This window comes from Mobula birostris, chromosome X, assembly GCF_030028105.1.
Source record: "Mobula birostris isolate sMobBir1 chromosome X, sMobBir1.hap1, whole genome shotgun sequence".
NCBI classification, from domain to species: Eukaryota; Metazoa; Chordata; class Chondrichthyes; order Myliobatiformes; family Myliobatidae; genus Mobula; species Mobula birostris.
Window position 1 is genome coordinate 42373438 of NC_092402.1, and position 72089 is coordinate 42445526.

The 72089-nt window shown below is 41.1% G+C and overlaps 1 protein-coding gene across 2 annotated transcripts; it reads left to right on the top strand.

Annotated features, from left to right (window-relative positions):
• The first annotated feature begins 9658 nt into the window (after positions 1-9658).
• On the top strand, positions 9659-59598 carry rab5c (RAB5C, member RAS oncogene family). Of its 2 annotated transcripts, XM_072249870.1 has the most exons (7): positions 9659-9862; positions 21092-21181; positions 31487-31752; positions 42005-42156; positions 46233-46355; positions 46549-46642; positions 54936-59598. In XM_072249870.1, the coding sequence occupies exons 3-7, from the start codon at positions 31587-31589 to the stop codon at positions 55049-55051; spliced, it is 651 nt and encodes a 216-aa protein (XP_072105971.1). In that variant the 5' UTR covers positions 9659-9862; positions 21092-21181; positions 31487-31586; the 3' UTR covers positions 55052-59598. The 2 variants fall into 2 exon arrangements, with proteins under 2 accessions (XP_072105971.1, XP_072105970.1); XM_072249869.1 differs by lacking the exon at positions 21092-21181.
• The last annotated feature ends 12491 nt before the right edge of the window (positions 59599-72089 follow it).

The window sequence follows — 72089 nt, forward strand, 5'->3', positions numbered from 1 at the left end:
ATTCCCTGGCCAACAAACTACTGCAGCCATATATGTGTGTGTATATAGCCCAGTGTATGAATTAGCAAAGATAACAAACAGGTACCAATGATCAATGACATAATGAGTTGAGTGAATTAAACTGATTAACTGAAACAGAAATGGGTGTAGAAGGAATGAAACTGGGCAAAGGACAACCAAACTAAAAGGTGAGGCTGTGGCGGATGTGACAGATTAACCTTCAAATCATCAATTCTTACACCATAGCAAGAGTCAGCAACAAGACACAAGGTGGTCACCCTGCATCAACAAGGTCTCTCCCAAGCAGAAATTTTGTGGCAGACAGGAGTTTCAGGATGTGCTGTCCAAGCTCTTCCGAAGAAGTACAAAGAAATAGGCAAGGTTGAGGGCCAGAAACGCAGTGGTTGGCATGGAAACGAACTGCAGCAGTTGAGAGATACATCAACAGATGTCCTTTCTAAACTGGAAGAAGTTCAGCACTGCTATCAGCTCTGCACTCATAGAAACCACTGGAAGCCTCACTGCTGAAATTGCCCAAAACTATGAATTATTCAGTTTTTTCCCCTCACCCTTTATGGGTGGTGTGTATGCGTATTTTTCCCTCAATACCGGATCCTCTACCAGAGGCCTGGGAGACTGAGCGTTCAGCACAGTATCCTTGCTGTTCCTAGTAGTGCGCTCTTCTGGACCGAGATATCAGATGTTGTTCCCGGGATTTGTTGGAGCCACTCTCCCAGTCCAGGTGTCACAGCTCCGAGTGCTCCTATCACCGGGATTACTCTGGCTTTAACCTTCCACATCCTTTCTATCCGCTCTTTCAAGCCCTGGTATTTCTCCAGCTTCTCGTATTCTTTCTTCCTAATGTTACTGCCATTTGGGATTGCCACATCTATTAGTATTGCTTCTTCTGTTCCTTGTCCAGTATTACTATGTCTGGTTGGTTGGCCAGTACCTGCTTATCAGTCTGTATTTGTAAGTCCCACGGGATCTTAGCCGTCACTCTCTACTATCTTCTCAGGTGTGACGGACCCCTGTTTCTTTTGCTCTTGTGCTCAGCGCCTGTTCTTATGCAGTCATGAGCAGTGCCTCTCTGCTGTCCCTCAGCCCTGCCACTTTCAGCCATGGGTAGGACATTCTTATGTCAGCCACCTCTGATATCTAGCGATGGTACATCTCGTACAGTGGTTTGTCCTGCCATGGTCTCTGGTCCTCTGGCGCTGCTTCACCCACTTCCATTTCTATGCCCCCTGCCTGCTGTCTGAGGAATTCTCCTAGCAGGCCATCCTTAGGGCACATCTTCCTGACATACTCATGGATCTTTCGCATTTCTTCCAGGCCTGCGGCCTTCACACTTTCAAGTCCCCGTCCTCCTTTATTCCGGCGGGTGTACGGTCGCTCAACTTTGGACTTTGGGTGGAATCCTCCATGTATTGTTAGTAATTTCCGGGTCTTGATGTCAGTGGCTTCCAGTTCGGTGCAAGGCAGCACACTATTGCAGCTGGGTATCTGATGACTGGTAAGACAAATGTGTTGATGGCTCTGATCTCATTCTTCCCATTCAACTAGCTTTTTAGGACCTGTCTCACTCTTTGGAGGTATATGGATGTTGCAGCCTTGTCTCCTCATCATGGCTTCCATGTACCTGCAGGATCCCCAGATATTTGTAGCTGTCCTGTTCATCTGGTATACGGCCCTCAAGTAACTCGGCTCCTTCAGTCTTGATGAGTTTATCTATTTCCACTACCATCTGTCTGCACTTTTCCAGTCCAAGTGACACCACGATGTCTCTGAGGTACATCGTAATCAGGTGAATTAGTGAATCAATGTCTCTTTCATTTCTGGCATACAGTTTGATGTTATCCATGTACAGGAGGTGGCTGATGGTCACTCCACTTCTGAACCTGTACCCACATCCACTCTTTGAGATGATCTGACTGAGGGGACTCAAACCTATTGAAAACAGCAGTGGGGATACTGCATCACCCTGGTATATTCCACATCTGATGGTCACTTGCACTATTGGCTTTGAGTTAGCTTCTAGTATTATCCTCCAATGGTCCATTGAGTTCTTAATGAAGGTCCCTAGTGTCTTGTTGACTGTGGCTATGATGCCTGATATATAGCCATGGTACCTAAGATTTTTGCACAGTACTGTAGTAATGTTATGTATTGCACTGTACTGCTTCCGCAAAAAAAACAAATTTCATGATTCTGATATGCGTCTCTATTGTGCACTGAGAGTAGGAAGGGGGCAGGGACAGGGGAATCATGGTTGGGAAAAGGGAAAAGGGAAAAGGGAAAAGAGAGAGAGCGGGAAGCACCAAAGAGACATTCTGTAATGATCAATAAAACAATTGTTTGGAATCAAATGGCCTTGCCTGGTGTCTCAGTGCTGGCTGTGTCTATATATACATACACTCACAGTGCTTAGAAAAAGTGTTCATCATGCACCCCCTGAAGGTTTTGTGTTTTGTTGTTTTACAACATTGAATCACAGTGGATTTAATTTGGCTTTTCTGACACTGATCAACAGAAAAGGACTTTCATGTCAAAGTGAAAACAGATCTCTCTAAATTAATTACAAATATAAAACACAAAATGACTGATTGCATAAGTATTCACACCCTTTAATATGACACACCAAATCATCACTGATACAGCCAATTGGTTTCAGAAGTCACATAATTAGTTAAATGGAGATTACCATGTGCAGTCAAAGTGTTGCAATTGATTGTGGAAAAAGTACACCTGTATCTGGAAGGTCCAACTGCTGGTGAGCCAGTATCCTGGCAAAAACTGCACCACAATGATAAAAGAATGCTCCAAGCAACTCCGCAAAAAAAAAAAATGTCATTGAAAAGCACAAGTCAGGAGATGGATACAAGAAAATTTCCAAGTCACTGAATATTCCTTGCAGTACAGTTGTCAACCATCAAGAAATGGAAAGAATATGGCACAGCTGTAAATCTGCCAAGAGTAGGCCGTCCTCAAAAACTGAGTGACCATGCAAGAAGGGGACTAGTGAGGGAGGCCACTAAGAGACCTATGACAACTCTGGAGGAGTTACAAGCTTCAGAGGCTGAGATGAGGGAGACTGTGCATACAACAACTATTGCCCAGGTGCTTCACCAGTCAAAGATTTATGGGAGAGTAGCAAAAAGAAAGCTACCATTGAAAAAAACTCACATGAAATCTCAGCTACAGTTTGCCAAAAGGTATGTGGGAGACTCTGAAGTCAGCTGGAAGAAGGTTCCATGCTCTGATGAAACCAAAATTGAGTTTTTTGGCCACTAGAGTAAACGCTATGTTTGGTGTAAGCCAAATACTGCATATCATCAAAAATACACCATCCCTACTGTGAAGCATGGTGGTGGTTGCATCATGATGTGGGGATGCTTCACTGCAACAGGCCCTGGAAGGCTTGTGAAGGTAGAGGGTAAAATGAATGCAACAAAATACAGGGAAATCCCGGAGGAAAACCTGATATAGTCTGCAAAAGAACTGTGACTTGGGAGAAGGTTTGTTTTCCAGCAAGTCCCTAAGCATAAAGCCAAAGCTACACAGGAATGGTTCAAAAACAACAAAGTTAATGTCATGGAGTGACCAAGTCAGAGTCCAGACCTCAATCCAATTGAGAATTTGTGGTTGGACTTGAAAAGGGATGTTCACTCATGATCTCCATGCAATCTGACAGAGCTTGAGCAGTTTTGTAAAGAATGGGGAAAAAAATTGCAGTGTCCAGATGTGCAAGGCTGAAAGAGGCTCAACACAGACTCGAGGCTGTAATTGCTGCCAAAGGTGTGTCTAGTAAATACTGACTTGAAGGGAGTGAATACTTATGCAATCAATTTTCCTGTGTTTTATATTTGTAATTAATTTAGATCACTTTGCAGAGATCTGTTTTCACTTTGACACGAAAAGCCAAATTAAATCCACTGTGATTCAAGGCTGTAAAATGATAAACCATGAAAATTTCCAAGGTGGGGGGTGAATACTTCTTTTAGGCACTATATATTATATATACACTATATAATTAAATAAGTAGCGCAAAAAATGAAAAAAAGTGAGGTAGTGTACATAGGTTCATTGTCCATTTAAACATTTACAAGTTTGGTGAAGGGAAAGAAGCTGTTCCTAAAATATTGAGTGTGTCTTCAGGCTCTTGTACCTCCTCCTTGATGGTAACAATGAGAAGAGGGTCTGTCCTGGGTGATGGATGCAGCCTTTTTCAGGCACCGCCATTTGAAGATGTCCTCACTGCTGGGGAGGCTACTGCCATGATGGACCTGGCAAATCTTTGAACTCCTCCTATAAACATCACAGACAAAATGTATAATGACTTCATAAAATTTAGATGAAAATCTATGTTTTTGTAAAATGAATGTTACTTTGCATCTAAATGCAAAATGTTCTCTTGAAGTATATGAATATACATCTGTTTGTATTGCTTAATCAAATATTTGAATAAATATTCAAACAAATGTTCTTGAAAATCTAATAAAATATTTGGAATGGAAATTAACGTTAAGAAATATTTGACACATCAATATATCACCACAGTTTCTACAAATACAAAGAGCAGAACAGCTCCTGAACTGGATTTTTTTTAAATCTTTGTGCAGACCTGCCTCTCGGTTTTTTTGCACTACCTTATTTTCCATTTTTCTATCTTCTATTTATGATTTATAATTTAAATTTTTAATATTTACTGATGTTTACTATTTTTAATATTTAATATTTGTAATCCAGGGAGCGGGAAGCACAGAATCAAATATCACTGTGATGATTGTACGTTCTAGTATCAATTGTTTGGCGACAATAAAGTATAAAGACTTTAAAGACTTAAACTTTCAGTTCTAATCAGAATTTGAATAGAACTGCAGTCTAGAATTTATTGTAGTCAGAGCAACTAGCTTTTTTTCCCTCTTGACCACTGTTACAATTCAGCTTTCTCTCTGGTAGTGATTATGACATTTATACATCCACATACTTCTGTTAACTGATTGTTAGCAATGCTAGACAAACACAGTCTGAGGAATAGGATCATTCTCACTTGGAATTGGAAATGGAATTGCTGCTACCAGAGGACAACCAACCACTGTGATCACAATGCGCTGCTTGAATTTTTTCTCCCCAAAATATATTTAATTCATAATATACACACAAATACAATTGAGCCATGTTTTTACCTACAGCCACTGAACCAAGCAATTCATTGCATCCCTTTATAATATGTCACTAACATTAATGTCTCCTTCACAGTGAAGTGTCTTAGAGACTGCCGCACAGGGTTCAGCCATTCAGCATCCAGTGGGAGCAAGACTACACTGTTGTTCATCCCCCAAGCCTTTGCTATGGCTGCAATGAGCTTCGGTCTTGACAGGTACTCCTGCTTTTTAGAACGCGCCATCAGCAATGTTCATTTGTGGACATCTCCTTGCACTGGAAGACCATCAAGTTTCGGGCAGAGCAAAGCGTATCTTTTATTGAGTTGATGATCTTCCAGCAGCATTTAATGTTTGTCTCTGTATGCATCCTCTGGAAGAGACCACAGATCAAAGTATCACGTTTTACGCGGCTGCTGGGGATGAACCTTGACAAAAACTACTGCATTCCTTCCTAGGTCTTCTCAGTAAACACAGTGTACAAGGAGTTGAGCAACCATCTTATTAGCACCACAGCCACCTCAAGGGCATCGTCTGGTGGACTGAGACAAAAGACAATAGACAATAGGTGTAGGAGTAGGCCATTCGGCCCTTCAAGCAAGCACCACCATTCACTGTGATCATGGCTGATCATCCACAATCAGTATCCAGTTCCTGCCTTATCCCCATAACCTTTGATTCTGCTATCTTTAAGAACTCTATCCATCTCTTTTTTGAAAGCATCCAGAGACTTGGCCTCCACAGCCTTCTGGGGCAGAGCATTCCATATATCCACCACTCTCTGGGTGAAAAAGTTTTTCCTCAACTCCGTTCTAAGTGGCCTACCCCTAATTCTTAAACTGTGGCCTCTGGTTCTGGACTCACCCATCAGCAGGAACATGCTTCCTGCCTCCAGCGTGTCCAATCCCTTAATAATCTTATATGTTTCAATAAGATCCCCTCTCGGCCTTCTAAATTCCAGTGTATACAAGCCCAGTTGCTCCAATCTTTCAACATATGACAGTCCCGCCATCCTGGGAATTAACCTTGTGAACCTACGCTGCACTCCCTCAATAGCAAGAATGTCCTTCCTCAAATTTGGAGACCACAACTGCACACAGTACTCCAGGTGTGGTCTCACCAGGGCCCTGTACAGCTGCAGAAGGACCTCGTTGCTCTTATACTCAATTCCCCTTGTTATGAGGGCCAGCATGCCATTAGCTTTCTTCACTGCCTGCTGTACTTGCATGCTTGCTTTCAGTGACTGATGTACAAAAACACCTAGATCTCGTTGTGCTTCCCCTTTTCCTAACTTGACTCCATTTAGATAATAATCTGCCTTCCCATTCTTACCACCAAAGTGGATAACCTCACATTTATCCACATTAAACTGCATTTGCCATAAATTTGCCCACTCACCCAGCCTGTCCAAGTCACCCTGCATTCTCATAACATCCTCCTCACATTTCACACTGCCTCCCAGCTTTGTGTCATCAGCAAATTTGCTAATGTTACTTTTAATTCCCTCATCTAAATCATTAATATATATTGTAAACAGCTGCGGTCCCAGCACTGAACCCTGCGGTACCCCACTGGTCACCGCCTGCCATTCCGAAGGGTTTAGATCAAAGAATGATAGACCATATAGATATTGATAACTGAAAGAAGTAACTGTTTGTTTAGCAGCCAAACACCAGTGATTCCTTGGGCCAATTTTTTTGATATTTTAATTTGTTTCAGCCATATGTACACAGAATACAATGAAGTACGAAACTTGAAAGTAACAGCAAATATTTAAAGATTCAAAGTGCACTTATTATCAAAGTATGTATAAATAATACAACCTTGAGATTTATTTCCACAAACTCCTGAATAGCTGTTTCACTTGTCTTATCTCACCTTTTCCTAAGGTGTACAGCAAATATCCTGCTATACCATCTGTCCATTGTTGAAAGGTCTCTGGACAAAAACACCTTTTGGCCACAAATCCATCAAGCAGTGGTCAGTGTGGAATGTCTTGGATGAAGAGTCAAAATTATGAGTGATCTCTTTTCCAATAAAATTATTCCTTTCCGGTTCCTTACTTTGGTAACCACAAAATAAGGAACCAAAAAGAACCCAATTTAAAAAAATAAGACCAACTCCGAGTGCCCACAGAGAAAGAGGAAAAAACCAGACCATGTAAACAATAGAAGCGAGCAACAATGACAGCATTCCGAACCAAATTGAGTCCTTAGTTCCAAATTCCCGGAGCAGCCCTGAGTTGGCCCAAAGCCTTGGTATGCAGTTCATATTAGCAGGGCAAATCGCCACAAATAATTTTATCTGTATGGATTAATTTATTGAGTTTTCAATATGTGACTAAATAAGTACAGTATATAGTAATCTCAAAACTATACCAATTTGATATCATTGCATGGATAGCATGAGAACAATTTTCCCTAACTCGTACAGCGCAAAACTAATTTTAAACATATGGTTGTAACAATGGCACTCACTTAAAAAAAAATTCTGAAACTAAAATAAATAAGATTGGAGAGCTCTGCAAAAGACCGAATTGAAATTGTCAATTGTTACAAGTGTTCGAATTCAAATACAGGTTTCCCCCGCCATCCGAAGGTAGAACATTCCTATGAAACGGTTCATAAGCCGGAATGTCGTAAAGCGAAGAAGCAATTACCATTTATTTATATTTACCATTTACCAAATTTCCCTCAGGATTAATAAAGTATATCTATCTATATGGGAAAATTTTGTGAGTGTTTGCAGACCCAAAAATAACCTACCAAATCATGCCAAATAACACATAAAACCTAAAATAACAGTAACATATAGTAAAAGCAGGAATGATATGATAAATACACAGCCTATATAAAGTAGAAATACTTTTCCACAATCATTACTGCACTGTTCTCCGTAGCGAAAATCTCACGCAAGCGCTGTTGGCAAAAACACTTTCTCCAGTAACCTTTAAGCTATGAAGCTGCCAAATCATACCAAATAACACGTAAAAATACACAGCCTATATAAAGTAGAAATAATGTATGTACAGTGGAGTATCACTTACCGGAATTGGTTCAGCGCCGAGCACACTGATGGTGTGTTAGATTGAATCGTTGCAGGTTGGCTGGTGCAGTAGCCCCCACCCTCCAGGCTGCCGAACGATACATCGCCGCGAAGTATGCAGGGGTCCAGCGGTAGCCGGGAGGCACACAGCACATCTTTAAGAAAAAAGCCCAAACAAACATGCTAATTAATTAGGTGCAGCCCGGCACGTAATTGTCGGCCCAAATCAGTGCCGATTGCCGATTGTGTCGTCTCTGATCTCCGCTGACAATTATGTGTCGGGCGGCACCTAATTAATTAGCATGTTTGTTTCTGCTTTTTTCTTAAAGATGTGCTGTGTTTCTCCCGCATTCCGCGAATAGGTACCTGTTCATGGCCTGGGCGTTGGGGTGGTGGGACACTGGGGTGTCATCTTGTCGTCGATCAAGGCAAGCAGCACATCTTCTCCTATGACTGTCCGCCTCGATGTCGAAGGTCGAGGTTCGTTGTCTGCTGTGGCTGATGTGGAAGGCTTGCTTGACTGCTGAGCCTCACGCATTTTTCTATCATACAGTTCTTTGTAAGGACTCAAACCATCCTGCAAATATCCCCTAAACCGATGTACCCTTTCAAAATTAAAGTCGTACTTTATCGTTACTCATTCAGTTTCGATTGTTATCCTTTTTTCTTCCAATTGCATCAGCTCTTCATCTATCAGTTCTTGGTCATGGGATGCCAAAACCTCTTCAACATCATCTTCGTCAGCTTCCACAAGCCAAACTCACATTGTCCTTACTTCATTCACCACGATCAAAACGCTTAATTATGTCTAGTTTTACGCTAAGTGTAACACACTTATGAACTCTTTCAGGCTTTTCCGATACCTTAGAACTCATCTTGCAAACGGCTGCTCACAGACTCGTGGTTAAGCAACGCCAGCGAGAATCCGGGGGAGAGCGGCTGCTCGAGGCGCGCGCTGTCTTTTTCGCGCGCTTGTTTTTTTTTATCGCGCGCTGATTTTTTTTGTAACAGTGAAAACAACTTCTGAAAGCGAAAACAGGGTACTAATGTAGGTCTTTCGTAACAGTGAGGTTTCATAAAGTGAACGTTCGAAAAGAGGGGGACTGCAAAATTTATTTCTCTTTATCACCCTCCTACTCTGCGTTCCTAGGTTACAATCCACTTGTCAATCAACCCTCATGTCCCTGGGAAATTGCAATGCCCTCTGAGGATTGTAGTTATCAAAATCCATCCATACAAAGCGCCCTTTAGGACTACATCTCCCGACATGGTCTTACTTCACTGTTATTGGTCCATCCTCCGACATAGCGTCTCTGCAATTGGCTGTCTCGTATCACCCGACTGCTCTCGCCAAGCTTCAGTCCATTCCGTTTACGGATTGGGTAGGTGTAATGCCAATCGAGGATACGTTCCCCCACTACCTTTTACATAGTTTCCGGAAGAGGAATGGGCGGGCCGGTGATGCGAAAGCGGAAAGGCGGAAGTGGAGGCCGAGACTTGGGCCTGGAGTTTTTTTTAATCTGAAGTAGCCAAGAGAAGTGAAATAAGAGACTGAGACTCAGGCGAAGTTGTTGCTGTTGCACGTTTCGCGCCTTTCCCATTGTCGCTGTTCCCATTATCAGTTCGTTGTGGGTGAACGCCCTGTTGGTGAGGTAAATACTACTGTATGTATTGGGATAGCTGCTGTGGGAGGTGGGCTGGCAGAGCCAGGCATTCCCCCCCCCCCGCACACCCGACCGAGATTAAAGGGGGTTTCGACGCCGCTTTCATTCCGTAACGCCACAAAGAAAGTTCAGTGAAGCCAGGCTACAGTGACATTAATGGAAACTGCTGTGTCCAACCTGCGTGTAATGGTGCCCTGTTCCTGATTTCTAGCACGGTGCTGAATATTTTAAACTCCATTACTTTAAAAAGCTTGTATGTAAACAACAAAATTTGGAGGGAGTACTAATGCATCACGGTTTCTGCTCTGTCAGTTACCTTATTTAAAAAAATGTATTGCGAAACAATTCTGGAACACGGTGTGAAGTTTAAACCTCTTGGTGTAAACTATTTTATTTCTGATTTGAAACAAATCCTTTTTTGCTCATCAATTGTGATGCTCAAGTTTCCATCATTCCTTCCTCTTTTTCTGGTTTTCAGTTTATTCCTGCCCCTTAATCATGCGTTGTTTGGAATCTGCTTTGTCTCCCAACTTGCTCTTTCTGTGACTTAAAAGTGTACTCAGCATTAATGTGACGTTTTGCCAGCAATATTTTATACCCAGTGATTAATCTTGCTGCGTTATGTTAAGTGATTCCTGGGTCAGTAAAAGTGTTTATATGCCTTTGTGGGGAGGGGAGTGGTAGTAGGAAAGGAACCTACTGAAGGGTCTTGGCCCGAAACGTCGACTGTTTACTCTTTTCTATAGATGCTGCCTGGCCTGCTGAGTTCCTCCAGCATTTTGTGCGTGCTTGGATTTCTTGCATCTGCCAGCTTTTCTCTTGTTGAAGAAGTCTACATCTTTTGACAGGGACAAAAGGGATATTTGATTGAAGGATGGGGGGGGCTCCATGATATTAGTTGCATGCATTTGTTTTAATAGTTCAAAGTCTAGGCAGTACTTAATTGGGGCTTTTCAAACAACTTGGAAATCCAGAGCCTTTTGTTTTCTAAAGTAAAAATGGAGTATCCTTTTCCAATTTTTGTATTGTTGATGCATCTATTGGTTTAGACCATAAGATATAAGAGCAGAATTAGGCCATTTGGCCCATTATCAGTCCAACTAAAATATCTCTTGTACAATTGCATACTTCAAGTGTTTTTGTGACTCTTATTCCTCAATTCCCTTTTCAATCTACAAAGTGAAACAAAAACAGGAAGTGCAACTTTTAAGTAAAGCACATGAGATAACTGAGTCCAATAGTGGTCCAGGTTGTTGCAAATATCGCAATCCCTTCTTTTGTTAACATTATTACCATTTTAATCCCTGTAGGATATTGACAGGCATTAAGCATTAATTTACAATTGTGAGAAATACTGTTTTTTTTTGTTTTAATTACTACAAGGTCAAAAGTCACAATTTCTTTTAATAAATTCTTTCAAAATTTTTCACAGTGGGTTCTGATGGAAGGAGGAACAGTTAACGAAGAGCTATTGCATGCTAACTTTTTCTCTTTGCACAGCTGCTGCTTGACCAAAGGAGTTCCATAATTTTTAATTTCAGACTTTTGTTTTTACTTTAATGTTTTTCAAGATGCATGTATATGAATATGAACATGTAATTTTGCATTAATATGTGTGAATATTTGAACCTTGATAGTTGGGTTTAAATCTGCAGGTAATGAAACTATATGACAAGTATATTCCCATAAAATTGGTATGAGGCTAAAGTTATACATTAACATTATATAGCTGTACTGCCTCTTTAGTTAAAATATCTTGGTATTTATGGCACTGCCTAACTTTCAACTTGTATGCTCTTGTATTTAGGTTTGATTCATTGTAGCTAAAAGTACACCTTGAACTGCACCAATAATGATTCTGAAGGAGTTCCAATGTGCAAGTTGGAAGTGTAAATCACTATAGAAAAACTTGTTCTACCTTAAATGAGTGTGTGGGGAGGGAATGCTGAATTTTCATGGTTTTCATATTCACAAACTGAATTAAGGATAAGGTGTTTTTTTTTAAATTTGGCTTTTAAGTATGATGCAGGAAGTAACCCTCAATCCTACAATAGAAGATCAGCAAATAGTAATTATCTTGTTCACGAACCATATAACAGGTTGCTTAAGTCCTTCATTTACTTCTGGGTGCCAGGTTTTGAATCTTCCATTTCTCCCTTTATTTGTAACACCAAAGAGAAATGGATTAAATGTTTTCATTTCAAAAGGGCCCAAAGGGTGAAAGACTTCGATTATGGGAGATGATAAATGCAATATGTGTTGCTTAAAATTGAAGATAAATGCAATATGCGTTGCTTAAAATCGAAGATTGAGGAGTGATTTTATGTAGGAGGGGTTGGGAGAATTAAAGCAGATTACTTTGATAAACTGAAGTGAAAGCAGTTTTACTGTTAAGTTTCAGACATCAGAGGGCAGAAAGTAATGATCTAAAGAGTCAGAAACAGCAATGATTTTCTCAGACAGAGCATTGTGGCCTACAATGCATTGTCTGAAAAGATGATAGATTTGGATGTTGCATGTATGGTTTAAAAGGAAGCACTTAAGAGACATGGGAAATGAACAGAGAATGACAAGTTTAAACACAGGCTGAAAGAGCCAAATGGCTGGTTCCTGTGCTATGTGATTTTTCTTTCCTATAATTCCTAAATTTGTTTTGGTAGCTGTCATAGTTGATTGAGGTTTGCGGTAATGGTTTTCCTGCATCCTTGTATCTTCCACTATCACCACTAAACTTAATGTTTTTTTTTCTTCCCCAGATTTGGGGTACAGTAATCTAAAGACCTTACAAAAGCTATCAATTATATTGGTATTGCTGTTCATAATGGGTGATTTTTATAAACGTGCATTTGCTACAGAATTAACAAATTAAGTCTATCTTGTATTTGGAACAAATAATTTTAAAAAGGTGAAATTGATTATAATAAAATTCTTGTCATGTATTTCATTGAAAATACTTTTGTACTAACTTTGTAGTTTAACTTGGAGGTAATTTTGGCAAGATTTTCCACTCGAAGGTTCATTTATTATCAAAACGTATCCATATACAACTCTGAAATCTGTCTTCTCCAGATAGCCGTGAAACGAAGCATGAAAGCTATTCAGAGAGAAGCATCAAACCCACCCACCACACCCGACCCAAAAAAGAACAGCATCCAGATCAACCCCAAAACACCACCCTACCCCCGCACAAAATGAAACAGGAGCATCAACACCTCCCCCCCCCCCGGCACAAAAAGCTAACAGAACATCAACCCCCAAACACCCTCTCTTGCACAACAAAACAGAAAAGGAGCAGGTGATTTAAAAAACAGAATATAAAAACCATATGTCTGGAAGAAGTCCACAGTCCATAAACACAATAGTCCAATCCATAAATGCAGAACCACGATACCATTCTACAATATCACTGACATTCATTGAAAGAGAGGGACACTACACGAGGCAGAGAGTCCTACCTGTCTGCCACACAGCAATTGCCCACTCACAGATTCCTTCTCTCACAGCAATCAAAAGAAAAGGACTGTCTTGGGCACAGTTGCTATTCAGCAATAATTTTGGTACTGAAAGTTAGTTGAATGTCATTGGGGGTGGTTGTGAGAAGCAAGGGACAAAGGTTTCTCATCTTAAAACTTATTAGAGAGTAAGCATTCATTCAAAGGCTTATCCTATGAATCATTACATTTTACTAATACATAATGCCATGCTAATTTGTGTTCATTTGCAATTTTTAGGTTTTATTTCCAAACAGATTTTTAAACAAAATGCAGCACAGTACAGGAGCAAGCCCTTTGGCCCACAATATTGTACTAAACTAATGAAATGAGTAATTAAATGCCAAACTAAACTAATCTTCCAACCTACGCAGTGTCTATGTCCTTCCATTTCCTGCACCTTTGTGTGCCAATTTAAGTGCCTCTTAAATGTCTATATCATACAAACGTTTGTATTTGCTTCACCCTAGGCAGCCCGTTCCAGGCATCTACCACTTTTTTTAAAAAATCATAACCTTGTCCTGTATATGTCCTTTGAAATTACATGCTCTCACCTTAAATGCATGCCCTCTGATATTAGCCAATTCAACTTTGGAGAGAAAAAAGATGCTGGCTGTCTACTCTTTCTATGCCCCAAAATCTTAAAATTTTTATCAGATCTCTCCTCTATCTCCATTGCTCTTGTGGGGGGGGGGGGGGGAGAGAACAACCCAAGTTTGCCCAACTTGGCATATACTCTGTAATCCTGCCAGCATCCTGGTAAACCTTTTCTGCATTCTCTCTAAAGCTTCAACGTCATTCCTATAATGGGGTGACTAAAACTGAATGCAATAATCCAGATGTAGAGTTTTATAAAGTTATACCCTTACTGTCTCTATCTCGATTCCTCAACTACTAAAGGTAGGCATGCCATATGCTACCTTTTCCACCTATGGAACTGTGTAACCACTTTCAGGGAGCAATCGACTTGGAACCCAAGATTTCTTTGCCCATCAACACTGTTAAGGGTCTTGCCTTTCAGTATATTGTCTCTTCACATTTGATCTCCCAAAGTGCAACATTTTCCATTTGGCCAAGTTAAACTGTCTGCCATTTCTCTGCCCGTATCCTTTGTTAATCTTCTACACTATCCACAATGCCACTAATTTTTGATTTGTTGTGATAAAAACATTGAAATGCTGAAGCAGAAATGATTACCCAAGATTTTAGCTTTCCAGTGCTAATATCTGTGCTGTATTGTCACTTCCACCCCCGTTCAAAGATTAGTTTGTCTTGCTTTCTTTCATAGATTTTTTTCTATCAAGCTTGATCTTTGATTAAGCCAGTCTTGAATTTCCCCAGGTGTTTTCAAATCCCATGTGAAAGTAACTAGAAATTATCCATGATTCATCCAGATGCAATTTGCTGTTCTGATAGATCCAATTTTCTTGGATGTTGCCTCCCTTGATTTTACTTTGGCTGACTTAAAATTGACTTCTCCCCCCACCTCCCTAATTTTCCATGGCATATCAGGAAGTGGAAGAGGTGACTTTATGCCAGGTATAGCTCAAGGACAGAGGAACATGATTTTTTGAACTGGTTTATTTAACTAGCTTTCCTTGAACCGATCAAACTTCATTTCAGATATGTATTATCATATGGGGAGGTCTGTTAAGCTTTGACAAGCTTTAAAATTTTGCTGAGTAATACATAATTAAAAATCAAAAGCTGCAGATGCCAGAAATCTGAAACGTGAATCGAAATTCTAGGAGCCTTCAATGGGTCAAGCAGGATCTGTGGAAAGAGAAACAATGAATGTTTCATGTCAGGAACCCTTCATCAAAATTGTTAGATGCTGTCAAACCTGTTCTTAATTGACTGAACGGACATCAGTGATCGCTGTTTGGAATGAAGGTTACCAGGGCTGCCTCAGTTTGTTTCAGGGCTACCAGCTATTTCTATTCTGTAGTAACTGCTAGGCAGCAGGCTTAGACTTCATTCACCAACTTCAGCCAAACCCTGCCCTTCCTCACCCCTTAACTTGAACTGGTACTGTAAAGCAGAACTCTTGCCCTTGATTGGTCCTATTGTCTAGAGCTCCATAGCATTGGCTGTTGCACAGTAAAATCCTCTATCTTGCAGGGAGGAGTTCCCCATACTAACCTTTCAGTGTTGTGCTATGGACCCAAGTTTGCTAGAAATTGGAATGCTCCTTGTATTTATTTCAGGGAATACCTACAGTTAGCAGACCAAAGGCATCCTCTGTTGCCCTAAAAGCATGGCTAGCTTTAAATCTTAAGTCTCAATATACCATTCCTTTAAGTCCAAAGTTCTGCTAAAAAGTCCTTAACCTCATATTTAAATACTGAAGTTCTTTGCACAAATGTTCTTTCATTATATTACTTTACATATACCATTGTTGTTTGTTCATGAGTGATTTACAGTCAGAGTAAAAGGATAAAAGTGGAGAAGCCCAGCTTTTCTACCACATCCTAGGATTCCTGAGTGCTGCACAGATATGAAAATATTGAAACTTGGCCAGTCTAAACTTGCACATTACTTTCAGGCATTGCTCACTATGTTCAATAGTAATGACTACAATATTTTGAAAAAGTGCTCATTGCATTAAATTGATTTAAGTCTAATCCCTGTTTTACATAGTTTAATCCTAGAAATTTAAGTGTTAGTTGTTTTATGCTGGATGATTACAGAACCATCTGTAACATTTTGTTCATTTTTTTTAGCTTGAAAAAGTTTGATGCCAAATGGAGCTGTATTCAACGTGACTCATCCAGATGTCCAATGATCTGATTTATTATTTTTCTCTAGCATTTTTAACGACAATGATGTTTCTCCATACCTCCCTTGTCTTTTTTTTGTCTCAACTTTTGGTTACCTAGATGTTACAAATTCATGTGCCAAAGGATTTGGTAATGCACCCTCAACATCTTACAATTTGTATGAATGACTTGGATGAAGGTACTGAAAATACTGTTGGTAAATTTAAGATAACAAGTCGGAAGATATACACGGGTTACAAAGCTATAAAAATAGGATAAAGGAGTAGGGAAAGATCTGGCAAATTGGGCTATTAAAAAGATGCATAATCTTGTGATGGTATTGGGTTTGCCGACTGCAAAGTTCTAAATTCAAACAAAGGCCTTAAATCTTATCAGAGATAAATAGCCATGGGTACTTTCACAAAAAGGAGATTATACTATCACTACCCAATCTTCAAAAACTAGTTTACTTCCCTGTTTATTCTCCACGCCGAGGTTTAGCTGCCAATATGCACCATTCAAACAGTGGGTCCCCTCTCCCTACCAAGGGGAAGAATGCTTCGAGCTAACATAGTAGTTTAAATACAGTTCATTTATTTTCAGTAATGCAGGTTCAAATCCAAACAATGGTCTGAAAACATTTTTTTTTAAAAACTCAAAAGATTTCTATTTTCAATATTTCCAAATTATGAACAATTTCTAAAACGTATACTTCTAAAACACAGGTATAATTCTTATAAACTAAAAAGATATAACAATGCCGATGAACAAATCATCCGCCACAGAAACCGAAGCCAAAGGAGTAGATTCTAGTCGCCCTGTCTTCCTATCATACTACTTGATGTTCTTCAACAACTCCCAATAAGCCTGATCTTATCTCTACATTTATATCCTGTCACTTGGGTAACTTCACACATACCTATTTCCTCAGGTTCACTTTTAGCACAAATGATCTAAGAGCATTTGGAGACAGATCTCAGCTCACTGTTCACAGTTCACAATTAATGCTGTAAAGCTAAGTTCCTTGAGTACATAAACTTTCCAACTATAAACACATGAGTTTAATAATTGTCCATCTGCTTCTGCAAGCTTCCTTGAGCTAAGCAGCTTAGAGTCAACTTTTCGGTTGAAACAAGCCAAATTAGACAAGCCATTGTCTTATACTGCATCTTGAACAACAATAAACCAGGTGAAGTGAGCTAAATCTTCTCACAGACAGAGTATCTACAATCTACAGAGCTTGTTTGCAAAGCTGTTCTATGGACAGTACTTGTTTTAACTTTAAGCTGATTACTGTTTGCCATTTATATGTTAAGAACTAAAGACTGACTTACATTTACGACCATAAGTCAAACCACTGTTGGAAGTTTGCTTGCAATTGTTTGTGATCCTCCAAGTGCCGGTTGCTGTGCTTAGAAAGCAAGACTAATAAACACCCAAGAGGCCTGCTGACCAGAAGTGACCATCCATCACAATCTGTGGTGAAATTGTACAGTGCTGTGATGAGACATCTGATTGCCCTGATTCTCCAAAGGCTGGAATACAGTTGCAGCAAGTAATTAGGAAGGCTAATGGAATGTCATTTTATTTGACAGGGTAATTCAAAATGGGAAGGTTAACTTTCAGTTATATAGGGGATTGATGAGATCGGTCATTCTTTCACAATGTATAGTGTAACTGTTAGCGTAGCACTTTGCAGCACCAACTATAAGATCGAGGTTTCCAAAGGTGTGTGGATTAGTAAGTTTGGGCATGTTTCGTTGATGCCAGAAGCACAGCGACACAGGCTGTTGTTGCGGCACAAAATAATGCATGTCATGGTTTTGTGCGTGTAACAAAGCTCATCTTAAGAGTTCATGGTGTGTTAGACTAATACCTGGAGTGAGCTGGTTGCCTTTTAAAGGTCGGCTTGTATCATTGGTGTTTTGACAAGGAAGGGGTGATTTGATTGAAATACACACTGACCAGAAGGATCTTAATAGGGTGCACATGGAGAGGACGTTTTCTCTTGTGGGGAAAATCTAGGCCTATGGGTCACTGTTTAAAAAAAAATTTTTTTTCTGATGGTCATGAGTCTTTGGCACTCTTCCTGAATGGGCAGTGGAAGTGGAGCCTTTGAATATTGAGACAGAGGTTGATACTAGGTCACTGATCTAGTGACTTTACAACAAGATTAGATGCATTTCTAGTAAATAGCAGGCTTAAGATATAGCTGATCCTAATAAGTTACTATATTTAACTTGTACTCTGGAATTAAAAACTGCCGTTGAGTATACATATAGAAAATATATCAAATTTGCGCTGTTTAATAGGATTGTATTTCTTTTCTAAGGTGTGGCTGGGTGGCTGGTTACTTTATAATGTGACAATGCACTGTAGCATTTTTGGGAATACAATAATGCATTAATTAGAAAATACACTATAAAGGGTAGTTGAGCAAAATCCTCCTTTTGTTACCACAGACAATTGTTAAATGTTAATTATCTTATTAAACATACAACACTTTCAGCACAGCTAGTCTTGGAAGCAAGTCTAACTACAAATTTGGTTCTGAAATTCATACCAGGTTAACTGGTGGGTCTTTGGTTCTTGTATTGCAAGCAGCAGATGAAACTGATTTGGTTGGCATTCATGCTTCAGAGGGAAAGATGATTCTGCTAACTTTTTATCCTCTTATTCTAAAAGTCAAGTTTTATTCTCATTCTTAGTCAATGGTGATGATGCTTAATCTTTTGAAGATATCAAATGGAGTAATATGTGAATTAATGTCAAACAAGGTAAGTTTGATAGGTTCTCTTTTGCAGTGGGCACTACCAAATCTAGGTGTTATAATACCACTTATTGATTTTATTTTCCCTTTACCAATAGCCCTGAAATTCATTAATTTCAAACCCTCTAGTGCAGGGGTTTCCAATCTGGGGTTCGGACCCTCTTGCATAATGGTATTGGTCAATGACAAAGGTTGTGAACCCCTGCTGTGGTGGTTAGGCTGGCATTATAATTAAATTGCACTTGTTGAGGTAGCTTGTTGCCTTTTGGCAATGTGGAATCAAAGTTCTGTCTGAAACCAAAAGGAAAATGGGAGATTAAAGTAGTTAGGATATTAATGATTACTTGGTAAATCTTACTGCAATGTTGATATGTTGTGCCAAACACAAGGAAATATTGACTCTTCAAATATAAAATTTGCTTTCTAAATTTGCGGTTCTTAGCAAAACTCTGCCTAAAATGTTTCACTCTCCCCAGATGCTACCTGAACTGGTGAGTACTTAGAGCATTGTTTTGGATTTGCCAAGGCAGTCTTTTGGTTTCCATAATTTTTATCGCCAAATACTGAGTTGTCAATCTGTGACTACTGGACCAGTTAGACCAGTGGTCCCCAACTGCCGGGCCGCAAGGAAACAATATGATTTGGCGATATGAAACGATATGAGTCAGCTGCACCTTTCCTCATTCCCTGTCACACACTGTTGAACTTGAACACTAGCCACCCCCGTCCGTGTCGTTCTCTCCCCCCCCCACCGTCGGCCAGTCCGCAAGAATATTGTCAATATTAAACTGGTCCACGGTTGTGGACCCCTGAGTTAGACTGCAGTAGCTACTGATTCCTAGGCAATGGAGGACCTTGCTCCTTTGTGATCAGTTGAAAGATGTGGGATGGGACACAGGGGAGTGTGTAAACTGATTGTTGCTATGTTAATACTGATACCAGACTTTCAGACTGGATCTACTGCCATGGTCACTGGACTGAATCCAATTTAAATCTATCCAAATACGAGATCTATATTCTTAAAGCTTCACCTCCTGATATTTTTTCTTGTTTGCTTGGACTGAACTATGGAACCAAAACCCATTTCTTTTAGTTTCGTCTGACTGGGGTAAGTATATTATGGATTGAACCAATTTTGTTTGCTTTCCTCTTTGAATTTCTCACACTGCATTTATTTTTCCAAGCAAAGCCTAGCATTTCTAAAAATATTTTAATCCCAGAAGTGTCATTTCTGTAAAGATTGCAAAATTAGTTTTCGAAAGATGCTTATGGGTCTTAATAGGAGATCTTCTGTGTGTGGTGTTTAGTAAGCAGGATGGAAAAGTACAAAAGTTTTTTTGACATCTGAGGTGATACTGGAATTGGCACCATTTGCAAGTTGTTCAGGCCCTGAGGCAGCAAAGCAGCCCCAAACCATGATGCTTCTTCCACCGTGCCTTACAGTTCGGATGAATTTTTGGTATGCAGTGTCCTTTTTTCTCTAAAAATAGCGGTGTGCATTTCTGCCAAAAAGGTCAAATTTTGTCTCATCCATCCACAGAAATTGTCCTAGAAGCATTGTGGAATATCCAGGTGGTCTTTTGCAAACTTGAGACATGCAGCAATGTTTTTTGGGAGAGCGATGGTTTCCTCCATGGTGTCCTTCTATGAACACCATTTTTGCTCCGTGTTTTTCTTGTAGTGGACACATGAACAGAGATGTTAACGAGTTCTAGAAATTTCTGCAGGTCTTTTGCTTTAACCCTCGTGTCCTTTTTCACCTCCTTCAGCATTGCACATCGTGCTCTAGCTGTGATCTTTGCACGACACCCACTCCTAGGGAGAGTAGCAATGATAGAGTTTCCTCCATTTGTGGACAAATTCTTTTACTGTGGACTGAACACTCAGGTCTTCAGAAATGCTTTTGTAGCCTTTTCCAGCTTCATGTATCTCTATTTTTAAAGTGATTTCTGTATACTTTCCAATTTAGACAAACCGAAACTGCTTGCTACTTGAGGACAGACTGTACTCATTTTGTTGATAATGCAGTTTATAAACTGCAGCATTAATAGCACTAGCTATCAAATTGAAAACTTTGGCACAATACTAAAAACTGCAATATTGAAAGTTGCTTTGATTGAGGCATGGTGCGCATAAGCAGATCTACCTCCAAGAGCAGGCTTTGTCAGTAACCTGATTTCGTCTTTTTCTTGAACAGGGCACCTCTACAACCCACACCTCCAATCTCATCTCATTGATTGGAACACCTGACTCCAAATAGCTTTTGTAGAAGGCATTAACCTCAGAGGTTCGCATACTTTTTTCAACCTTGATTGTGATTATTTAAATTATGTACTCCATATTAACCAGAAGTGTGTTATTGGTTTAGGCAGATTGTATTTGTCTATTATTCTAACTTGGATGAAGATCGGAATATATTTTGAGTTATTAATACAGAAAGCCAGGTAATTGCAAAGGGTTCACAAACTTTTTCTTACAACTGTTCATGGTGAAAGATGATAAATTAATTCAATGCTCACATCTAATCTTCAAGTTTATTTGAGTAGATTTTTATGGAGTCATTGAAGTTTGGGGTATCAGTGAAAGATCATAATATGAACTTGTGTTCTAATCAGTTTTGCCAAAGGTTTCATTTTGATAGCAAGTGCTATTAATGCTACAGTTTATGAACTGCATTATCAACAAAATGAGTACAGGCTGTCCCCAAGTAGCAAGCAGTTTTGGTTTGTCTAAATTGGAAAATATGCAAAAATCACTTTTAAAAAAATACCTCTACTGTATTGTAATGAATAGCATCCAAAGCACAAGACTGACAGGAACAATTACTAGGAGAGAAAGCAAATACTATGTTAAATATTATGTTAATTATTATAGGAGCTTGTTCATGTGTAGGGGTGTCCATAAATCTGGTGTTTTTAATGTGGGGATGGCTTGTGCCAGTAATCGGTTGAACATTTCATGTTTAAGTCCCTTTAAAGCCTAACACTCTGGCATTTGGTTAACTTATACATTTTCATTTTAAATGATCATGTATAATATGCCTACAATTGCAGAGTAGACATTTTGGTGTGGGGGCAAAGTCCTGCTAAAGTTTGCATTTGAATGCATGGGAATGCCAATCACACATTTTGAAATGTCTGAATATTCAATGAGGGTGAAATTTACATTCTCATTCTTGATTCTCTAATACTTAAAGGAAATGGCAGATGTGGAAGATGCCAAGGATAAAATTGATCTTCAAAGCTCAAAGTAAATTTATTATCAAAGTGTGTGTGTGTGTGACACACTACCAGTGTGCAAAAGAAGACAAAATGTGCAAATAAAAATAATACTGAGAACATGTCCTTAAAGTGAGTCTGTAGATTACAGGATCGGCTCAGAGTAGTGGTGAGTGAAGTTATTCACACTGGTTCAGGAGCCTGATGGTTCTAGGATAATAACCACTCCTGTAATTTGTAAATGAAGAGTCAACGCAAAATTTTATTGTTAATAACTGTATTGAATAAGGACTCACAGTCAACGAATGGTTTTCTTTTTCTGTATGTAATTATTTTTATTTTGTAATATTTCTGAATAAAGTATTTTTCGAAAAAAAAATAACCACTCCTGAACCCGGTGGTGGGGGCCTTTGATGGATCATTAATAGAACTTGGTTCCAATCTCACTTGTAAAGGGTTAGCTTTTGAGCAATTGTTTTGATGAAGAATGTGGCAAGATTCTGGAGGTTTGTTAGTGGTTCTCAACCTACAAGTGTACATTGATTACTCTGACATTAGGAGTAGTAGAAAATTGAAGGACAGTTGACTTGAAGAATTACCTTTTGCTCCCTCTAGCCAGATATTCAAACCTAAATGCTTAATGTTTGCTTTTGAATCATTTTCCATCTATCCCTTTGCAATGCGGACCAACTGATAATTTGGCAGGGATGGTGTCCATTCTTGTTTTGAATCCTTGTCCTATGGTATGAATGAAGTGGAAGAGTAAAGTAATGTGTTGAACAGCCCTTAATGTGCAGAAAAACCTGATGTCCGGGTTGTCTGAATATGTTGCTATTTTCATTAACAAATTTACACTTCCTAAAAAACACATTTTGCTAAGTGACCTAATTGAGCAGGTAAAATGTGGCTGTTCAATGGTAATACTGTACCCCTTTTTTCCCTTAAAAGCCATGTACTATCGATTTTCAACAAGCACTTCTAAAATGAATCATGGTTATATCATTTGAGATTTTCTCCCCCCAACTATCCGGTTGTCAGTACAAGGCATCAGCTTCCTGAGAACATTGAAGATACTTTTAACAAGCAGTTTTTAAACTGTAGGAGCTGATTGCTTATTTGATTTACAATGACCATTTAATATACTATGTGCTATGATCCCAGTGAATGATTTCAGCTTACGCCATTGTTTGTTTTGATCCTCTGATGATTGACAGTGAAGTATGCCATGACCCATAATGATAGGAATTTGTCACTAGCCCAAGTTCAAAAGCTATTACCAGGAACTAATTAAAACAGAATTTTAACAGAAAATTAGAGACCTGGTTCATTTTGACAACTTCCAGTTGATATTTCATAAAACGCTGGTTGCCCAGGTTTCTACAGGGGCTGTTCAGGAATGAGAAATGGAAAACTTTTAAATTTTGGAATAAGCAACACACATCAAAGTTGCTGGTGAACGCAGCAGGCCAGGCAGCATCTGTAGGAAGAGGTGCAGTCGACATTTCAGGCCCAGACCCTTCGTCAGGACTAACTGAAGGAAGAGTGAGTAAGGGATTTGAAAGTTGGAGGGGGAGGGAGAGATCCAAAATAATAGGAGAAGACAGGAGGGGGAGGGATAGAGCCAAGAGCTGGACAGGTGATAGGCAAAAGGGGATACGAGAGGATCATGGGACAGGAGGTCCGGGAAGAAAGACAAGGGGGGGGGGGGAGACCCAGAGGATGGGCAAGAGGTATATTCAGAGGGACAGAGGGAGAAAAAGGAGAGTGAGAGAAAGAATGTGTGCATAAAAATAAGTAACAGATGGGGTACGAGGAGGAGGTGGGGCCTTAGCGGAAGTTAGAGAAGTCGATGTTCATGCCATCAGGTTGGAGGCTACCCAGACGGAATATAAGGTGTTGTTCCTCCAACCTGAGGAGGCCGTGGATAGACATGTCAGAATGGGATGTGGAATTAAAATGTGTGGCCACTGGGAGATCCTGCTTTCTCTGGCGGACAGAGCGTAGATGTTCAGCAAAGCGGTCTCCCAGTCTGCGTCGGGTCTCGCCAATATATAAAAGGCCACATCGGGAGCACTGGACGCAGTATATCACCCCAGTTGACTCACAGGTGAAGTGTTGCCTCACCTGGAAGGACTGTTTGGGGCCCTGAATGGTGGTAAGGGAGGAAGTGTAAGGGCATGTGTAGCACTTGTTCCGCTTGCACGGATAAGTGCCAGGAGGGAGATCAGTGGGGAGGGATGGGGGGGACGAATGGACAAGGGAGTCGCGTACGGAGTGATCCCTGCGGAAAGCGGGGGGGGGGGGGAGGGAAAGGTGTGCTTAGTGGTGGGATCCCGTTGGAGGTGGCGGAAGTTACGGAGAATAATATGTTGGACCCGGAGGCTGGTAGGGTGGTAGGTGAGGACAAGGGGAACCCTATTCCTAGGGGGGTGGCGGGAGGATGGAGTGAGAGCAGATGTGCATGAAATGGGGGAGATGCGTTTGAGAGCAGAGTTGATAGTGGAGGAAGGGAAGCCCCTTTCTTTAAAAAAGGAAGACATCTCCCTCGTCCTAGAATGAAAAGCCTCATCCTGAGAGCAGATGCGGCGGAGACGGAGGAATTGCGAGAAGGGGATGGCGTTTTTGCAAGAGACAGGGTGAGAAGAGGAATAGTCCAGATAGCTGTAAGAGTCAGATTTTGGAATGCTGTTTCTGATGTACTTTTTTTAAAAGAACATCAGTAAATAATTGTGATTGCGGGCAGGATAGAACTAAAGATCCAAACTATAAAGCAAGAGTCATTTTTGAAGGGTAGTTTAATGCTTGGAAATTTCTTTTCTACATTTGTAACTTTGCAATGACAATGGTTTGTGCAGTGATCATAGTCATACAGCACAGAAACAGGACCCCCCCCCCCCACACCACTCCCTAGTCCATGCCGACCACGGCATCCTCCTTGCTAGTCCCAGTTGCATGTGTTTACTCCCTAACCCTTCAAGCATTTCCCTCCATGTACCTCTGCAACTGCCTCTAACTGTTGCCATTGTACTCACCTTGACCACTTCCTTTGGCAGCTCGTTCCAGGTACTTGCTACCCTCTGTGTAAAGTTACCTCTAGTCTCTTTTAATTCTCTCCCTTCTTGTATTTGTGCCCTCTAGTCTTGGACCCCCCCAACCCTGGGGAAAAGACTATGGTTGGTATTCCCTCCATTGTGTGAGGTCAACCATGGATGTTGCGTCCTAGCTGTCTATACACTAGCCAGTCTGCAAGCCAGGGCAGTACAATATGGAGAGCAAGCTGTTGGCCATGCAGCAGACTCCTCCTCTCCACTCAGTCTATGAATCCAAAGGAACTGCAGAGACCAATACAGTTTGGCACCAGCAGCATCGCTGGAGTTGCCAATCAGCATTGAATTTAACGTATGGCTTCCTTAACGACTTCAATTTTGGACTTTTCCTCGATGCTTACTCCTGAAGCGTTCCCTATGAGTGGGTATAGTTACATGGCAGAGGAGGTTTGAGATTAGTTTTCCTTCTAGATGAACTGCCAACCATGGCTGACAAGCCCCATCTGCCCAAAGCAACCAATTTTATGGTGCCAGTAATTTGCCTTTGCCCCTTTTGTCAGTAGAAACAATTCAGCCAAGCTTAGTAGCTAAGCCACATGTGAGCTGGACTTGGTTGTCAGAGGATATTCGAGAGCAGACCATTAGGAGCATTTAATAGGTTGCAGGAGCTTGTCCCCTCTTATTCTTCTCCCCACACCACCACCCGCCCCCCCCCCCCAGCTATGACAACATTAAGGAACCAAAAGACTATGACCATGGATATTTTCAATACCCTTCATCATTTTATAAACTCCTGTGAAGTTGGCCTCATTCTCATATGCTCCAGTGCATAAAGATCCAGTGTGGCCAGCCACTGTCTAACTCAGCCCTCTAGTCCAGGCAGCATCCTCTTAAATCCCTTCTGTGCCCTCTCCAGCTTGACAATGTCTTTCCTATAACAGAGTGATGAAAAACTACATGAATACTCCCAAGTGTGGTCTTACCAGCAACTTGTATAACTTTCAGCATAATGTCCATACTCCTAAACTCAATGCCCTGACTAAAGGCCAGTGTACTAGATGCTTTCTTCACTACCCTGTCTATGTGCCACTTTCAGTGAACTATGCACCTGTACCATGATAATCGTCACTGCCCTGCCATTTACTCGATAGGTCCTACCCTGGTTTGAATGTCCAAACTGCATTACCTCGCACTTACCCAAGTTGAAGTCCATTTGCCGTTTCCCAGTCATCTCTGAACCTGCTGAAAATATTTGTAAATCATTGTAATCTACTTCACTATCAACAGACCCAAGCAGTACAGAAGTGTAGTGGTTAGCATAAAGCAATCAGGATTCTTTTCCTGCTGCTGTCATTCTTCCATGACTTTGGATGCTCGGGTTTTGACCAACATTCCAATGACTTACTAGTTAGAGTTAGTAAATTATGGGCTTTCTATGTTAGCGCTGGAAGCACGACAGCACTTACAGGCTGCCCTCTGTACACTTTTTTCAACATACATGTGACAAATGAAGTTGATCTTTAATTTAGTATCATTAGCATGCTTGCTAATTGTGCCATTACATTCACAAAACCTCTTTACATATCTAAAGGATTAGAGACCCCACCAGTCACAGACCTCCAGATGGTCAATCAACTTTCAACTATCGCCCTCAGCTTCCTATTGAGACAATTCTGAATCCACCTCACTAGCTTCCCCTGAATCCCATATGATCTAACCTTTCAGATCAACTTGCCACGTGGGACTTGGTCAAAGGCTTCATCACTAAAGTCTTCATAGCCAACATTCACTATCCTATCTTCATCTTCATCTCTCCTTAGTTATGTTCAAAAAAACTTAAGACTCATCAAACATGGCCTCCCACTCAAAACCATGTTGACTATTCTTGATCAGGCTTTGACTATCCAAGTGATGGTAGATCTTGTCCTTCAGAATTCCCTCTAGTATCTTCTCTACAACTGAAGTCGGGCTGTATTTCCCCGACCTGTCCTTGCTACTCTTGAACAATGGAACAACATTGGCCATCCTGCAGTCTCCTGCAAGTTCATGGCAAATGACAAATCAAATATCACTATGGGGCCTCCATGATTTCATCCTTGACCTCCCATAAGGTCTGGGAGGTGCACTGAATCAGCCTGTGGGGACTTGCCAACTTCAATGTGCTTCAAGGCTGCAATTAACACCTTGCTTGTAATATGCATATTACTAAATGGTGTTGGGCAAAGTTTCCATTAGTGCTGTGGTACTAGTTTCCAACAGTTTCAAACTATTTGTATTCTTTAGTTGCACCTTTTAGGCCAAGTACTGTCATGTTACCAGAAGGCTGAAACATAAGTTTCCTGCCCAGACAATTCATTTTTAACTACATGCAATGTGCACGTCAACAGCAACCAGCGATGGAGGTGTGATATCAACAGTGTGAAGTCAAAAATGAGTATAACATATGCTGGGGGTTGTGGTTATAAGAGGGTGCCCAAATGAGGTGTCTAGTGATTGTTTTCTATACTAATTTTGCTTTCTGAATGGGTTTAGTTTTTCAATAAACTATTAAAACCATGTTCAAATAAATGATTTTATAGATGATTCTTGGATGGGACCGGCTTGTGTAAATATTTGCATATTTGACAGAAGTCCTGGACTGCTTTTAATGCTGAAGCAGAAGAGGTGCTCTTCATTGGTTACACATTAGTCTTGTCAGAACATCCTGACGATGTCAAACCAATTACGAAAATGTTAATCACAGTTATGTTGATATTTTTTCCCCTCAAAGAGCAGCTGTGAGTGCTGATGCTGTAGAAGGCGATTTTTGCGGAGAGTTGGCTGTTTACATAAACCATAGAACATTACAGCACAGTACAGGCCCTTTTGCCCACAATTTTGTGCTAACCTTTTAACCTATTCCAAGATCCATCTAAACCTTTTTCTCCTAAATAGTCCTCCATTTTTTTTCTATCATCCTGTGAAGGAAATAAACTAGCATCCTAGTTGTTTAATACGTTATTGGCGTGAAGGTTTTTTTCCCTCAAATAATTGTAGTAGGACACACTTATCTCCAATCTCTAAAAGTGGCTTTGAAAGTTTTTTAAGCTTTGTTCTCTTCTGTAATCTTGGGTTTCCTGATCACCATTGGCAACAGAACCTACAGTTATTTTGAGATTTAAGATTCTTTTCCTACTTTTTCTTTCTGCATCTTAATCCCTGTTAATAGAACCTAACTCTTTCACCACCTCTAATTTTCCCCTTGCTCCAGTTCAGGATATTTTCTTTATCTTAATGTAATTAGTGTCAGCAGGCAATTGCTCATTAATTAGGAAAAATTTGTAGCTTGAGTTTTTATGGCATCTTTAATGTAGTAGTATATCCCCAGATACATCTATTTGTAACATTGTTGTATATGTCTAATATTTGTGTGTGCATTATATAAACTAAATCAGTAATGGGTAATTAATTACCAAAATTCTGTGTGAAATCTTCCTTTTGAGCTCACTGCTGTGTTTGGACCAAGTGCCAGCTTTGTTTAAAGTTGGACACTCTTGGCTTAAGCCCAAAGATCATAAATTCATGTACTTCTGCCACGTGAAGCCATTTGAGATTAGCACCATCTAAAACTTGGCATTCAAGTGCAGATGCCATTTCACTTGGCCTTCCACTCAACCTGGACAACAGCAACATCTTAAGTCATGCTGCTGTTTATTAATTACAGTTCAGCGGGTAGATCAGCTAGTTGAGTGGTGTCACAACAACAACTTTGCACTAAACATCAGTAAGACCGAGGAATTGATTGTGGACTTCAGGAAGGGGAAGTTGAAAGAATACACACCAGTCCTCATCAAGGAAGGGGTCAGCAGTGGAAAAGGTGAGTGGCTTCAAGTTCCTGGGTGTCAGCAGCTGAGGATCCACCTGAGCCCAACATATTGATTAAATCACAAAGAAGGCATGCCAGCGGCTGTATTTCATTAGGAGTTTGCGGAGATTGGGTATGTCATCAAAGGCTGTAGCAAATTTCTATAGGTGTACTGTGGAGAGCATTGTAAAACTGCCTTGTATGGAGACTTCATTGCACAGAATAGGAAAAAAGCTTGAGGGCTGTAGACTCACCCAAGTCCAAGGGTGCTAGCCTTCACACCTGTAAGGACATGTTCAAAAAAAAATGGTGCCTCAATAAGGTAGCATCTGTCGTTAAGGACCCCCACCATCCAGGACACACTCTCATTGCTACCATCAGGGAGGAAGTAGGAGGTGTGCACTCAACATTTTAGAAACTGCTTCTTCCCCTCTGCCATCAGAATATCTGAATCATCCATGAACACTACCTCAGTATATGTCTCTTTTTGCACTTTATTTCTTATTGTAACCTAGAGTAATTCTTTACATTGCTCTGTACTGATGCCACAAACAAACTTCACGACATATGTCAATGATAAACCTAATTCTGATTCTGGTTTCCATAATGTCTTTGGCCCCTAAAGATCTGTTTCTAAGCAACCTGAAACTTGCCTGTGTGGGGCTTAATTGTACTGGAGCTAGACTAATCATTTGTGTTTCTTGACAGTTCCATTTCACTAGGAGTCAGTTCAGTAACCTAATGGGTCCAAACCTTTAGCAGCATTGTACTTGGCCTTTAATCTCAGGGTCTGAGGGACTAGAAAATCGCACTGTTTCATTATGTGAGAATGTTTATTTTTGTACTTCACCAGAAATCTTTCCCAAGTTGAGCAGATGTTGAGGAAAGTCATTGAAATAGTCAGTGTCAGAATATTTCTAGCCAGCACAGTACTGGGTGATACACCTGTGTATTTTGTTTTGACTGAGCTGAGTAATGACTGCAAGATAAAATCCTACACTGAACTCTATACTGAGTTCTGTCAGATTTTTTTTATGGCATTGCGACTTCCTGTCACAACACATGACCAACAGAAAATGTTGACATTTCAGGTTTGGTTTAGGATTGTTGAAACTCCTCACTCCGAATCTAACTTCAAGAACTTTACAAATAACTTTGATTCTCGGCTTCAATGTGGCTGCTAAAGAGAGACCTTCAGAATAAATCAGGAACTGTGAATGGATTGTTCAACTATATATACATGCAGCAAACTACCATTGCAATACTTGTTTTAATTATAGGTTATTTGTATATGACAATGACTTGCAACAAGCAAGCAAGAAACATTCAAATGGCCTCCATTAAGGGGAATGGTAACTTGATGTCTTGAATCACTAAAGCAAGGAATTGGAGATTTGAATATACATTTGTATACTTGGTATGAAAATGATTATAGTCTTTGAATTAGATGGTACTTTGGGGATAAACAAATGCTTACAGGAAGAATTACTTATACTTCTACCCAACAGAAAATCATGTTTGTGCTTTATTATAGATTGGTATTTGTAAATGGATTAGAATCACTGTGATTTGGGTTGTTTCTCATTAATATCTTTATTTTGTAGTCCCCTCAAACATCTGTGACTTGTCTTGCATATTCTTGTCTTTCTATATAAAGATTTTACTTTTCTGGATTAGTGCTCATTATTAACAGTAGACCATCAATATATGAAGTAGTTCTTAGAATTGTAGGAACATGTGGCACAGAAATTGGCTCTTTTGGTCCAACTCATCTATGCCAACTGTGATACTTATCTATGCTAATCCTAGTATTTTTGCCTGCATCCTAAAGAATCTTCCTTTAATTCTAGTACTGTCACCTGAAACTCATTTTTTTCTTGTGTACTGAGTACCTTGCATACGTAGCCCCGGTGTCACCTTGGGTGGGCTTGTGGGTGGCATCACCTATTGGGGGTTCATTTCATTTGCATGCTCTTCCTGGACCACCTGAATTTCTTCTAGTTTCCACCGACATCTGAAAGGTGAGCTGGTTAATTAGACGCTATAAATTCACCCAAATGAGGGTGGATAATTGAAGAATCCTGGCGAGTTGATGGGTATATGAGAATAGGCCTGAGGGAAATAAGTGGGGAAGTGGAATGGCTCTGAAAGCAGCATAAACTTAATGGGCTGCCTTTGTGATGAATATGCCTGGTATTAAAGATTGGTGTGTATAGAGCATCTGGCAGAATGATTTTTTTAAATGGTCATGTGTAATGTTGGTGTTTAGATTTGCTGTCAAGCACCTCCAGATCTTGAATCTAATATTTATATTGCACACGATAACATCTCACTATCTCTCATCAAATTATTGTTCAGCATATGTGAAATGAAGTTTTTGTGTATGATTTGGTCTTAACTTTTTTTCTGTGCAGTCAGCTGCTTCTAGAGATGGCTGCAACAAATACTTCTATCACGCAAGATTAATTTGATATGTTTTGCAGTTCTGAACTTGCTGATTGCTGCCTCTGGAGTTCCAGCCTTGACATAACACTTCTGCTGTTGAAACTTGGAACATTTCTGCAAGCTTCTGCACTTTAGGCCATGGCGGGTCGGGGTGGCACGGCTCGATCCAATGGACCAGCCGCTGGAAACAAAATCTGTCAGTTTAAATTGGTTCTCCTGGGTGAATCGGCAGTGGGTAAATCCAGCCTCGTTTTACGCTTTGTGAAAGGACAGTTTCATGAATACCAAGAAAGCACAATTGGAGGTAAGTGACAATAATGTTTTGAATATTTTGGTGAATTAGCTGTGTTTTGGATATCAATCGATAGTGGAGTAGTTGGCCGTGACTACTTGATGTGGTGGAGGAAATATTTTTGCTGTAGGCACACTCTCCAGTTCAAAGGGCCTTAGACCCTTCAGTGAAGCAAAGCAAAGTTTCTGGGCCAAAGTAGTCCAGAATCCCCAGGAAGAGATCAGACTCGGTCGACGCTGCAGTGAGGATTCCATACAGAGCCATACACAACTGCTGGAGGAACTCTGCAAGTTAGACAGCTTCTATGGGGAGGAATAAACAGTCCATGTTTTGGACTGAAAAGGAAGAAGCCAGGATAAAAAGTGAGGAGAGGGAAAAGAGTACAAGCTAGCAGGTGATGGGTGAGGATGGCCATATAGAGCCATTTTTCCCTTCATTAGACCTAGCTGGAATTTTAACCTCTTGTACTGTTCCACAAGCTTTCTTGAACCAGTTATGTTGAACCATATTACTACGCATTCCTGTGTCAAAGCAAAGAGATGAGCTGACTTACTCTAGATCCAATTCTGCTCTTGAGTTATCCAGCCCCAAATCCTGAATTGGCACTATTTGGTATGCAAGATGAGATTGAGGTTTTTTAAATCATAAACTTGTTCAACTGCACCTTTGATCAGTTTATCCCTCTAGCATTTGGATATGTTTTCCAAACATGAAAAGCAACATGAGAGAGAACTGTTGAATGAGTATCTGCTGTTTATTGCTTCTATATTGTGATATGGAGGTGTGTGAGATTTGCATATGAAATTCTGATCTGGTACCTGTCAAGTTACAATTTCTGTTTCTGACATGAGGGTGAAGAACTTTGGCAGATTCATTCAAACTTTTCCTTTTGTCATAGTGAATTAAAGCAGGGAAGGTGTTAAAGGGCAGCATTCCTTCATGGTTGGGCCACCAGAACAAGCTGTCTTTACAGGAGTAGACAGGATGTACAGTATATCATGTTTATTTTCTGGGTGTACAGATATTTACATCAAACTTGCTGTGTATCCTTTATCAACAGTGGCACATTCCTCACAATCAAACAAAAGCAATTTTAGCCACATTCCAGGGCTGATGTCGCTGTAGTATTGAAATAAACAGACATACATCAACTAAAAAGCAGTAAATCCTTGGGAGCACAGTATTCATTCATGAATTCATAACCTCAAATCCCATTTCTGAGAGAGAAGGATAAGTGAGAATCTCAGGCCATTATAATTTTCAAGAAAGTAGATAAATTAGGTTAGTCTGTTTCTGGAAAACTGTTGCCAGAGCTGCCTGCAGTTATCTCCTGTGACATAAGAGGTACTTCTGGAATTGTACTGAGGGTTGTCTGTCCAGCAGCACAGTGCATATCGCCATGCAGCAGCTCTTGATAGAAGAGAGCAGCATGTGACCTTTTTTTGTGGCCTCTAAACCATTTCCTTCAGTCAATTGAGATGAACTGTGGAGCATCATTCTCACATTTGGTTGCCTGCAGAAGGCTAACTATCCTGCATCTGCTTTGTGCGCACCATTGGGGTTTACAGACCCAATTTCTTGTACAGTAGGGTGACAGGTAAAGCTGGGTCACTGACCTACGTGTTTTCAGTCTTTCTCACCTCCAGGTATCCTGGTGGATTTGAATTGACCACAAATCGCACCTGGATCTGGGTCCTGGAACGTGGCACTATCCATTGCTTGGACAATTTAAGCGTCTGCCTAGACAGACTGCAAGTCCGAGTGTCGGGCATGGAGGCGAGGTTCAGGCTGATTTCGCTTGCTCTCCCATGAATGTTTATTCCTTCCGCCATGGCACCAAGTCCGTGAACTGCAAGCAATTTATGTACTGCATCTTGATGACTGAAACCAGGGTGGCCTTGATTCTGCAGAGGAACAAGTGGAACAGTTTCCGATTTCAAAGGTTCAGAGCACGTTATCAAAGAATGTAAAAATTATACACCTTTAAATTGGTCTACTGACAGCCACAATGAAACCCAAATAACCCAATTAAAAAAGAAACAAAATACACTGCGCAGAGAAAGAGGGGAAAAAAACACATGTAAACAATAGAAGCAAGCCAATAGCATCCCAAACCAGACTGGGTTCCAGATCTGCTCCCCGCGCAGCTGGAATAGACCCAAGCCTTGGGGCCCAGTTCATCACACCAGTGGGGCAGAAACACACAGCATTTGGAGGCTGAGCTACAGATCACTGAATCACTTTCAAAAATACAAGAAGCTGAGCCTGCAAAGCAAGCTTCCATTCCAGCTTGTCCCTCCTGTACAACACTACCATGTGACCCTGAAATTGCTGGGAAGCTTGGATTGCTATCTGTATCTCAGAAACACAACCTCTACAAAAGCATACATATATTGACCATGAAATTTATTAGAACATGAGCCTAACCTTCCTTGCTGTGAGGGACCAGTTTATTTTTTGGGGGGGTCGGGGGGGGGGGGTGGATGTATGGTGATGAGACTTCAGAGACACTTCAAAGGATAGTCAGGTAGGCAGTGGGGATAGGTTGGCTCTGGTAAAAAGGAAATCAAATCTTTTGAAAGAGGTGATATAGCATCGGAAGGTGTAGAATCCTTGTGGGTAGAGTTAAGTGCAAGGGTAAAACTCCCTGATGTGAGTAGCTAGGATGTGGGATACAAATTGCAATGGGAGTTAGAAAAGGCATGTAAAAAGAGTTACAGCTGAAGTCAGAAGTTTACATACACCTTAGCCAAATACATTTAACCTCAGTTTTTCACAATTCCTGACATTTAATCCTAGAAAACATTCCCCGTCTTGGGTCAGTTAGGATCACTAATTTATTTTAAGAATGTGAAATGTCAGAATAATAGTAGAATGATTTATTTCAGCTTTTATTTCTTTCATCATTTTCCCAGTGGGTCAGAAGTTTACACACACTTTGTTAGTATTTGGTAACATTGCCTTTAAATTGTTTAACTTGGGTCAAGCATTTTGAGTAGCCTTCCACAAGCTTCTCACAGTAAGTCGCTGGAATTTTGTTCCATTCCTCCAGACAGAACTGGTGTAACTGAGTCAGGTTTGTAGGCCTCCTTGCTCACACATGCTTTTTCAGTTCTGCCCACAAATTAGCAGAAAAGAGATGAAATATGAAGGTAAGCTACCCAATTCCAGAGAGGATACAAAAAGTTTTATCATTTAGAGTAAAAAAAAAAATGAATAACTGACTGGGAAATGATGCTGGAGCAGTAGTAAAGGGGACAAAAATGGCGGGTGGGCTCAGGTAATTTGCTCCAGTCTTCACTCTGGAAGACACTACCAGTATGTCAGAAATTTGAGTGTTGGGGCAGAAGTGAGTGTAGTTGCTGCTAGTAAGGAGAAAGTGATTGGAAGCTGAAAGGTCTGAAGGTAGATAGTCACCTGGACCAAATGGGCTACACCCCAGGGTTTTGAAAGAGTTGGCTGAAGAGATTGTGGAAGCATTAGTAGTGATCTTTCAAGAAGCATTGGATTCTGGCATGTTTCCAGAGGACTGGAAAATTGCAAATGTCACTCCACTCATTGAAAAGGGAGGGAGGTAGGAAGTTATAGGCCAGTTAACCTGACTTCATTGGTTGAGAAGATGTTGGTGTCTATTATTAAGGATGAGGTTTCTAGGTTCAAAGTCAACTTGTTATCAAAGTACATGTGTCTCCATATACAACCCTAAGATTCATTTTATTGTGGGCATTCACAGTAAATACAAAGAAATCATAGAATCATTGAAAGTCTACATCTACACCCAACAAGGTGGACAAACAACAAATCTGCAAAAGATGACAAATTGTGCAAATATAAAAAGGAAAAAAAATTGAGAACATAAGATGGAGTCCTTGAAAGTGAGTCCATAGGTTGTGGGAGCAGTTCAGTGATGGGGTGAGTGAAGTTATACCCCTGGATTCTAGAGGCTGATGGGTAATAACTGTACCTGAACTTAGTGGTGGGGGTCCTTGATGATAGATGTTGCTTTCCTGCATGCAGAGGTGCTCAGTGGTGGAGATGGTTTTGTCCATGGTTGACTAGACTGTATTCACTACTTTTTGTATGCTTTTCCATTCAAGGGCATTGGTGTTTCCATACCAGACTGATGCAACCAGTCAATATACACTCCACCGCAAATCTGTAGAAATTTGTCAAAGTTTTAAGTAACATGCGGAATCTTCACAAACTTGTAAGAAAGTAGAGGCGCTGCCGTGCTTTCTTTGTAATGGCACTCGTGCGTGGGGCTCACGACAGATCCTCTGAAATGATAACGTTGAGGAATTTAAAGCTGGACCCTCTCCACCTCTGATTTTCCCCCAATGAGGACTACTTCCAGATTCCTTCTCCTTTAGTCAATAATAAGCTATAAGCTCCTTGGTCTTGCTGAATGCGGGTTATTGTTGTGGTCCCACTCAGCCAGATTTTCGGGGTACTCGGAGGCACCGGATAAAATAGGCCAAAGTCAGCATGGTTTCCTTAAGGGGAAATCTTGCCTGACAAATCTGAAATTCTGAGGAAGCAACAGGCTGAATACACAAAGGAGAGGCAGTAGATGTTGTTTACTTGGATTTTCAGAAGGCATTTGACAAGTTGCTGCACATGAGGCTGCCTAACAAGATAACCCATGGTATTACAGGAAAGATAGTAGCATGGATAGAAGATTGCCTGACTGACAGGGGTCAAATAGTAGGTATAAGGGGGACCTTTTCTGGTTGGCTGCCGGTGACTGGTATTCCGCAGCGCTAAGTGCTGGAGCTGCTTCTTTTTCGCATTATAAAGTACTGAAGGGGTTGTAACAATATTGTCTTTTGTATACCCAAACCTACATATTTCTGAGCACTCATGCCAAGAAATTGGCTGATGGTTGTAGGAAGAAAGTTTGAAGATATCCTCAGTCGTCAACAGCCCCACTAATTCACCTCAATCACCACTGAAAACAGCAGTATTTGGGGTAACATTGAGAATCTAATGTATTTGGCACCTCCCATATCCACCTTGCCTGCTGCATTTATGGCAAAGTCTGCAGATCCTAATCTAGGCCTCCTCGGCTGCCTTAGAACCTACACAACTATAGCGGAAGCCAGTTATTCTTGATCCTCTGGGATTGCTTAAGATTGATGTATTATGACAAGCACCAACTTTTGAGTGAACTGTCAAATGGAAGCTATCTGTGTATCGAATATCTGGAACTCTTCAAAGAGGGAAATAATCCAGGTTTTTGGCCTAGCATTTCTATTCCATAATATATTAATTTTTGATTCCTCGGGTTGGTGGAACTGCATAATTTAAGGATGAATCAATTAGGGGTCTAATGACTTCTGAATAACCTGAGTCAATTCTGACGGTACACTTTTAAGGAACCTATTGTCTAGTTTGTGGGGTATTGAAGTCTTGGTACGCCTAAAATGACAAGATCTAATTTTGTACAGTATTGTTCAAATGGAGCCTCTCTAATTTCAGTTATCACTGTAGATACTATTCTTGTCTGTGGAAATTTCAGCCGGTGTCCCCACTGATTCAGAATCATTGATCTATTGGTAATATCGAAATGGGAAGATTAATGAGAATCTTCCAAAAGTTGATTTTTGGTGTGATGTGCATTTGATATAACATAGATCTTGGCAAGTGAAGGAAGCTATATAAGCAAAGCATTATCTTGTAATTGTGTTAGTTTTATTGCTAATTTGTTTGCAATTTATTAGAGAAATCAAGTGCATTCACCTGTTATTTTTACTTGTTCCTGGTTTTTGTTTTGCCAGATTGTTATTAACTGGGAGGATGAAACCCCTCATTAAGCAAAAAATTGATTATTTAATATCTAATTAAATGCTCAGGATTGGCCATACCAAAACTGATTTATTTGCTTTTGTGGAAAAAAATTAAGATAATTTCTAAAATTTAATTGTCCAAACAGCAGGTGTCCGGTGACATTGTTCAAGACCATTGTGCAGGCTGTTGTAGTTTTATACCGTAAGTCATTAGGTACTGCTGTATCAAAATCTCTTCGGCTGCAATCTGATTTCTCCGCATGAACGAGCTAAATTTTGTTTTTGTGGGAATATTGCACATGGGAAATGATGGTGCCAGGTCATAAGGATTCAGTGTGAAATGTCTAGAGCACCTGCATGTCTAGCCTGCATGAGTACAAACTCTTGAGTTATCACTTCAAACTCCCATTTAATGTGCATCAGTCACACAAATTTTCTTATAAGTGGAAGTGTGCATACAAAGCTGAAACAATGCAGGGCTAGCAAAACAAAATGCTGAACAACCTTTTTTATTAAATGCAATCGTGAACAATAGACAGATCAGGAATGCTGATCAAGTCAACTAGTTCCCAAAGAAAACTCTGACAGACCAATCAGATGGTTCACTGCTGCTCAGCGATAGAACACAAAAAAAAATCATATGTACAATTTTAAAAAAAGTAGAAATACTGGAGTCATGATGATCATGTTGAAGTCTGCTGGAGAGAGACATGTATACACATGCTGTCCTCCATAATTCAAAGAGATTGAAGGATAAGGTTGCAGGGTGACAAAACGTGGCAGGAGCACTTGGAGCTAAAAACTAATCCCTACCGGGAGAAAGCAGCACCTGTTCTTTCCGCACTGTTCTCCAGCAGTTTAAGGACTAAGTCCAGCCGGAACATAACTCACAAGTGCTCTTAAAAGTCAGGTATTAACCCTACCTACCAACAACCAAGCATTGCTATCCTGCTCCCCTTTATGATAGCTTATGAAGAAGCATGTGGCTTCCCTCCCAGAGATGATAGGTGTTTGTACACTCGACTCTTGAAGGCTTGGACACCATCGTCATAGATGTTTCCAACCACAGCATCTGGAAGGCTGTTCCAAATTCTGATAGCACAGTGAAGGAAGCTTCTATCCAGTGTGTAGGTTCCCGCATCAGGCATAGAAACAGCATGAGCAGGCATAGATAAACTTGATCGTGTGGTGCGCTGTCTCTCATAAGATGAAGGCAGCATGGTGCGAAGGTCTGCAGGGCTGTGGCTGGTGTGCATTTTGTATAGCACAGTAGCTGCAGCAACCTGTCGTCTGTGGTGTAAACTACTGATAGCTAGCTTCTCATGAGCTGTGGCTTCATCTACACCTATAATCCTGAGAGCCTTTCTTTGAATGAAATCAAGCTGGCTGAGAACACTGAGGCATTCATCCATGATAAGCAGGCATACTCCATAATACTTCGTACCTGGGCTTTGTAAACCGTGGCTATGCCCTCTTTGTCTAGTTTGGATGCTACTTTCCCCAGGGCTCCAAGCCTTTGTCCAGCCTTGTTTGAAATAGTGGAAAGGTGTTTATCTCACACCAACTTGCTGTCAATATTAACACCAAGGATTACTAGCTCCTCCTTTAAATCCAGCTTGTGGTTCCCAAAATACAGGTTGGGGTTAGATGGATCCCTCTTCCTAGACATCACCATTGCCTTGCACTTAGAAGGCTCAAAGGTGACATTCCAGTCTTCTGCTCAGGCTTTCATCCTGTCAAGGTTCCCTTTTCAGGCTTGCTGCCACTGTCTTACTCTCTTTGCTCTAATTGGTGCAAATAGTGTTGAGTCATCAGTGTACAGGTATAGTTCATTACTGCATGCATCAATTTGTTCGGTTAGATAATCAGAGAATTTAATTCCTGTACTTTTTGTACCTTAGTTCAGCAGTTTGATTAGTTTTGTAAAAAGGAAAATTGAAACAAAAATCAGGTTTACTATGTGAATTAGCAAACTCTGAAATGGCAATACACAAGGTATCAAAAAGAGCTTGAAACTATTTAGATGCAGGCAGATCGTTAAATCGGAATTGATATACATTCATTGATAAAGGATATTTGTATAAATTAGGGGCATAGTACAAATGCGCCTTTAATGTACTTCCAATACCAGCTACAAAGTAGAGGCTTGGCAAACACTGCAACAAAATGCCTTAATAACCACAATTTAAATGAGTAATAAATACTAGCCAGGATACTGCAGGGACTTTGTGGTGCTGTGGTAGCATTGGCATCTTAAATGGATTGACTCAGTCTGTGGTAAGGAGGAACAAAGCTCAGTTTAGATCTACATTTTGTTGACAAGGCTGGCATTTATTGCCCATCTCTAAATACCACTGGACTGGGGCACCTCTCAGTGAGTGGTCATTTCAAAAGGTCTGCTGTGGTGGCAGAAGTTGCTTCTATCATAGCAGATTCACTCCCATAAAGATCGGTGGTCAACCAGGTTGGCTTTTACAACAATCTAGTGGTTTTATGGCTATCATTACAAAGACTTAGCATTTTTTAAAGTAGGTGGAAGTTTAACTCTATAGGTTCCATTCTGGAATTTGAACCATTATCTCTGTATTGACTATTCATGCCTCTAGATTAGTACAATAATGTAACCCATGAATATGATGCCTCTGACTGGAGGAGCATCCAGTCTTATCCCCTAGCTCATTCTATGAAATGGAGCCCACAACTTTCTGACATTTAAGCAAGGTCACACAACCACTTTTTCAGAGTTCTACAAAATCTACAGTAGCTGTCATGAGTGCCAAGATTCTGTTTATTTCCTTTGTCAAACTTTGGCTAAAAGACGAAACATAATTCATGAACTTTGGCATTCTTATGCATTTTAAACATTCAGTTGTTACATTGAAATCTCATTTTTATATTGGGTGTTTTTCCCATATAAAGTTGTTTCAGTTTATTGAACTTGAAAACAGTTACTGTTAAAGTACAGGAGGCATTATGTCATAAGTCTTAAAATACAGCTGATTTTTTTAAAAAAATGGTAATATAAGGAAGTGAAATGAGTGCTTGGGAAAATTGACATCATTCAGCTACTTGCAAATAGAATTGCAATTGGTTATACCTTCATGATTTTTAATCTTGAAGTTTTCTTTTGAAGTAATGTTCTGCAATTTGTCACAGCTTTTTTAGGTCTGGAATATGGAAATTGCCAGCATGTTTACTGCCATGATTTAAAAATTCAACTTGAGTAAAACGTGTAGATCTGCAATTTAGCAGAGCTATTTAAAGATTTGTTTTTGGAGGAAAAATAGATGAAATCAGATTCTGAAATATTTTAAGCAACAAAGCAAGGGAGGAACTCGGCAGGTCAGGCAATGTCTGTGGAGAAAAATGAACAATCGATGTTTCAGGCTGACATCCTTCACAACTGGAAAGAGGGCAGAATAAATGCGGGAGTGGGGGAGGAGCACAGGCTGGTAGGTGAATCCTTTTGCGGGGGGTGGTGAGAGGCTAGCATGGAAGAAGCAGAGGGCTAAAGAATGAATCTTTTAGGAGAGGAAGTAGATCGTAAAATAAAGGGAAAGTGGAGTCCCCAAAGCAGGTGATGGGAAGGGGTAAAGGGGCCATAGGAAAAAGGGAAAACAGAGGGGAGATGGGAAGTAGTTGAGAACTTGGAGAATTAAATGTTGATGCTGTTAGGTTGAAGACTACCAAGATGGAACATGAGGTGTAGTTTCTAGTTTGTGTCTGGCCTCAATGTAGCAGTAGAGGAGGCAGTGGACAGACATGTCAGTGTGGGAATGGGAAGTGGAATTAAAATGGCTGGCCACTGAGAACCGAGCTGCTATGAGGCAATACCTAATTTGTGTCAGGTCTCCTAATGTAGAGAGAACGCTAGATAGAATGTGTGACCCTGATGGATTCGCATGTGAAGTGCTGGCTGAGATAGAAGGGCTATTTAGTGCCCATAATGGTGATGAGGGAGGAGAATGTAGGGGCATGTATATTCTGACCTTTGCTTTCTCCCTTTCTCATCCTGAAAAATCCTGACTCAGTGAGTTCCTCCAGTGTCTCGTGTTTCCATCATCTGCAGTCTCTTACATCTGAAATATTTGAAACAGTTTGAGTAAGTTGAATTTGACTTGATCATTTACAAGTAGGACCTTTATGCAGCTAGGTGAAGCTGCAGGTATTTGCTCATTTGGTTAATTATTTTGCATTCAGTATTTACTCCATCTTGAGTTAACATCCCAGCCCCTGGAGCTGAAATTATCCATTTCTGTATTTCCTAGAAATAAAACTTGATCAGTTTATGTATTGAGAGCCTTAGTCTGTTACTCTGGTTTGATAATTTTAATGAAAACTGATTGTAAGTGCTCATTATTAAGTAGGAATATAATCTTGTGATGTATTTTTCAAAAATGTATTGATTGGCCAAATGGCAAATAAAACTACTTTTTCCTCATTGCCTGAATTAAGTATTTGTCAAATTTTATTTTCAGCTGCCTTTCTAACACAGACAGTCTGTTTGGATGACACAACTGTTAAATTTGAGATCTGGGATACTGCTGGGCAAGAGCGATATCACAGCTTGGCACCAATGTACTACAGAGGGGCACAGGCTGCCATTGTGGTCTATGATATAACTAACACAGTAAGTAATCCCTATTGCTTTGTTTTGCTTTTACATCCCATTTCTTCCTTTCTGACCAGAAACGCAGCCTTCCACTGCACCACAGCAGGCTCTAAGCCTCCCCAGATTGGCACATGCTCTCGCCTTGTTAACATGGCTAAAAGTATTAGTCTAAAACTGCTTTGGTTTTGTTATGCATAAAGGTTTTCAAATACGAAGTGGAAAGGTGTTCTTTCCATCCAGCCTGTACTTCGTACTGCCCTGTTCACTGCTGTATGTTGTCCCACCCACCCAAGGTCATACACTGTCCTTGTGTACACTAATTAGTGAAACAAGGAACTGATAAATTGGTGCTGGTGCCTGAATCTCAAATTCAAATCAGCATATGTTGCTCAGATATTGTCCCCTTGGTTGACTTTTATTCATTGTGCTATAATAAATGCAGCACATTTTATAGGTACGTTGGCCCACTGAGTCTGCATTGAACATCACCCATTTTTGTTCTGACCTTATCCTAACCTAATTTATATTTCCTGCATTTCCCTCAATTATTTTGTAGATTCTATCCTTCAATTGTACACCAGGGGCAATCTACAGTAGCCAATTGACCTTCCAACCTGCACAATTTTGGTATGAGAGGGGAAAGAGGAGTGCCTCAGGAACCCCATGCATTCACATGTGCAAACTCTGCTCAGAAATCAGGATTGAACCTGCTTTGGTGGAACAGTGAGGGAGCAGCCCTATCACTAAACTGCAGACAAAATCAAACTAGTGCACTTATTCTTGTCCGTTTGCCCAGAAGGACATGAAAAGATTTTTCCAAATCATTGGGATGGGTTAAAACACCATGCTAATACTATATTGACTGAACATGAAATTCACAGCTTCCCAATAAAGAACAATTCTCAAATGCAAAGTACCATACTAAAAATCAAATTAAGTACTTTCTGAAAATGTAACTTGGCAAATTTCTTTTGCCTTTGAATTTACTAAGTGATTTGCAATGACTTTCCCATTATATAAAAAAACACATTTGCAGCTGTTATAAGCAGGCTATGATCTACTGAGTTTTCAATGAGGAAATCTAACTTTGGAGGCATTGCTCCAAATTTTGTTTTCATTCACTTCCTTTATGATGCAAGTAGTCAGCATTTATTTGCATTAGAATGCTTAAATATTCTGCACTTGAGCATCAAAGATTCAACCTTTTTTAATTTATGCTTGCTGCTTGATAAGAGCTTTACCCTGTGCCTGATGTACTTGACAGATTATAGTCAGGTGATTTACATTTGGTTTTGCTGATTACTGCCACCAGTGGTTTGACATGAGCATACAAGTCTGCCATATTTTACTTGTATAGCAAATCTTTGACAGTATTGTAGGAATTGTGACCTGTAACTTTCATAGCTGCATCTGATTAAACTTTCTTAACTTGAAATATTGATGTACATTTATTTTGATTAGCTACCAAGATTTTCCCCAAATTACAGTACTGTGCAAAAGTCTTAGGCACATGTAAAAAAAAACCTGTAAAGTGAGGATGCTTTCAAAAATAGTTTCTAAATATTAAAAAATTTATTGTAAAGAGCAGTAAGCATTAAAAAGCTAAATCTAATCAATATTTGGTGTGATCACCCTTTGCCTTTTAATACTACATCTGTTCTCTTCGGTACACTTGTCATGCAGTTTTATAAGAAAGTTGGCTAGCAGATTGTTCCACGCATCTTGGAGAACTTGCCACAGTTCTGCAGACTTGGTCTTGCTTGCTTCTGTCTCTCCAGGCAATTCCAGCATGCCTCGATGTTGATATCGGGGCTCTGTGGAGGCTGTACCATTTGTTGCAGAACTCCTTATTCTTTTTGCTGAAGATGATTCTTTATGACCTGAGCCATGTGTTTGGGGTCATTGTCTTGCTGCAGACTGAAGCTGGAACTAATCAGACACCTGCATGTTGGATGAGGATCTGCTTGTACTTCTCAGCATTGAGGATTCCATTAATTCTGACTAGATCACCAGCTCCATTTGAAGAAATGCAGCCCCAAACCTGCAAAGAACCTCTGCTGTGCTTCACTATTGGCTGCAGACACTCATCCATGTAGTGATCTCCAGCTCTTCTGTGGACAAACTGCCTCCTTTTTGAGCCAAAAATTTGAAATTTTGACTCATTAGTCCAGAGCACTTGTTCAGCATCCTAGTCCTTATGTTTTTTGTGTGTAGGTGAGTCTCTTGACTTTGTTTCCACTTCAGAGAAATAGCTTTTTGGCAACAACTCTTCCATGAAAACCACTTCTGAGGAGACTTCGCCAGACTGTAGAAGGATTTACCTGGGTGTTGGTTGTTTCTGTGATTTCAGAGCTGATGGCATTGCTGGACTTCCCATTTAGAAGAGGTGTCATATCTTGTCTGCTGCGCTGTTTCCATAGCTGACCACTGCGTTTCTCGCCCTCAATCTTCCCCATTTTTTTGTGCTGCTTCAGAAGAGCTTGGACAGCACACTTTAAAACTCCTGTCTGCTGCAAAATTTCTGCTTGGGAGAGGCCTTGCTGATGCAGAATGACCACTTTTTGTCTTGTTGCTATGCGCTCTCTTGCCATGGTGTCGGAATTGATGATTTGAAGGTTAAACTATCTCATCTGCCACACCCTCACCTTTTAATTTGGTTGTCCTTCACCCAGTTCGATTTCTTCTACACCCGTTTCTGTTTAAGTTAATCATTTTAGTTCATTCAACTCATTGTCACTGATTATTAGCACCTGTTTGTTATCTTCATTTGTTCATGCACTGGGTTATATACATGCAAAGTAAGCAAGTTTTTGAAAAGTTGTCTATTAATATGTTTAATGAAATACAAAACATTTCTCTAACATTTAATTTTTTTTTTTGAAAAGTGAATGTTTGGAAATCTAAACTTTGCTCTTTTCTCCTGACACACTAATGCAGAAGACAAAATTAACACCTAAAACAGATTTGTATCATTTGCACAGTACTGTATGTCCACTTTCCTTTGGCAGATCATAAACAAAGAGATTCTGCAAATGCTAGAAATCCAGAGCAGCACACAAGATACTGGAGGAACTCAGCAGGTCAGGCAGCATCTATGGAGAGAAATAGAGTCAACTTTTAAGGCTGAGACCCTTCAGGACCGGAAAGGAAGGAGAAAGGGGGTAACTTCCAACCTGATGGCATAAATATCAGTTTTTCCTTCTGGTAATTTTTCCCCCATCTCCCTTTCTTCTTGTTTGCCACTTTGATCTCATCTCTTCTCACTGGCCTCTCACTTCCCCCTGATGCCCCCCTTTCTCCCATGGTCCAGTCTCCTCTCCTATCGGATTCCTTCCCCAGACGTTTGCCTTTTCCAGTTACTACCTCCCAGCTTCACTTCCCCCTCCCCCACCCACCTGGCTTCACCTGTCACCTAACTTGTCCTCCTTGCCTTCCCCCCCCACATTTATTATGGCATCTTGTCTTCTGTTCCCTCCCCCCCCGCCCCCCCCCCCCCAGTCCTGATGAAGGGTCTCGGCCAAAACATCAACTGTTGATTCATTTCCATAGATGCCTGACTTGCTGAGTTCTAGCATTTTGTGTGTGTCTTTGGCTGAGCCAGGTTTAATTGCACGGGTGTGCTTCTTATCTTAGGCTATGGTGTGGCAGGTAACTAAATACTGCAGTGGAAGACAAATTGAAAAGCTACATCATTCACTGAAATGTTCAGGGCTGCACAGTAGCATAGTGGTTAGCACCATGCTTTACAGTACCAGCGACCTGGATTCAATTCCCACCGCTGTCCTGTAAGGAGTTTGTACGTTCTCCCTGCCTGGATTTCCTTCGGGTGCTTCAGATTCCTCCCACAGTCCAAAGATGTATGTTTGGTAGGATAATTGGTCATCAGGTGATTGCTGGGCAGTGTGGCTGAAAGGGCTGGAAGTCTCCACAGTGTATCTCAATAAATGTTTAGGACACTCTGCCCGTCATCCAAGTTAACTAATACAGATTGGTCAGTACTGTGCCACTTCCTAACAAGTCATTGCTAAACAAGAATTAGAAATCTTGCAGATCTTCAGGTTTACATATAACGAATATAATGTTTAATTCTGAAGGATACGTTTGCACGGGCTAAGAACTGGGTAAAGGAACTGCAGCGACAAGCCAGTCCAAATATAGTGATTGCATTAGCTGGGAACAAGGCTGACCTTGCAAATAAAAGAGCAGTGGAATTTCAGGTAGGTCACTGTATACAATTGCATTTTTATGTCATCTGCTACTACCCACTCTCCCAACTCCGACATCTTTGCACAGGAACAAAATATGCTCATTCTATCCTGTTACATAAAATGAAGTTCTTACAGAAGAATTTTTTGCAATTTAGATGTGTTAAACTATAGATAATTGGTTAGAAGTTGCTTTCTCTTGCAGGAAGCACAAGCATATGCAGAAGACAACAGCTTGCTGTTCATGGAGACATCAGCAAAGACAGCAATGAATGTGAATGAAATATTTATGGCCATAGGTATGTGACTATTTTTATTCTTAAATTTTTTTTTTGTCTCCTGTCATTTGAGTTTGACCTTTGAGATGACAACTTGCATTTGGAGCTGCTTTGAGGAATCATTTTGGCTTGCTTTTGTGTTCTTATAGCAAAAGTTGGGCTTTACAAACTTAAAATAGTAAATTACTTGCACTAAATGTTGTCACAGCAGTATTTATGTAAATTACAGGGACTATATCACTGGAAGTTTTCAACTACAATGGATTCCAGCTAATCAGGCATTCATCAGGGCAGCTGTTTATTTGGGACAACTTTTAAATAACAAAAAACTAATCAAGAAAGTAGCCAGGATTCCCTTCGTTTATTTGCCCCTATGCTGCATAATAGGGGCAGGAGACTCTTGCTGACAGTTTCTAACTCGCATCAGATGCGTGCATTTGTGTGGCTGTTAGACATTATCATGCTTAGAGCAAACAGTTTTTAAATAGCATCAGTTGTGTGCATTTGTGTTCAAAAAAAACAATGTGAGCAATGTTTTTTTTGGGTCACTGATAGTTGATGAGAACTTTTGCTCACTGCGGTTTCAAGCATTCAGGCTTGGAGATGCCAGAAACAGTCAGGAGTGAAAATGAAACCATTACTTTCATTACTTCATGTTAGGAACTATGAAGAATTTGAAGGTATTGACAATCATCTTAAATGTTACAACTAAAATTAAGATTTGGAAGATGCAATCACCAATAGCATTGTATGAAGGTAGTCTATTATCGGCACTCGGTAACTGCACTGATTTTGTTCATTCAGTCAATTGATAGAACATGGCTGCCTACCCTAGAGGAATTCGTCCATTGATAACTATTGGGGACTAATAATTTTATAGTACTGTGCTGATCTAATTTGTTCTGTATTTCATTTAAATACATTTCTTATTGCATAGTCAAAATGGTAGTTTGTCTTGTACTGAACTATTTTCATGAAATTTCAGCTAATTGGAGCAAAATGTACTGGTCCTGATGTATTGCAATTAAACAGAATCCACTGCTTAACGTTGCATCATTAATAACAGGATATTACTGTTTGAGAGAAATACAGAATTGCTTCTTTAGATAAACTTGAGGCCCTCAGGTCGGGGCTGACCATAGATGTTGCGTCCCAGCTGTCTTCATGATACGCAAACCAGGGCAATATGTGGCAAGCAAGCTGTTGCCCATGTAGCAGGCTTTCCCTCTCCACTCAGCATATGAATCGAAAGGAATTGCAGAGACCAATACAGTTTTGCACCAGCAGTGTCGCAGGAGTTGCTGGTCAGAATTGAACTCTATGTAGGACTTCGTGAAGGGCTTCAACTCCAGATTTTTCTTCTGGGTTTGCTCCCGAAGCTTTCCATATAGGTGGATATAGCCACAATGCAGTGGAGGTTTCAGATCAATTTTGCTTCTAGATGAGCTGCAACCATGGCTGATGAGCCCCATCTGCCTGAAGCGACTGGTTTTCAGACGCCAGTAACCCACCTTTGCCCCTTCTCCTGTCAGTAGAAATAGAAACATAGAAAATAGGTGCAGGAGTAGGCCATTCGGCCCTTCGAGCCTGCACCGCCATTTATTATGATCATGGCTGATCATCCAACTCAGAACCCCGCCCCAGCCTTCCCTCCATACCCCCTGACCCCTGTAGCCACAAGGGCCATATCTAACTCCCTCTTAAATATAGCCAATGAACTGGCCTCAACTGCTTCCTGTGGCAGAGAATTCCACAGATTCACCACTCTCTGTGTGAAGAAGTTTTTCCTAATCTCGGTCCTAAAAGGCTTCCCCTCTATCCTCAAACTGTGGCCCCTCGTTCTGGACTTCCCCAACATCGGGAACAATCTTCCTGCATCTAGCCTGTCCAATCCCTTTAGGATCTTATACGTTTCAATCAGATCCCCCCTCAATCTTCTAAATTCCAACGAGTACAAGCCCAGTTCATTCAGTCTTTCTTCATATGAAAGTCCTGCCATCCCAGGAATCAATCTGGTGAACCTTCTTTGTACTCCCTCTATGGCAAGGATGTCTTTCCTCAGATTAGGGGACCAAAACTGCACACAATACTCCAGGTGTGGTCTCACCAAGGCCTTGTACAACTGCAGTAGTACCTCCCTGCTCCTGTACTCGAATCCTCTCGCTATAAATGCCAGCATACCATTCGCCTTTTTCACCGCCTGCCGTACCTGCATGCCCACTTTCAATGACTGGTGTATAATGACACCCAGGTCTCGTTGCACCTCCCCTTTTCCTAATTGGCCACCATTCAAATAATAATCTGTTTTCCTATTTTTGCCACCAAAGTGGATAACTTCACACTTATCCACATTAAATTGCATCTGCCATGAATTTGCCCACTCACCCAACCTATCCAAGTCACCCTGCATCCTCTTAGCATCCTCCTCACAGCTAACACTGCCACCCAGCTTCGTGTCATCCGCAAACTTGGAGATGCTGCATTTAATTCCCTCATCCAAGTCATTAATATATATTGTAAACAACTGGGGTCCCAGCACTGAGCCTTGCGGTACCCCACTAGTCACCGCCTGCCATTCTGAAAAGGTCCCGTTTATTCCCACTCTTTGCTTCCTGTCTGCTAACCAAGTCTCCACCCACACCAATACCTTACCCCCAATACCATGTGCTTTAAGTTTGCACACTAATCTCCTGTGTGGGACCTTGTCAAAAGCCTTCTGAAAATCCAAATATACCACATCCACAGGTTCTCCCATATCCACTCTACTAGTTACATCCTCAAAAAATTCTATGAGATTCGTCAGACATGATTTTCCTTTCACAAATCCATGCTGACTTTGTCCGATCATTTCACCGCTTTCCAAATGTGCTGTTATCACATCCTTGATAACTGACTCCAGCAGCTTTCCCACCACCGACGTTAGGCTAACCGGTCTATAATTCCCCGGTTTCTCTCTCCCTCCTTTTTTAAAAAGTGGAGTTACATTAGCCACCCTCCAATCCTCAGGAACTAGTCCAGAATCTAACGAGTTTTGTAAAATTATCACTAATGCATCCACTATTTCTTGGGCTACTTCCTTAAGCACTCTGGGATGCAGACCATCTGGCCCTGGGGATTTATCTGCCTTCAATCCCTTCAATTTACCTAACACCACTTCCCTACTAACATGTATTTCACTCAGTTCCTCCATCTCACTGGACCCTCTGTCCCCTACTATTTCTGGAAGATTATTCATGTCCTCCTTAGTGAAGACAGAATTAAAGTAATTATTCAATTGGTCTGCCATGTCCTTGCTCCCCATAATCAATTCACCTGTTTCTGTCTGCAGGGGACCTACATTTGTCTTTACCAGTCTTTGCTTTTTACATATCTATAAAAGCTTTTACAGTCCGTTTTTATGTTCCCTGCCAGTTTTCTCTCATAATCTTTTTTTCCCTTCCTAATTAAGCCCTTTGTCCTCCTCTGCTGAACTCTGAATTTCTCCCAGTCCTCAGGTGAGCCACTTTCTCTGGCTAATTTGTATGCTGCTTCTTTGGAATTGATACTATCCCTAATTTCTCTTGTCAGCCACGGGTGCACTACCTTCCTTGATTTATTCTTTTGCCAAACTGGGATGAACAATTGTTGTAGTTCATCCATGCAACCTTTAAATGCTTGCCGTTGCATATCCACCGTCAATCCTTTAAGTGTCATTTGCCAGTCTATCTTAGTTAATTCACGTCTCATACCTTCAAAGTTACCCCTGTTTAAGTTCAGAACCTTTGTTTCTGAATTAACTATGTCACTCTCCATCTTAATGAAGAATTCCACCATATTATGGTCACTCTTACCCAAGGGGCCTCTCACGACAAGATTGCTAATTAACCCTTCCTCATTGCTCAAAACCCAGTCCAGAATAGCCTGCTCTCTAGTTGGTTCTTCGACATGTTGGTTCAAAAAACCATCCCGCATACATTCCAAGAAATCCTCTTCCTCAGCACCTTTACCAATTTGGTTCACCCAATCTACATGTAGATTGAAGTCACCTATTATAACTGCTGTTCCTTTATTGCACACATTTCTAATTTCCTGTTTAATACCATCTCCGACCTCACTACTACTGTTAGGTGGCCTGTACACAACTCCCACCAGTGTCTTCTGCCCCTTAGTGTTACGCAGCTCTACCCATATCGATTCCACATCTTCCTGGCTTATGTCCTTCCTTTCTATTGCGTTAATCTCTTCTTTAACCAGCAACGCCACCCCACCTCCCCTTCCTTCATGTCTATCCCTCCTGAATATTGAATATCCCTGAACGTTGAGCTCCCATCCCTGGTCACCCTGGAGCCATGTCTCTGTGATCCCAACTATATCATAATCATTAATAACAATCTGCACTTTCAATTCATCCACCTTATTGCGAATGCTCCTTGCATTGACACACAAAGCCTTCAGGCGCTCTTTTACAACTCTCTTAGCCCTTATACAATTATGCTGAAAAGTGGCCCTTTTTAATGCTTGCCCTGGATTTGTCGGCCTGCCACTTTTACTTTTCTCCATAGTACTTTTTGCTTCTACCCTCACTTTACACGCCTCTGTCTCTCTGCACTGGTTCCCATCCCCCTGTTGTGAACTAACCTACTCACGCCTAGCCTCTTTAATTTGATTCCCACCCCCCAACCATTCTAGTTTAAAGTCACCTCAGTAGCCCCCGCTAATCTCCCTGCCAGGATATTGCTCCCCCTAGGATTCAAGTGCAACCCGTCCTTTTTGTACAGGTCACGCCTGCGCCAAAAGAGGTCCCAATGATCCAAAAACTTGAATCCCTGCCCCCTGCTCCAATCCCTCAGCCACGCATTTATCCTCCACCTCATCGCATTCCTACTCTCACTGTCGCGTGGCACAGGCAGTAATCCCGAGATTACTACCTTTGCGGTCCTTTTTCTCAACTCCCTTCCTAGCTCCCTATATTCTCCTTTCAGGACCTCATCCCTTTTCCTACCTATGTCATTGGTACCTATATGTACCACGACCTCTGGCTCCTCACCCTCCCACTTCAGAATATCTTGGACACGATCAGAAATATCCCGGACCCTGGCACCAGGGAGGCAAACTACCATCCGGGTCTCTGGACTGCGTCCACAGAATCGCCTATCTGACCCCCTTACTATCGAGTCCCCTATCACAACTGCCCTCCTCTTCCTTGCCCTACCCTTCTGAGCTACAGGGCCAGACTCTGTGCCAGAGGCACGGCCACTGTCGCTTCCCCCGGGTAAGCTGTCTCCCCCCCCCCCCCCCCCCAACAGTACTCAAACAGGAGTACCTGTTGTTAAGGGGCACAGCCACCGGGGTACTCCCTATTACCTGACTTTTCCCCTTCCCCCTCCTAACCGTGACCCACTTGTCTGCCTCCCGTGGCCCCGGCGTGACCACCTGCCTGCAACTCCTCTCTATCACCTCCTCACTCTCCCTGACCAGACGAAGGTCATCGAGCTGCAGCTCCAGTTCCGTAATGCGGTCCCTTAGGAGCTGCATCTCGATGCACTTGGCGCAGATGTGGACGTCCGGGAGGCTTGGAGACTCCAGGGCCTCCCACATCCGACACCGAGAACAGCAAACTGCCCCTCTCCTCAAATAACAACAGAAAATGAATGCCAAACCTTCCTCGCCCGTTTCCACCTAAGCCCGTTGAGCCGAAGCCCTTAAGTCTTCACTTTGCTCCCGGCTCACTCCGCAGCCCGCAAACTACGCTGCCCGCTCTGAGGCTCTGTTCCTTTTAAATCTGCCGCACTGCACAGCCCGACGTCACACGCCTGCGCAGTCCTGCCTCTCAGAACGCTGTTGGAGAGAAAAAAAAATAACGAAAATTTCAAAAATGTCTTTCTCGGCACTCCCACTCAGACTCTCAGACTCCTTCTTCGAATCAAACCCGAAGCAGGATGTCTGCCCTTTTAAATCTGCCGCGCTGCACTGCCCGACGTCACACGCCTGCGCAGTCCCGCCTCTCAGAACGCCGTTGGAGGAAAAAAAAAATGGCTCCACTGGGCTTAGTAGCTAAACCACACGTGAAGGTCAGGAGCTGCATTTTGGTTGTCAAAGGCTATTTGAGAGAGACACACCATTGGGAGCATTTAATGAGTAGTATGAGATTATCCCCACTACCACCCCTGGCTATGATGACCTTAAATAACCTTGGATAAGCTGAATGTTGGCATTAAGTTGAGGCACTATCTTTATGTATTTATATCAAGCTAGTAAATGCTATTCTGGAGCTATCCAGATAATATAACCAGTAGGAAAACAATTAAGCTATGAAAGTGCTGTAGTTGCTAGGCTCGGTTATACTAACCAACCACTGCTACAACCATGAATAAGGCACAACAGTCTGACCACTGATTAGGCCTTGGCAGAGAAAGCTAAAATCCATTTAACAGGTAGTGAGAATGGACTTATGAAATGGAAACTGTATTGAGCAAACTTAATGTATTTTTAAAATTGAATGATGGAATAAATAAGGAACCCAAAGAAATGTTGAATTTTGACTAGACAGCTTTCAGGAAGGTGACATAAAATGACTCAACAAAATTAGTGTACTGGATTAGGGGTTATATACTGGTGTGGAAGGTGTTTCATTGGTAGACAATAGTAGAATAAATGGATTATTTTCAGATTCAGAGGCTGGATAAATGAGGTCATCTGAAGTATATGGAATCTGGAGCTTCAAAGGAAAGATTTGCTTGTTTCCAGGGAAAGGTAAAGGACTGCCCATTCAGCATTAATGCCAAGAAGCCCAAGGACAGTGAATCTTTCAAACTTTCTGCTAAGAGGGCTTGTTCAGTTGCTCTTAGGTTGGTGCTTAGGTAAAAGATCAGGTGTAATTTGAATGGCAGATCAGGCAGGAAAGGATAAATATCTTGCAATTTTTTTTTTTTACAAGCTTAATAAAAATAGTGACATAAAACAACTTGCCTGCACTTAGCCCCTTTTTCTATCATGCTTTGTTACCCCATTCAAATGAGAGAACATGTTACATACATCCAGTCCTTTGGTTCTAAGCTCATCTGAAGGGAGCTGTATCGTTCAGTATCAAGCTCATTAGTGAAGCAGAGGATCAGATCATCAGCATCACCTCTGCTTTTAAGGCATTGACCTATGCAATACTGTTAGCTGGTGCTTCCTAAAAACTGCTGGCTCCATTCCATTATCTGAAATGTTGATTTTTATATAATTTACATTTGAGCTAAGGTGGGAATTTTGTTCGTTTGTAGCGAAATGTTCAATTTAATATCATGTATTTTATTGCCCAAAATTAAACAGTGGAAGGGTTGTGTATTTTTGTGAATTGTCCTCCTGAATGCAGGTGTTCCAGTTCTTTAAAACTTAAATGTATTCCCTGAAAAAAAAGGTACTTTTCAAAATAGTTCCACAGATCTTATAGAGAATGTACACTGAATGTATAGTATTAACAAGGTCCATGGTTACCAGTGTACACAACCATGTTTATTTTGAAAATTTATGTATTTTATGAAAATTGACAGCCTAACATTGTCTTTATCTTAAGAATATTTCTTTCAATAACTCATGATATCCAACTAAACAGTGTCTTTCACCTTGTACATGCCCTCTTCACTGATGGCAATGTAAGCCATAATACATATTTCAAGCATTAATTGCAAATTTTTCACTCTTCCCCTGTTAAGACATTGGCCAAAAGAGTTAAAAGGAAAATGCCGCTGCAACAATAAAAACAAATTAAAATGCTTTGAATAATAAGTGTACAAACATTGGGAATACTTGTAATGGGGGCAGCAGGATCAAGTATTTCTCCTGAAAAGTAGAAAGTGCTTAATTGGGCAGTTCATGCACAATCTGTTGCATTGCAAAGCCTTCATCAGAATTTTGACCTGAAATATTAACTGTTTCTCTTTCCCAGATCCTACCCGACCAGAATATTTCTAGCACTTTACTGCTAGATTTCTAGCACTTGCAATTTTTAACTTTGAAATATTTGTCCTCAATTAGAATGTCATTCTGGTGAAGCCTAAGGACAGTGTGAAGCCTATGGACAGTATAGAAATGTACCTGGGTTGAAAGGCACTCAGCAAAACAGGACATCTCAGGGATAGATGTGCATCCAAAGATGTTTCTTGCATCACGAGTAAAACAAAGATTTAATCATGATCCTATAATTAGCCGTAGGTTATGTGCACTAAATTCCTAATTATGGTGGGAATACAACTCAAATGTTATAAGCTAGTAAATAGATTGTGAAATAATAAATATGAAATCAGTTGTTGGAACAACTTTTTTTAAATTAAACATTTTTCTTTTACAGCCAAAAAGCTGCCGAAAAATGAACCTCAGAATGCAGGTGGAACCTCAGGACGAACCAGAGGCGTAGACCTCCAGGAGACCAGTCCACAGAGTCGGAGCCAGTGCTGCAGCAACTAAACTGGTAACTGGCAGGTGTCCTCACAGAACCCGACCAGAGCCCCTTCACCACTCGCACTTACCGCAAGAGCGGCCGCAGATCGCTGCATTGATTCTTCACACCACTCCAATCACCCAGGAGGAAATCCGCCAACACTTTTTCCATTAGAAAGAAGTTCTAAGTCTTAAATCACTTTTAATATCAACCTCTTTGCTCTTCCCTTCTAATTCCAGTGATGGATGCATGCACCAGTTATGTTGAGCCAACTTTACCTGGGCAATTCCTTCATTTTCAGACTGTACAACTTGTATAATATCTGGAGAGCGAAGATTTTAAAAAAAAAAAAAAGATTAGGTGTCTTTTTGTGAATCTGCATAAAGAACTAAATACACAACCCTTCCAATAAATATTAACAAATTTAGATTAATAAGGGAATCAGTGGTTAAATGCTTGTGGTTTTGACCAAATCACAATTATGAATTTTGAAAGGGATCTCTATTTGTAATGCAAGTTTTCTTTGTATTCAATCAGTAGTAAACCATTATGTCCATAAAGCACCTTCCATTATAGCTGTTTTGTTCTTCCTCTTTGTGTTCGGAAAGCATGGAGTTTTCTTTTTGGTTTCTAGTGTAATGCACTATTCTGTTCAAAACTTTTGCAATCTGCAAGTTTCAATGTCCATGGAGGTGATGTGATGTCCCTAATGTCAGCAATTACAATCTTGCACAATGCTTGGATTTGTGGAGAGTGTTCAGTCGTGCTGTGACTGTTGGCAATGAAAGCAAGTTTGCCTGTGTGAGAGATACCAGTCTGTAATAACTTCTGTAATTTGACAAATAAAAATAGAGGGAGGTGTGAATTAACTCCAGTTTGTATTTGTTTTATAATATCTAACTTTTTAATTATCAGCTCCATTGGGATTGCATTACTTATAGTACAAATGAAGACAGTTAGCCAACAATATCATTTGTCTATTGAAGTATTAACTTTACCACCTTTCGCAAATGAATAACTAATAAGACTTGTTTCAAAGTATGCTTTAAGTACAGTATTACACTGGAAGACATTGCTGCCAGCTAGTTTTGAAATGGGCTAATATGACAAGGATTTAGAATCTTAACTTTGAAAACTACTTCTTAAAACTGCTAGTGATATTGAAACTCAATGTCCCCAGCAGCAAATTTTCTTTTCACTAGCTTCTGTAATTAGTGCTAGTTTTGGGATGTTTTGTGCTGAGTACATGAGGGCTGGGAGTACAAGAAAGTCTTGTTGCTGGTCAAAGTTTGCATTAATCGCACCACAATCTCAGACTGTAGTTTTCAAATGATTGTATGTGACTGGTATCAAACGTGGCTTGTACATGCCACTGTGCAACATCCCTTAATGTTCTGGAAATGAGGCACACTTTGGTAGCCAAGCACTAGTGTTTTAATACCCTTAAAGATAAGTGCTAATTACTTCTAATAAACTATCAACTTTAAAAAAAAGTGTGGTATCTAGCTTCCTTTTACTAACATTGTGAACTTGCAATAAACAAAACCACTCCAATTTCATGTAAGGTGCTGTGGTTTCCTGAATAAACCCAGGTTCTTTAAATGTGCAGAGGACATCAATCTCTAAAAGAACAGAAACCCACCATTTGTGTAAGAAGCTCGAAGCATTTAACAGCAGATCATATTTTTTGGTTGCTTTCAACACCTGAATTTGGAGAAGTTAGGAAATTAGCAGTCCAGTGGGTCATGTTTGTGGTATGAATAAAAAAAAAAATGTTCTTCTGATCCAAAACATAAATGGAATATCTAAGATTGTTCCAGATCAGTATAACAAAGAAACAACAGTGCAAGTCTAGTATAATGCAATGAGTGGATGAATCTGGTAATTAAAGGAAAAGTAGTGATAATGTTAGAAGTTTGGGAGTGATCAAGGTCTTAAGTAAAACAAGTTTCTGGTATGAGGTATGGCTTTGCTAAAATAGATTGGAAAACTACCAGTTAACTGAGTCTTAAGAACTTGGTATACAGTTTACAATGTGCGGCTTTATGCACAAGCACTTGTCACTGGAAAAGTAATCCAGCTCTGGCTAACAAAATTTCACAAGGCTTGGTATCGCTGAAAAGTTGAATTATGTTGCCATGCAGAATTTGGCAAGAGAATACCATTATATAAAGAAAGGGGAAGTAGATGAGTTGTAATCCATTGATGAAAATAAAAGCAGATTGTAAACTTTTATACGTATGTGAAAAGGAAAATTGGCAAAAATTGTATTTGGGAATATTGTATTGGAAAATTTGAATTGAAATTGTCATTATGAAAGAAGGTATGAGAGACCTCTAAAATAAAAGATGTGAATTACTGCAGCAAAAGAAGTTTAATGATGCAGCCTTGACAGCTGTCTCCATTGGAATTTGTCTGTGGGTGGATCCACTGAGAATCATCACTTGCCTGTGATTATTAAGCAGGTTAAGATTAATGAGTTTTTGAAGCCAACCAAATTGGGAATCCTCCTTTCCCTTGGTTGACTGAATCAAAATCTAAAGATCAAAAAACAACAACAACATTGCAGTGTCTATCTAATTCACTTATTCCAGATCTTCATTCCACTTGCATTCCACAGTGCCTTAGAAAAAATATTCAACCCCCACAACCATTTTCACATTTTACTCTATTTTATAAATTTAAAATATATTAAAGTAGGATTTTTGTGCTAATCTACAAAATATTGTGCATCATGTCAAATCAAAAGAAAAATTCCAAAACCTCTCAACAATTGAATAAAAATTAAGATTGAGAATATTCATCCCCTTTGTAATTACTACACTAACTTTCCTCAAGTGCAATACTGTATGTTGCCTTACTAATTCACCCAATTTCTTGATGTGGAAAATTGGAGGATAAGCTACTTTCAAAGGATTCCTAAGAATAAATACCCCTCTCTGTAAGGTCTAACAGACCATATCAAAATGAAGATAAATTAGGGAAATAAAGGAGCACAAATCTGGAGAAGGGTACAATACCATCTCAAAGGCACTGAAAATACCTTGGAACAGAGTGCAATCCAATGTTTAAAAAAAAAAGTGAAACCACAGCCACAGTAGTCAGGGCACCCCTCTAAACTTAGTTGCTGGAGAAGAATGGCACTTGTAAGTGAGGCTGCTGTGACACAAACAGACACTCTGAGTGAGCTGCAGAAGTCAGGTGGTTGCAACTGGAGGTGGAGTTCATGGCTCTGCAATCTCTAAGGCCTTGTACAAATTTAAAGAGGAGTGACAAATAGCTTTGGCTTGGGGAGGGGAAAATATATCCTTGCTCATAAAGACTTTTCAGAGTGACACTTAGAATATACTGTGTAAAGATGTGGAAGAAGGTCTTGTGGTTAGATCAGACTAAAGTGGGAATTTTTGGCTCCACTCTAAGCAGTATGTGTGGTGTAAATTTAATATTGCACCTCAGCCAGGTAACAACATCCCTAATGTAAAGTATGGTGGAGGTAGCATCATGCCATAGGGATGCCTTTCAGCAGAAGGGACTGGAAATCTGGTCAGGATTGATGGGAAGATGAATGCTGCTGAATACAAAGAATTCCTCGATTTAAAAACCTGCTAGCCTCTGGCAGAAAACTTAAACTAGGGGGGAAGGTCATCTTTCAGTAAGATAACTTCAAAGCACACTGTCAGAGCAACCGTGGAGTGACTTCAAATGAAGAAAATTGCTGTCCTTGAATGGCCCAGCCAGACTCCTGACCTTAACCTGATGGAATGTCTCTGGCTAAATTTCAAGATTTCTGTTCACCACTGCTCCCCAAATAACCTGGCACAACTTGAGCAATTTTGCAAGAAGGAATGGGCAAATGTTGCTCCATCACATTGTGCAAAGCTAATAGAGACTTATCCAAAAAGACTACTGCCTCGAGAGGTGGTTCAATTAAGTACTGAGCAAAGGGGGGTGAATACTTTTGAAATGCTGACATTTCAGGTTTTGAATTTTTAGTTTTTTGTGCTTTACAATTTTCTTTGTTATGGCTCCAATGTGAAAAAAAGAACATGTGATTCACCATTTTTTAAAAAAAATGTTAAATTGAGCAAAGTCGCTGTTTGTAATACTCATTTATGTGAACAAAAGTTTGGGGGCTGAATATTTTACAAGGTGCTGTATTTTTTGTCTGAAGCGCTGTATATATAATTGAATGTATTTGTATTGGTGTGATCCTGTATCCTCTGATTCTAAATGAGTAGTTTAATGTAAGCTTCCAGAGTTGTGCAGTACAAATGTCTTGCAGGTGTAGTCTCTTCTTGGACAATTTGAAGATCCCAAGTTTCTCTGATCCTTATGCATTTTCTGTTGGGGATTATCCTCATGGTTTTTTTTTCTGGTTTGCCTCCAGTCCTTAACCAGTTTGTCACCAGAACTCAGAGCATTGTGGGCATGTTATGTTGATTCCGAATGTGTGGCAACACTTCCAGGCTGCCCTTACCATATCCTTGGGTGTGTTGGTTGTTTACACAAACAACGCATTTCATTGTATGTCTCAATGTACATGTGATAAATAAATCTGAATCTAATTAATTAATTCTTGGTGTAACTGTTTGCTTCAATTTCCTTTGCAGAGAATTGGCACCTTGTCTTCTTTTCATGTGCCCTCATTTCTGTCATTTAGTTGCCATCTCCACCAACCTTCCTGCTGATTTTTGTTGGCCAGGAACAGAAAACTGATTTGTAGTAGAGAAGTGGAGTTCCACTTGTAAACGTGTCCCTAGTCCCATTTTAGTTTGATCCCTTTGCTTCAAAATTTATCATCTAAATTTGGAATCAGAGTATGATATATTTCTGAAGCTGGGTGAATATTGAAGAGATCTGGATACATGAGCTCACCCATTACAAGAATTAAAAATGCAATTAGGATTCAGAATCTAGCAGACAAAAAATGCAGCACATTGATCTCAGCAAATATAGGTTTTCTTATGTGAATCTTGTGTCTCTGCACATGCAGATTCATTTTGATTTATTACCTCAACTATAGACCCAGTGGCCACTGAGTGTACGTTCATCAGTTTTTTTGCTGCTGTAGCCCATCCTCATCAAAGTTTGATGTGTTGTGCGTTCAGAGATGCTTGTTCGCACGCCACCATTTTGACATGCGGTTATTTGAGTTACTGTCACCTTTATATCAGCCTGAACCAGTCTGGCCATTCGCTGACCTTTCTCATTAGCAAGGCATTTTTGTCAACTACCACTCAATGGCTGGTTCTGTTTTTCATACCACTCTCTAAACTCCAGAGACTTGTTGAATGAAAATCCCAGGAGATCAGCAGTTTCTGATGTAGTCAAACCACCCCATCTGGCACCAACAATCATTCCGTGGTCAAGGTCACTTCGACCATAAGACATAGGAACAGAATTAGACTATTTGCCCCTCGAGTCTGTTCTGCAATTCGATCATCTGCCTTCTCCCTATAACCTTTGATGTCCTGATTAACCAAGAGCCTATCGACCTCTGCTTTAAATATATCCAATGACTTGGCCTCCTCAGCTGTCTGTGGCAATGCATTCCACAGATTCACCACCCTCTGGCTAAAGAAATCCCTCCTTGTTTCTGTTCTAAATGGAAGTCCCTCTATTCTGAAGCTGCCCTCCGGTCCTAGACTCTCCCACAATAGGAAACATCTTCTCCACATCATCTCCAAGCCTTTCAATATTTGATAGATTTCAATGAGATCCCTCTTCATTGTTCTAAACTCCAGTGAATACAGGCCCAGAGCCATCAAATGTTCCTCATGCATTAACCCTTTCATTTCCAGAATCATTCTTGTGAACAACCTCTGGACTGTCTCCAATGTTAGTGCATCTCCCCTTAGATACGGGCCCAAAACTGCTCATAATACTCCAAGTGCAATCTTATCAATGCCTTATAAAGCTTTAGCATTACATCCTTGCTTTATATTCTAGTCCTCTTGAAATGAATACTAACATTGCATTTGCCTTCCTTACCACTGACTCAACCTGCAAGTTAACCTTTAGGGCATCTTACACAAGGACTCCCAAGTCCCTTTACACCTCTGATCTTTCCATTTTCTCCCAGTTTAGGAAATAGTCTAATCCTTTATTCCTTCTACCAAAGTGAAATACCATACACTTCCCTACACTATATTCCATCTGCCATTTTTTTGCCCATTTTCCCAATCTGTCAATGTCCTTCTGCAGACGTCCTGCTTCCTCAACACTACCTGCCCCTTCACCTATCTTTGTATCAATGCAAACTTGGCCGCAAAGCCATCAATTCCATCATCCAAATCATTGACATATAACATGAAAAGCAGCGGCCCCAACACCGACTACTGTGGAACACCACTAGTCACTGGCAGTCAATCAGAAAAGGTTTCCTTTATTCCCACTCATTGCCTCCTGCTAATCAGCCAATCTTTTTTCTATGCTACTATCTTTCCTCTAATACTATGGGCTCTTGTTAAACAGTCTCATGTGCAGCACTTTGTCAAAGACCTTCTGAAAATCCAAGTAAACAACATCCACTGACTCTCCTTTGGCTACCTCATGGATCCCCAACCTTTTTTATGCCATGGACCAATACCATTAAGCAAGTGGTCCATGAACCCCATTTGGGAACCCCTGGACTACCCTGTTTGTTATATTTCCTCAAAGAATCCCAACAGTTTTGTCAGGCAAGATGTCCCCTTAAGGAAACCATGCAGATATAACTGAGTTTCCTTTCTTCTGCTTCACTCCCTCCTTAAAGAGTGAAGTGATGTTTGCAGTTTTCCAGTGCTAAGGAACCATTCCAGAACCTAGTGAATTATGAAAAATCATTACTAATACCTCCACAATCTCTTCTGCTACTTCTTTCAGAACCTGGGTTGTAGTCCATCTGGTCCAGTTGACTTATCTACCTTCAGACCTTTCAGCATTCCAAGCACTTTCTTATTAATAGCAACTACACTCACTTCTACCACCTGACACTCTCAAATTTCTGGCATACTACTAGTGTCTTCTACAGTCAAGATTGACACAAAACACAAGTTCCTCTGCCATTTCTTTGTCCCCCATGATACCTTTCCAGCATCATTTTCCAAAGGTCCAATATCCACTCTCACCTGCTTTTTACTCTTTAAAAGCTTCCCAAACCTATAACCTCCCGCTAATTTTTGCTATATTATGTGCCCTCTCTTTTCCTTTAATGCTGTCTTTGACTTCCCTTGTCAGCCATAGTTGCATCATCCTCCCCTTAGAATACTTCTTCATCCTTAGGATATATCTATCCTGCACCTTCCAAATTACCGCTAGATACTCCAACCAATGCTGTTCTGCCATCATCCCTGCTGGTGACCCCTTCCAATCAACTTCAGCTAGCTCCTCTCTCATGCATCTGTAATTCCCTTTACTCCACTGATACATCTGACTTTATCTTCTCTCTCTCAAACTGCAGGATGAATTGTATATTATTGTATAATTGTATAATATATTGATCACTGGTTCCGTAAGCTTCCTAATCAAGTCTGATTCATTACATAACACCCAATCCAGAATTGCCTTTTCCCTTGTGGGCTCAACTGCAAGCTGCCCTAAAAATCCACCTTGGCGGCATTCTACAAATTCCCTCTGTTGGGATCCAACACCAACTTGATTTTCCTAATTTTTTGAAATTCCCTATTGCTATCATAACATAGCTCTTTTTACATGCCTTTTCTAAATCCCATTGTAATTTGTACTACACATCCTGGCTGCTGTTCTGAGACCTGTATATAACTCCCATCAGAGTCTTTTATTTTACCTTTGCACTTTCTTAACTCTACCCACAAGAATTCTACATCTTCCAATCCTATGTCACCTCTTTCAAAGAATTTGATCTTATTTTTTATCAACAGAGCCACCCCGCCTCCTCTGCCTACCTGCCTTTTCTCTTGATATGATATGTATCCTTGGTTGTTAAGCTCCCAACTATGATCATCTTTCAGCCACAACTCCAGTAATGCCCACAATTTCATACCTGCCAATCTCTAAATGCACTACAGGTTCATCTACCTTATTCCATATACCGCATGCATTCGAGTAATAACACCTTCAGTCCTTGATTTTGGTCCCCTGTTACATTTTAACTCATCCCACTAACTGCAAATTTGCCCTATCATCTGCCTGTCCTTTCTCACAGTCTCACTATATGCTGTATTTGCATGTATACAAATCACCCTATCGCTCCAGTTCCCATCTGTTAGAGCATTTTTGGGGTTAGCACTTATATCAAATAACTTCAAGAACTAACTTCAGTCACCACCCTTCAGATCTGTATATTTTTTGGGCATCCGTTAGTCTCGTGAGACCATGGATTTGCGCCTTGGAAGGGTTCCAGGCCTGGGCGAGGTTGTATGGAAGACCGGCAGTTGCCCATGCTGCAAGTTTCCCCTCTCCACGCCACCGATGTTGTCCAAGGGAAGGGCATTTGGACCCATACAGTTTGGCACCGGTGTCGTTGCAGAGCAATGTGTGATTAAGTGCCTTGCTCAAGGACACAACATGCTGCCTCAGCCAAGGCTCGAACTAGCGACCTTCAGATCACTAGATTAATGCCTTAACCACTTGGCCATGCGCCAACACTGTATATGGACTGTAGATCAAATGTAAAATGCAGCACTGGACAATGGGTTCCTAAGAGCCATGTATAACAGTTAATGAGAAGACCAGACAATACAGATTAAAATTCAACTGACTGTCTGTGGTGTGAGTGCAAAGCAAGAGGTGGGAAGATTGCGTGTAGTTCAAAGGAAGCATTGTGGGTGTATTGTAACATGGAATTGGCCATTGATCTTTAGCATATAAAATATCATATAGTGTTGGGTCAAGCAGGCCTCTTCCTCTGAAGGTGTCTCAACATGATGGCTGCTGTGTCTCATTTTGTCAAATAAATAGTCTATTTCATATCTACCAGTTACTCCTCCCTGGTAACTTTGTTAATGCAACAACACTGGGGGCTCGTCTGGGCTAACTTCTTGTAACCCATCGTGTGGCCAGTGATCTCAGCAGTCTAAGTGGGTGAGTAATTTTAAAATTAGCACTCACATTTGAACCCGTTTGGCTCGGTGGCTATGGGAGTGCGAGGTATCACAAACATGGTGGAGAGCTGAACTGGTAGATATAAAATGTAGTGTGGTGTGTGTGTGTATGCATGTATGTTTATGTATGACATTAAACTTTGTGTTTTAATTCGGCGAGATGGTGCCACCAGTTGCGAAGGGTGGTTATTGAAGGTTTGTGATGCCATTGGAGGGGGCATGTATACTCATTCCAGGAGCTGTATTTAGACAAACATGTTTGCAAGTGTGTGTGTGCCTTGGTGTAACAGTTAGATGCAAAGGAATACAGCAGGCATCACGAGTTCAGACGCACATAGGTGGCAGTTTGCAGAGTACATATTCTGCGGTTTTATATGTCTACTGTTTAACATGTGTCCATCACTTATATTTTGCACAGTATGAGAATTAGTGTGGAGATATTTCAGGGAGAAGTTTTACCCAGATATATCAGTTGGGATGGCACCAAATAAGGTCAAGCAACGTCAGGTCGAGAACCCTGATGTCCTGAGTGAGCCCTTGACTTTGATTACAACCATTCATAAGCCCTTCACCGCCAGAGAGAAGCACAGTATTTTGTCAGACCTGTCTTCACTGCAGAAGTGCAGAATTCTGGCGCAAGCTCGAGGAGGTGGTTAAAATTCACCAGATGTACCCTAAAGATATATACGTGTTGGTAAAAGTGAAGTGCCCGGGGAATATGTAGGGGAGTATGGCCCAGGGAGTGCAGGATGGTACGTGGGCAACTACCAGGAATGCCAGCAATGAAGAGAGATATTGTTTCTTTAAGGGGGAAGTTAGGCAGCAATTGAAGGGAGGTGAGAGTAACAGAGGAACAATAATGTCAGTGGTTCAAAGAGCTGATGGGACAGCCATGGACTATGCAGAGCATACAGCAAATATCGAGTGTATGAGGAGTATTCAGAGTTGGGTAATCCAGGGAGGGACGATCCAGTCTTCCTGAAATTGCTGAAGAAGGGCGTGTGCTCAGCCAGCCAGGAAGTTTTAGATTTAGCGATAGTGGTGGGATCAACCTATCCCTGATAGTTTCATTGGCCTCTGAGATAGGGCAGAGGAGGGGAAAGAGAAGTTGTAAAGTGGTTGTAGTGAATGTAGCTGGCATGATGTCACAGAGTGGCTGCTTTGTGTGCCAGCACCCAGGGCACGAAGCATGAAACTGCTGGAATACACGTGGGAGGGTAAAGGAATGATTTGTTACAGTTGTGGTCTCTCAGCCCACGGTTGGAGACAGTGTTCTGAAAAGAGAGCGAAGTGTGAGAATCATGTACCAAAGCAGGGAGAATGCACTGCAGCTCCCTCTGTTCTGATCTGACTGCTGACCAGATTACAGAGCCGGGAAAATGAGACAAACACAACTGTAGTGGTCATCCATGGATGTATACAAGAGGTTTATTAGGGGGTGGGCAATGCGAAATGTTAGTGGACACGTGATCGTCAGTATTAGTAACTGATCTACAGGAGAGATGATTTACATTACCAGTGCAGGAGGCGAAACGATGAGGACAGAGAGAAGTCAGCCCCAGGTGCTTGTGATTGAGGGCGAGCAGCTTCCTGTCGATTTCTGGGTGAGCCCAAACAATGAAGGTACTATCCTGGAAAAAGACACACTGAGTAAGGCAGATGCTATCTTAGACTCAGCAAAAGGAGCAATATCTTGGACAAGGCAGGGACATTGAACATGTGTGACCCACAAAGCAATTGACATGGCCCACAGAGAGACAGCGGCCCCAGTCAAGGAGGAGGGACAGGGCAATGTGTGGGAATCATGTCAGGAGGTCCCAGGTGTAGGGCCAGGCAGAGTCAGGAGCTGTTAGAAGTAGTGCAGTAGCCTGAGGAGGGAGCAGTGATTAAAGTAAAGGCTCACCAGAAAGGGAATGGGCGGACAGGCATCAGTGTGAGCAGGGCAGTGGAAGGACCAAGAAGCAACAGAAATTACAAGTGTTCAGGAAGAAACTACAACTGCCAAGTTAGTAAGATTACATAGAGAAATGAAGGACCTCTGTAACCAGGGTAAAGTGTTGAAGGACTGAGCAAAACAACAGCAGCACACCAGTCCTGACGAAGGGTCTCGGCCTGAAACGTCGACTGCACCTCTTCCTACAGATGCTGCCTGGCCTGCTGCGTTCACCAGCAACTTTGATGTGTGTTGCAGCACATTGCTGATCAGAGAGAACCGGAGGGAGAAGAGATGGTCTTCCCACACACAGCCTGGTGACCAGGTGATGGGGAGGGTGCTGCTGAAAAGGCAGGGGTCCCTCCCAGGTGGAGAGGACCACAGATGGTACTTTTGACAAGTGACACTTGTGTCTGTGTGCAGACTTGGCGAGTAGCTAGTGGAAACACTGGACTCCGGCTAAACCATTCGACTCACTTTCTTGTTGCCCCCACAGACAGTGGGGGATTGAGTGTACCCAGTAACAGTGTCATTGCAGAGACTCTAAGAGATCTGACCACTCCTGATGGAAGCAGAGCCACAGCCAACGTGAAGGCAGAGGACACCAGGAGAGCATGACAGAAAGCCAAGAATAGCATGTTAAAGTGTAATGGCAACAGTACTCTGTAATGAAGGCTGGTTGCTAAAGGTAGATGATTAGCTGTATAGCATAGAATAAAAAAGATATTGTTGAAAATAGATGGGGAGGGATCCAAGATACAGCAGAGACATCAGGTCCCAGAACTTCGATGGCATGGCAGACTGAGAAAGAGAAGAAATTGCACACGGCATCTGAAGGCAGTCACCCTCAGCCTGAATGGGGAGCAAATACAAATGAGTTGGGCCCTTTTAGCAGTCGGGCCAGCAATTGACTGGATAGTTCGGAAGGGGGTGCCACCGGGGAGAGGTCCTTGCAGTCATTCAAATAGAGGCCACCTCAACCCCTCCTGTCCATTGATGAGAGGGCCTGTGACCCTGATACATTTACCTTGTTGATGACCCTGGAAAGAGAGAGTTTTAGTTATCTGAGACTGAAGGGGTGAAGATAAAGAATGTGATTAAACTGCAATCAGCCAGCAGGGAAGGAGGCAACAGGCATATGAATGAAGCTGCATTTTAAAAGACTGTTGGTCAAGTTTCTGGAACAATATCTCTGCTTAGCATCTTGTGGGTAGCCATTAGGGATAATAAGGTAGATGTAGATGTGCATAGAGTATTGGGTGGATTCCGAGGCAGGGCATTTTTGCTGCCCTATTTGAGCAGATCCTCCTTAACGTTGGCCTTTCCTGGTACAAATTTATTTTTGTCCAGGAGAGCCAAGAGGAGGGATTGTTAAGGTGTTTTTGAGGTTAGCACATGTAGCAAATAGCTTCAGCAACTAACTTCAGCCACCAATATTCAGATCTGAATATGGACTGTAGGTTAAATTTAAAATGCAGCTCTGAACAATGGGTTCCTAAGAGCAGTGAACCACAGTTAATTGAAAGACCAGACAGTGTTAATTTAAATTAATTTGGGTGTCTGTAGTGTGGTTGTGAAGAAGAAGGTGTGAAGGTTGTGTGCGGTTCAAAGGAAGCATTGTGGAATGCGTTGAATGTCCATTGAACTTTAGCATATAAAAAGTTGTGTAGTGTCGGGTCAAGATGGCCTCTTCCTATGAAAGTGTCTCAATATGATGCCAGCTGTGTCTCATTTTGTCAAATAAATAAACTATTCCATATCTACCAGCTACGTCTCTCCAGTGACTTTGTTCTACTAAGCTCCCTATGTTCTCTTCAGAACCTCTTCCCTTTTGCTACCTGTGTAGTTGCCACCAATACGTACCATGATTTCCAAGTGCTCACTCCCCCTCTTTAGAATGCTGTGAACTTGGATCACATTTCTTCCCCGTTCTGATGTTTGGTCTGAACAACAACCGAACCTCTTGACCGCATCTGCATGATTTTACGCATTGAGTTGCTGATTGTTTAGATATTTGCATTATCAAGCAGGTATACCTAGTCAAGTGGCCACTGAGCGGCCATTTGAAACTAAGTGCACTTCCAAAGTATTGGTGGTAGTTCTGCCAGTGATACTGTAGAAAAATACATTTAGTACGGTTTGTTAAATGTGTATATGAACAATTTTCTGACATTTTTAATTAATATGGTGAAACTTTTATGAAATACAAGATGTGCTATTTAAAACCTACTTGGTGTTATTGATGGGTGATGTTGGAGTGGGGAGGTTTGGATGTTAGCAGTTGGGGTGGTGATGTTTTGTAAATCGTTTAAAGAGCTACCTGGTTTTCGTCTGTGTTCTCTGGTGAGAAATTGTTTTTGTCAATTTAAACACAACAAAGGGAGAGTTGTTAGTATCTCAAGTTCAATGCAACCACAAGTTTTCTCACAAATTTCACTACAGTCATCAGTTTCCACCCTGCTTTCATTTTCACTCTTCCTTTTCTTGACAACTATCTGCATCTGAGGATAGGATATCAATTTCGGGCAGGCCCACTGACAGCAGCTGTCCTGAAAACACCTTCCACCCAGCTTCCCATGTTGCTCCAAAGATGCACAGTTAAGCTTGAGGAACAGAACCCCCCCTTGTACCAAGTTGTAAAATAATCCTCAACTTGTGAATTTGACTATATCAAGTAACCACTCCTGTTATCTTTCCTATAAATGTGACTGTACCTCTGTTTCATTTTATTTTGTATCTCCCCAGAGTTAGTGTTACTTTCATAACTTCTGTACTCTTTCACAGACAATCCCTTTGTCCTCTCCCTCCCTCCCCCACCCCTTATTGCAACTGAAAACCTTTTTTTCTCACTTTGGTTCTGATTAAACAACCTTGGCCTGAAACATTGGCTCTCTGTCCCCACTGCTGATGACTTACTGAGTGTTTCCAGTTTTTCCTGTTTCATTAAGATTTCCAATTTTATTGGGTGTGGTTTTACTTTTGGATCTGAGATGTTCAGTGTATTTCATCATTTGTTCTTTTTCCCCCAACTTTCTTCCACTTGTGTATCCCACTCTCTTGAAACAATTCTCCTCAATTGTCTTTTAGCAGTGATGTTTCTGTAACCACACAAGCTACTTGTGTTTGTATTGGGCATTGTTTCCATGAGCTGGATCAGTAAACACGAATGGCCAATACTATTCATGGATGGGACTGGATGGAGGCTGAGTCAACTGGCTGCTGACTGGCTGCGGGTGGGTGAGGGCTTAGAGGAGGACAGCGGTACCCTTGTGGCGTCATGCTGAGCCACCAATTGAATTTTGTAATCCATGCTGCAGTTTAAATGATGTGCTGAAGTTCCACTGTCTGCCTGAAAGTCGACTGAGTATAGTTTAAGCCTTAAACTATAAGGAAATATTAAGTTTCCTTAAACTTTAAGGAAATACTATGAGTTCATTTTAATGAAAGACAGGTATGTAAACGCCAGTTGTAAATGACTTGATGTCCTCTGGCCCTAAGCCATTTTTATTGAAGTATAATGAGTATGTAGATAAAATTGGAAGCCAGTGTGTGACCAACACAGTCTCCCAGAAAGTAAACAACAGGAATTCTGCAGATGCTGGAAATTCAAGCAACACACATAAAAGGTGCTGGTGAATGCAGCAGGCCAGGCAGCATCTCTAGGAAGAGGTGCAGTCGACGTTTCAGGCCGAGACCCTTCGTCAGGATTAACTGAAGGAAGAGTGAGTAAGGGATTTGAAAGTTGGAGGGGGAGGGGGAGATCCAAAATGATAGGAGAAGACAGGAGGGGGAGGGTTGGAGCCAAGAGCTGGACAGGTGATAGGCAAAAGAGATATGAGAGGATCATGGGACAGGAGGTCCGGGAAGAAAGATGGGGTGGGGGGGGGACCCAGAGGATGGGCAAGGGGTATATTCAGAGGGACAGAGGGAGAAAAAGGAGAGTGAGAGAAAGAATGTGTGTATAAAAATAAGTAACAGATGGGGTACGAGGGGGAGGTGGGGCATTAGCGGAAGTTAGAGAAGTCGATGTTCATGCCATCAGGTTGGAGGCTACCCAGACGGAATATAAGGTGTTGTTCCCATCCACATCCCATTCCCATTCTGACATGTCTATCCACGGCCTCCTCTACTGTAAAGATGAAGCCACACTCAGGTTGGAGGAACAACACCTTATATTCCGTCTGGGTAGCCTCCAACCTGATGGCATGAACACTGACTTCTCAAACTTCCGCTAATGCCCCACCTCCCCCTCGTACCCCATCCGTTATTTATTTATATACACACATTCTTTTTCTCTCTCTCCTTTTTCTCCCTCTGTCCCCCTCACTATACCCCTTGCCCATCCTCTGGGTCCCCCCCCCCCATCTTTCTTCCCGGACCTCCTGTCCCATGACCCTCTCATATCCCTTTTGCCAATCAGCTGTCCAGCTCTTGGCTCCATCCCTCCCCCTCCTGTCTTCTCCTATCATTTTGGATCTCCCCCTCCCCCTCCCACTTTCAAATCTCTTACTAGCTCTTCCTTCAGTTAGTCCTGACGAAGGGTCTCGGCCTGAAACCTCGACTGCACCTCTTCCTAGAGATGCTGCCTGGCCTGCTGCGTTCACCAGCAACTTTTATGTGTGTTGCTCCCAGAAAGTAAACTGGATATACAACTAGATAATTTATGCAAGTTGTTGACTATGACACTGGAGTCATCATGCATTTCTTGCTTATATACTGTATATAGTTTGTAAACTCTCATCAGAAGAGACCCCATCAGTACTTGAACAGCCAGTTCAGTATAAGACATTACACTGAATTAAGCCGTTGCCCTCTCGACTCTGGCGAGAACTTGATTGATTGGCTGAATGGAATGTCTATCACGTGCACTTGAGGGCTGGACGAAGTATTACTTTAGCAACTAAGCAAACATCCTGTTCCTTCACCCATTCTCAGTACGCAATAAAGGTAATAACACCTCAGTGTACTCTGCTGGAAGTGACTGGGCTTGTCTCTGGAACCGCAATAAGAGCACTTTGGTGTTGTGGAACTAGAAATTCAGAGACCTGCCTTGCTGATCAAGCAACATGAGTTAAATTTCCAGCCTGGCAGCCAGCACTAAAATGAAGTTAATTGAATTTGGACTGAAGTTCCATCTGGTTCATTATCATCCCCATGAGCAAAATTTGTACCTCATTCAAGATAAACTTCAGGCAGACACACAGTAATTCCACACTACCTCTTGAAATTCCACACTACCTTTTGAAATAGCATGCTAAACTCAGGGATTGCCAGCAACATTTGCATCCTTTGAATAAAAATGATTAATATTCTAACAAACTCAATCCTTTCCACTTTTCAGAAGGTAAATATCTGCTTGGCATTTTTTCTCACTTAGCTGAAAAGGATAGTGTCATTAAGAATTTGTGGGATGCTCTTCAATGCTTTTAGGATTGTGATCGCGCCTTTTCAACACTTGCAGGTCTCTGACATTGTATTCTGGAAACTGAGAATTGTAAGCAGTTCAATAGTACCTGCCTATAATTTTTAGGAAGAGGTACAGTCGATGTTTCGGGCTGAGACCCTTCGTCAGGACTAACTGAAGGAAGAGTGAGTAAGAGATCTCTTACTAACCCTTCTTTCAGTCAGTCCTGACGAAGGGTCTCAGCCCGAAACATCGACTGTACCTCTTCCTAGAGATGCTGCCTGGCCTGCTGCGTTCACCAGCAACTTTTATGTGTGTTGCTTGAAATTCCAGCATCTGCAGATTTCCTTGTGTCTGCCTATAATTTTCCTCAGTTCTTCCCACTGTTCTATGACAGCAGCTTGGCTGAGTTAGTTAGATTGAGACTTGTTTGTGATGGATGGGAGCACAGGGTTGTTAAAAGATCTTGCCACTGAAGGTGCTGTCAGCTATAGTGAGATGGCTTTTGAACGATAAATTACTATTATGTAATGCTTCCCCTTTTTTAAAGTTCAGAAATCAGTTAGATTGTATGGTCATCAAAAGTTGGGCATTTTTTTTCTTTGACAATGTATTGGAGACATGAGTCATTGCCTGAACAGGAAACCTGTTTTAGATTCATTCTA

Bases quoted from the DNA above. Each gene is read 5' to 3' on its own strand.
- rab5c (XM_072249870.1), top strand. From the start codon at position 31,587: ATGGCGGGTCGGGGTGGCACGGCTCGATCCAATGGACCAGCCGCTGGA. The intron at 31,753-42,004 runs GTAAGTGACAAT...TTTTATTTTCAG, and splicing joins CCAAGAAAGCACAATTGGAG to CTGCCTTTCTAACACAGACA. The intron at 46,356-46,548 runs GTAGGTCACTGT...TTTCTCTTGCAG, and splicing joins AAAGAGCAGTGGAATTTCAG to GAAGCACAAGCATATGCAGA.